We start from the raw sequence: 60,948 nt of genomic DNA, 5'->3' as shown, positions 1-60,948 counted from the left end.
TGAGGGCCTGCTGGGGCTAGGCTGGGGGCAGCCCAGTGGCACACCCAGATCTGGGGGCAGAGAAACTCTCCAGACCCCTCTAGCACCTCTCACCTGCTGGGTGGCCCAGGCCAATCTCTTTTGCTTTCTGGGCCTCATCAGGAAAAGGAATCAGGCCTTCTCTTTCTCTCATACCTCCTCCTCCTGCTCACAGTGAAGGTATTGGATGATACCATCACCCCATGAATGCCCTCCACTCTACTCCACTCCAACCCCCCACCAGGAAACTTCCCCAGATGGACAAGAGCTGCTAGGACGAGGGACTTCTCCCATGAGCTCCCGCCTCCGTCCCAGTGAACACCTGAGGAAGAGTAAGATCATTGGTTCATGTTCAAGCAGCTCCCTGCACAGTTTTCATGCGTTATCACATTCAGTCCTCCCGACAGCAGGGGAAGGTGTGAAAATAGACAGCATGACTTGCCTGAGTTTACCAGCTAGTCTAGAGGTAGAGCCAGGATTGGAAGCCCAGCTGTGGTTCTGTGCTCTTTCTGCTCCTGGCACTGCCAAATGCCCTGGGTGCTGGTACCCCCTGCTGCACCCCTTCTGAGTCCTGTCCTAGGGAGCCATGGCCTCTGCAAAAACGCCCACACTCCAGGCCTGGCCAGGCTCCATTTCCTATCAGGTCAAATTGGACCCTTCATCCTGGCATTTAAGACCCCTCGTGTCTTCCTTGCTGATCTTGCTGTCTCTCCCCCATGCTCTCTAACGTCCTCCCTATCCCCACCCCTTGCCTCCTTTCCTCTCCTCTCTGACACACACACATTATAGCACAGAAGTTAAGAGCTGTACTGGGCCTCTGCCATTTTTTTTTATATATATATTTTTTTACTTATTTTTAAAAGATACATAGATCACACAAAATGTTACATTAAAAAATATAAGAGGTTCCCATATACCCCACTCCCCACACCTCCCACCTCTCCCATATCAACAACTTCTTTCATTAGTGTGGTACATTAATTGCATTTGATGAATACATTTGGAGCACTTGCTACACAGCATGGGTTATATTCACATTGTAGTTTATACTCTCTCCCAGTCCACTCAGTGAGTTATAGCAGGATATATAATGTCCTGCATCTGTCCCTGCCATATCATTCAGGACAACTCCAAGTCCTGAAAACGCCCCCACATCATACTTCTTTTTCCCTCTCCCTACCTTCAGCAACTCCCATGGCCACTGTGTCCATATCAATGATATAATTTGTTAGAGTCACGATAATTCTATAATAGAATACCAGTAAATCCACTCTAGTCCATATGCCTCTGTCTTTGTCAATAAAATGGAAGCATGAGCAGTATTACCTCACAGGATGTAAAGTTTCCTGCATGAGGCATAACACGTAGCATGGACCTCACTGATGATAGCTGCAGACATTATCAATTTACTTTTCTCCTCCACTTCCCCAGGTCCTTTGTACCCTTCAAAGCTCAGCTCAAGTCCCACCCCTACCCCTGAGAAGGTCTCCACTATTGCCTCTGGAGACTTCTCCCATCTCTGACCTCTAGTAGTCCTTACAGCGAGAAGGAAGCCCAGGGGGCTTCTGGGGTATGGGGAAGGGGGAGAAAGAGGCCATAAAGGTGGGACACTGGCTCTCCACCCCGATTTGACCAGAGCACCTCTGCTCCAATGCTTTTTATACATTGGGGTGCCACCTTACTACTCCGTCTGTGAAAGGGATTGCACTGCCAATAAAATCTGAACACCACTGACTTAAACCACCCTCCTCCCATTCCGGGAAAGCAGTCTGAGCCCTTTGTTGACCTGAGGCCACATGGGAGCCAATGACAGGCCTGAACCTGGCCCCTGGGACCCAGGACCCAGCCCCTTCAGGACCACAATTCTTTCAGACCTGGGAGTCTCACTTCTGGCAGGACTGAGTTCTAGAGAACAAGGACTGACCCATCTGGGGTTCCCCTTTGCCCAAAGTCCCAAACCCAAGACCCAACACACAATATGTAGATAGATGCCAGCTGGGCGGGTGGAGGAAAGGCCACAGACCCGTTCTGGGGTCACCAACTCGCTCTGCATCCTTAGATGGGCCCCACCCCCTTCTTTGAGCCTCTCCTGCTTTCTCCCATGAAAGGATTGCTCTGTTCCCCAGGGACCAGGCTTTGGCACACAATGGGTGCTGGACGAACTGGAGGTCCCTCCCTCCCCACCCTTCCTCTCAATCAATACTTGCTCCATTGATGGATGATGGTGACAGCAATGAATTACAGGAGATCTTGGAGTCCTGCCCCCTTCTCATTACACAGATAGGGAAACAAATCCACAGCAGAGAAGGTACTTGCTCAGGTTGTAGAGTGAGTGCATCTGGCAGAGCAAGGAAGCTTTGGCAAAGTTACCAGGGAGGGAGAGATTTGGGGAGTGGGGAGGAAGCTGCTGAAGGTGGGGGGCGGGAACAGGTGGGAGAGGGCGGGGGAGGAGGATGGGAAGCCACAGCAGCCCCTCCCTCTCCAGTGGAGGAGCTGCCTGAGGGAGCCTGAGACAGCTGTTTGCTCAGAAAAGGGTCTTAGTCACTAAAGGCTGTCCTGGGGAAAGTTCGTCCTCCCAGTCATGTCCTGAGAATCCGGAAGGGCGCAGGAAGGCCGCCGGGTGACCCTCAGATTGGCCACCTGTCCTCTCTGAACTGGACTTTCTCTTCTGCCTCTCCCACTCCCCCATGTGTACACACACACACCATCTAAACTTTGCTTAAGGACTCTTGGAACTATCTCCCTGCCCCGGAATTCTGTGTCTCTCTGTTTTGAAAAGCAGTGGGACTGCCCCTCCATACACATACACCTGCAAGAGAAATGGGCCTCAGTGCCCTACAGAAGTCCTTCCTGAGATCCAACTTCCATCCCTCTAGCTGCAACCACATCCCCTTTCCTCCTCCTGCTGCCTTTGAGGAGGTAATTTGGAGCCAGAGTTGAGAAAGACAAGACACCCTCTCCCCGCAATGAGGGCCCCTTACTGGGAGAAGAAGGGACTTTACAACCCCCTACATGGGGCTCCTCAGGCAAGAGAAGCACAGGGTCCAAGAGTGATTGATGCCCAATTTGGGGATCAGCTTTCCCAGAAGAGACCCCAATTTCAGATGCTGTGCATGTTGACAGAGGCAGCCTGCTTTCCAGTCCTGTTTCTATCACAGAAGAGGAGCCTCAGAAAGACTCTCAAGAATCACCCCAGACCCCTAGCAACTGCTTTCCTTTAGCACCACTCACACAGCCCTCAGATGTTAGCCCTGCCCCCCAGAACGCTGACTGAAGACGCCCAGACAGGCAGGTCCAGAGTCAGGGAGGGCAGGGCCAGATATCTAGAGGGTGCCACCTTCAGCTGAGAGGGGCGGATGAGTTAACCCAGCCTGGAGAATGCCTTCCTTAACCAGGCCCTGGGGGCCAGCTGCCTCCCCAGGCTGCAGTCCAGGGCGGCAGCCTCCCTGCCCAGGGGCGCCGGGCCTTGGAACCAGGAGCAGCAGGACGGATTCAGGTCAGGTCCCAGAAGTCACCCCCAGCTGGGCAGAAGAGAAAGGATTGCCACCTGGGTAGGGGTACCTGTGTCTGCCAAGACCCATTTGGGGGCCCCCCAGGTCCCCGCAAACCCCCTCCCCCTCCTCCGGCCGCCCTGCCTCCCTCCTTTCCCGCGGGCTCTCAGCTGATCAATGCCGCCTTTGCTGACAGCTGAGAATCGAGCTCGCCTTCCCGCCCCCTCCCCCGCCTCTCCCGCTCGCCTGGGTCCCCCGAGATCCTCCCGGAGGAACCGGGAAGAGTTTGCTGCGGAAGCGCCTCACCCTGGGGCAGGGCCTGCGGAGAGAGCTGCTGGTGTGGTCGCTGCTTTCGGCGAGAGAGGCTGGAGGGAGGGTCGGGAAACCCAAATTACCACCCTGCGCAGGTCGGGAGGGCGAGGGGAAGGGGCCGCCCTCGAGCGCTGGAAAGGGGGCTGGAGGCCGGGCACTAAGAACTTCGCAGCTGGAGAGGGGGGCTCTCTGCCCTCTTCTGGGGCGGGGGTGGTGTCTGTGGCCTTTGGGGAGGGGGAACCCCGACCCCCCAACGCTGGCTCAGAACTCACCTCCCAACATCCCATCTGCCTTCAACCTGACCCCTGACCTGAGAGTGAGACAAGAGAGGGCTTCAAGTTGGCAAGGCAGGAGCCGGTGCCCTCCATCAGGGGAGACCCCTCTTTGGGCTGGATGGCCTAACGGGGAGCTCCTCCCGTATCAGGGCGAAGGGAAGCTTAGAGGTCGGACGTGAAAAGAACCACGGCCACCCCTGAGGCCACTGCTACACTCCCCCCAGACGCACCTCCGCAGGCGCTTGGGCACCAGGCCTTTCAGGTAGGCGCGGGTGTACGTGCAGCTGTTGACCTAGCCACACCGCACCAGGAGCACCTTGCACCCGCGCACACCGCGCAAAGGGCATGACCCCGGTTGGCACACCTCATCGCGTACACCACCACACAGCTGGCACGGACTCCGCACTCCCATCTTCACACCCATCCACAACAGACCGCAACCCACTCCCCACCACTTGGCAGACCCACAGCTACCCAACTCTGCACGCACAGCTAGACACCTCTCCACCCGTTCACACCGCACCTCCACCGGACACCAGGTCCCATCCACGACCGCGGCCACAACTCCACACTCCACGTCCCACTTTCCACAACCGCACAAGAGGCGTCGCACCCCAAACCTGGCCTCCCCGTGCAAAACCGCCCCCTCCCACGACCGCCTGCCCCACGCTGCCCCTCGCAGCCGCGCACACCGCTTGCACACGCTCAGCCTCCCGAGCCCGCGCGCTGTCCCCGCGGGGCCACGGCCACGCGGTGGGGTCCGGGCTCCGACTCTCGGGCCGCGCGCCCTGCTGGGCAGCCTTCTCCGCGCCCGTTCCCTCCCTCCGCCTCCCGCGCTCGCTCGCTCGCTCCCTCCCGATTTGGGAAGGCGGCGGCGGGGCGGGCGGGGGAAGGGAAGGGCGGGGCGGGGGAGGGTGACATGTGAGCGGCGCGCCGGCGGCAGGTGGAAAGGCGAGCGGCATGGAGCGCGTAATAAGAGAGTTGGAGTCGGAAAGAGCCGCCCCAGTCGCCGGGGAAGCGGGCGGTCAGCGCGGGCTCCGGCGGCCCCCAGGCTCCGAGCGCCCGCCCCCGGCCCCGGCGCAGCCCCGGTCCGGCCCCTAGCCCCCGCCGCCCGCGCCCGCCCCGGGCCGCGCCGCCGGCTCCGGGTCCGAGCCATGCGCCGCTGAGCGCCTCGAGCGCGCCCCCGCCCCGGACCGGACCGGGCTCCGGCCCCCCACCCCCGCCCGGCGCCGCCCATGGCCGAGGCCCCCCCGCGCCGTCTCGGCCTGGCCCCCCCGCCCGGGGACGCCCCCCGCGCCGAGCTGGTGGCGCTCACGGCGGTGCAGAGCGAGCAGGGCGAGGCGGGCGGGGGGCGGCTCCTCGCGCCGCCACGGCCTCCTGGGCAGCCCCCTGCCGCCGGGCGCGCCCCTCCCTGGGCCGGGCTCGGGCTCCGGCTCCGCCTGCGGCCAGCGCTCCTCGGCCGCGCACAAGCGCTACCGCCGCCTGCAGAACTGGGTCTACAACGTGCTGGAGCGGCCCCGCGGCTGGGCCTTCGTCTACCACGTCTTCATGTGAGTTTGCGCCCCGCGCCCCCTCTCCCGCACCCTCCCGCCGAGCCCCCGCCGAAGCCCGGGCTCTCTGGTGACGGCCACCCGGCCTCGGCCCCGCCTCCTGCCCTCCACCCCCATGGCCGACCCCCATCCCTCTTCCCTCAGACCTGAGCCCCATTTCTGGGTGCCCCCGAGCCTGACCCTCACCCCTGATGCCCCAGCCCTGGCCCTTTGTGGCCTCACTTCGGAGCCACCACACCTTACCCCTCATTTCCACCCTGCTCTCCAACCCCTCTTCCTCTGTCCCGAGTACTCGCCACATCCAGCCTCTGCCCCCATCCTCTCTGCAAAGTCCGGAGCCACTGAAGTGGGGCTCCCCTTTCCTCCCTCTGACTCCCCGTGTCCCAGACAGGGGGCCCCTTGCCCCCCACCCCCACTTTCTGGCTCCTCCTTCCAGCTCTGCTGCTGCCTCTTGGTGGGCTTCTGCCTCTAGCCCCTCTCCAGGGGTCCTCCACCCCAGCGCAGTGCTGGCCCTTGATGGCAAGTGTTTGGGGGTGTCCCTGGGCCCCCTGGGCCCTGATGCTGGCGAGGGATGAGCCCGACCTGATCGCTGCCTGCCTGGTCCTCCCCTCCACTCTCAGGCCCCCGGCCGGCAGCGGCCGCCCTGCCCTGCCCGCTCGGCCCAGCTCGCCTGCGGGGCCTGCTGGCCGGCCGCACGGGCCTGGCTCTGGGCACGGGGGAAAAAGAAAGAGGAGAGCAGGCTTGGAAACACTGATGCCGCAGGCCCCCTCCTCCCCCTCGCCAGGCTCCTACAACTTTCGCAAACACTGACCCCTCTTGGATGTAAAGAATGAATTTTGGCAGCTCAGAGCTCAGTCTCGGGGACGGCCTGGCCCAGCCAGGAACATGAGAGGCCCCGCGGATATCAGTTGAAGGGCTGGGCCTGGCCGCTGGGACTCGCGGAGGTGCCCGAGACGCCTGCTCCCTGTAAGACATGCTGCCGATAAGCCCTCCTCGCTGCCCCCAGAGAGGGCCTCTCTGGTCTTGGGGTCTCCTGGGTGGTCCACTTGACTATCTACCTGACTGGGCCACAGTCCTTCTGTCTGTCCCTCTGCTATGCTGTTTCCAGTTGCGTGTGAACTGGCCTGCCTGTTCATCTTTCCACCTAACTGTCCGTCAGTCCCTCTGTGTGTCTGCCAACCTGTCCAGGCATCTGTGTTCTTGTCTGTCCATCTGTCTGTCCACCTGTCTGCCTGTCTCACTCTTCTGCTCCTGCTTGTCCATCTCCACCTGTCTTTCGATCTGCCTACCTGCCTGCTCCTCTAGTGCCAGTCTGCCTGCCTCTGCCCCGTGTAAACTGGGCCCACAGAATTTCAGAGGTGAAGGGCAGGAAGATGCTGGCATCGGAGCCCCCTGGCCACAGAGAGGGCTAGAGGAAGAGAACTCTCTCAGCCACTAAGCTCCAGGGGGTGGTGGCCTTGACTTTGGGCTAGGCTAGGGGCAGAGTTGAGATTGCACAGGACATGAGATCAGGCTTTGGGTCAGGGTCAAAGTTAGGGGTAGCCTAATCCTCAAGGCCCCTTGGGAGAGCCTGGGATGCATATTTGTTGCTGCAGAGGAGACCGATTGGAGGGATGCAGGCGTGGTGCTGGGGTTCATGGGACGGTGGAATGGGGTGAGGGGCAGGGGGCTTCTACTTGAGTGGCTGCATTGCGGCACCCTTGCCCACACAGCCCCATCAAGCTCCCAAGGAGGGTGAGACCCTGTAGAGAACAGCCTTGTCCTCGTGGACTCCTCTTGGAAGGTGACTCTTCCAAGGCACAGCTGGGCCTGGGGAAGCCAACAGGGCTTTGGGGTGGGGGTCCTTAGCCCCCAGGCCTGGCCTCTCAGCTCCACAAGGGTCACTGCAGGTGAAGAACCCTTCGCGTGTCCTCTGGCCAGCCATGGTTTTCACCTTCTCTGTAACGGCCTCCTCTTCCTCTCCAGGAGCTAAATCTGCTGGCACCTTTGCCCCACATCCTGCCCTTTCTGGATGCCAGGAATGCCCTGGCCAGGGGCATGCTTCTCCTGACCACCTGTCCCCAGGAGCCCAGGGCTGAGGCCATCTTCCAGGGGCTCCGGGGAAGGAAATGCGATGGAAAAACCTCCAGAGATTTGGGAATCTTGGGAAACTGGCCACCTATGTCAGAGGCCAGAGGGGCCTGAGGGGTTACCTCTATCGTGCTGTGTGGCTTTGGACTGCCTGCTGGGCCTCTCTCAGCTTTAGATCTCTAGTCTCTCAGAGAGGGGAAAACCCAACCTCAGGGGCCTCCCGCTTGCATGACGTAAAGGGTGGGAAAGAGCTTGATGAGCTGCAAGGGCCCGTCTGCGCGTGAGGGGTGGTGGTTGTTACGGGGGCTGGGGCGGGGGCTCTCCAGTCCTTGAGGAGCTCCAGATGTGGGGTTTTGCAGTCACTCCCTGCAGGGTCTTGCATGTGCTCTTGCCAGGAAGTGCTTCCTGCCGTTGGACTTCCAGCTCTGTGGCGCATTTTGGTCACATCCTTTCTCCCCAGTCTCCCTCAGAGACAGCCCAAGGGAGTGGAGTCCCCTGTGCGCGGTTAGCCTGGGAGAGAGGGCTCAGGAAGGCGGGAGCTGGGGTGAGCTGGGTCCCTTTGTCCCCGGACACCTCCCTCACACTTGCCAGCCAGTCCCTCTGGGCCCCATGCAGAACCTGCACCTTTTCTGGTACCCAGGGGTCTGGGTGTCCAGAGAACAAGCTCCGATTCGGCCTCTCCTGCCAGCACTGGGTCTCCAGGAAGTGTGGACCCCTGACTTTCAGCTTCTCTTTATTGAGATCCAGATTGAGGGATCGCTGGGCCCCTCTCCAAGCTCCCCCTCCTCTCTTTAGGCCTTTGGTGCCATTACCAAGACCCTATCCCCACCCTGCCCCCTGCCCCTGCCTTAACCCCTCAACCCTTCACAGGCCCTGTTCTCCGATATTTAAGAACCACCACATCACTGTCCATCCTGCTTCAGAGCCCTTGGGGGAATTTCTGCCCTCACCCCCTTGATGCACGCTCTCTGAAGGCCACATCAGCCTCCCTTCTGAAGTCAGAGAGCCGGATGGGACGGGGTGCAGAGCGAGGCCCAGCTCCCTCTGTCCTCCTCAGGCCACAGTGAGAGACGCTGGCTGCTCCCAGCCCCCAGCTGCCCAGCAAGCTCTCTCTGTGTGAAGGTTTACGGCTCTGTAAACATCCTCCCGTCAGCCTCGTCCCTGGGGTCAGAAGCTGTGGGAATGGGGAGGAGAGGAGGCAGCAGCAGCTCCTAGGGCCTCTTAGACTCCTAGCCCCAGAGCCCCCCGAGCCCCCACCCCAGCCATCTGAGGAGCAACATCGCCTAGGTCGTACATGGCCTTGGAAAAACTACCCAGAACCCTCAGGGTCCCGGCTAGGGTGAGGACCCTAGCACGTCTGAGGTACCGTTTTGCTTATGAGAAAGCTCGGGCTCTGGGAACCAGTCCCCTGGTAAATTAGTGGCAGCTACAGGACCAGATCCCCAGACTCCGGGACTCCTCCCACTGCTCCCTGTGGCTGCCTGGTGGCTCTTGGAGTTTGACATGAAATTTTGGTCATGCAGGGCACCAGCTGTGTGCTGGGCCCACGCTAAGGGCTTTCTACGAAGCATTCCCACTGCATCCTTCAACAACCCTGAGGAGTGGGCACTCACCCTTCTCCTTTGATGGGGAAACTGAGGCTCAGGAGAGGTCCCTCAGCCCAGAGCTGAGTCTCACTCAGAGCAGTCTTTCTCCTGCACCCGGGCCTCCGCCAGCCCCGGCGACTTCAGCCCTCTCGAGAGCAGTGCTTCCGTGTCATTCCCCTCTCTGTCCCCAGCACCCATTGCATGGGCAGCAGGGGGTGGGCAGTGACAAGACTTTGTGGAATTGAATGGGAACTGCCCAGCCCCACCCAATGTGATCGCATTTTGGTTGTATACAGCTTTGCACAATCTTACACACACCCCAGCTGTCTGTCTGTCCCTCTCAAGCACACACACTGCAACACTGACACCCTTGCCCACGGATGTCACAAATGCACGTGCAGCACACATTCACCAGAAAGAAGTCAAGCTCACACTGCCCACACCTCTTCACTGACATTTACAGATACACCGACATAGACACACACCTGGACGGAGCAGGACCCTAGAGCGAACAGAGCTGGTCCCATTCCTGGGGTAGTTGGCCGTGCCCTGTCCTCAGCTGCAGGGCCGCCCTCGCAGCTCCGTGCCTGTGCATCTGCCTGGCAGGCAGCCTCAGAACCATGTGGGAACGGGCTGCTTGGCTCCTTAGAACGCTGCTGGGCTCTGCTCCCCCTGACGGGCCCTCTGAGGTCACTGTGCCCAACTCCGCGCTGCACTTAGGGCGTCAGTGACAGAGCTGTGCCAGGAAGCCTGGCCTCCTGCCTCCCACCTCGGGGTTTAGATAACCGTTTTCCCACCCTCATCGATAGGGAAGGCTGTTGTTCCAAAAACTGCGCCTTTAGGTTGAGAAAGTCTTCAAGTGAGACCCACATGTTTCATGCTGCTCTTTTTCAGCCCCTGTCCTTTTGTTCGGTCTTCATAAGGAGGGGGAGAGGGAGAGACCATCCTACTAGTCTTCTGTTCCCTAAGCTGCCTTCTTTTTTCCACTTCCCCCCAACACTCCTTTGCTCCCTCCTTCCCAAGTTCTCCTTTGGGGTCACTGGAGCAGGTTAGCTATCTCCTTGCCTGCCTACCCCACCCCAGCTCCAAAGTACATTCATACCCTCTGTTGAGGACACACTACTGGATATCTAGCTTCAGTCCCTATTGCTGCAGAACCCTAACTGCTCAGATTGTTGGAGCCAGGAGTGTTTCCAGAGGTGATTATTCTTGGGCTGATGGCAGCACTTTGAGTGGGTGATTAATTTAAGGTTCTCTGAGCCAGTCAAAGGAGCTGAGGCTGCCCGGGGAGCAGGGAGAAAGGAAGGCCCTGCAGCCCCGGCCAAGGCCCTGCCCCTGCCCCGGAGGAGGCCTCGCAGGGCACTTCCCCAGACTTAGAGCCGCCAGCCGGAGGTTTCCTCTCCCTCTTTCCTCTGTACCGCTTTGGGGCATCGGGCAGCTCCGAACCTCTTGGGGACTAGGGAATCCAGTGGGTGAGCAGGGGATTCTGAGTGTCTGGCCTGGGTGGGGGAGGGCAGCCCCTCCCAAGCCCCTCATGTGGGAGTCCTGCTGTTCGGAGTGGGGGACCAAGGAGGACCTTTCATTTCTCCAGAGGCTGTCCCATAAAGGGTTGGGGGCTTGGGCTCCGAGGCGCACGGATGTGCGTTCAGTTCTGTCCTTACTGATCATGTACCCTTGGGCAGGATGTTTAACCTCCCCAAGCCTCAGTTTTGTCTTCTGAAAAATGGGGATAATTACACCTGCCTTGAGGATTGTCAGGATTCAATGAGATAAAGCCCTTCACACAGCGCTGGGCACACATTTTAGCATCACGGTTATATTGTTATCATCATTTTTCTCCTCCTCTGGGGAGAGGCTTGATAGGTGTCCTTGGCTTGGCACAGCAAGTGCGTCTGGATGCGCCCGGGACAGTACAAGAGCACATGTGAGGGGCAGTGCAACTACTGCCGGTGTGAATGGCTTTCGATGGGGAGTCTGAAGCTGCAGCAAGTCTGTGCCCACCCAGTGCTGAGCATTTGACTCGCATTCTCTCATTTAACCTTCACACCATTAGGTCAGGTGGGCACGATGATAATCTTTATTTCCCAATTGGGGAAACTGAGGCTGGGCGAGAAGTTCACCTGCTTGCCCAAGGCCACGCAGCTAATGAAAGGTGATACCAGAATTCCAACCCCAGTCCCTTGGACACTTGCTGATTTGTTGTCTTCCTTCATTTGATGGATATAGTAAAAAACACCACAACTCTGTCCCAGCACAGGAACCAGCGGTGCTAGGCCATGACCGGGCCCTGCCCCGGAACATTCAGTGAGGAGGCACCGGAGTCTCTGCTGCCCCTCTAACAAGGGCTCAGAGAGCGGGCCTGAGTGAGCGTGCGCGTGTCTCTGTGTGTGTGTGTGTGGGGGGGGGCGTTTACGAGCAAGCATTGCTGGGCACGGCCCAGGTACAGGCCTTGTTGTCAGCCTGGCAGCCAGGGAGGTAGAAGAACTGCAGTGGTCAGGGAGACCCCTGGGAGAGGAGGGCAGCCCCCCACTCTCCTTTCTTAAGTCCAGGTGAGCAAATCATCCCTGAGGAGTTGGGGCAGGAAATCCCAAAGGAGATTTCGAGATCTCAGTTCTCACAGTTCCTGAGAAGTCCACCCCCCACCCGGCTGAGCCTCAGCAACCCCTCTGTAAAAGGGGCATAAACAGGAAAGTAGGCCCCCCTAGCCACCTGGTGCAGAGGAAAGGCTGGATCAATGGGAGGCGCCGCTGTCTCAGGACCTTGAGTTTACGGGGGAGGGAAGGGGGCTCTTCTTCCCGCACCTTCTCCCGGGTCCCTCAGAGGACGAGGCAGTCCTGGGAGGGGCACCCAGGAGCCCGCCTGCCCCCTGCGGGGCTTGTGCAGGGCGGGGGCCAAGGCGCTGGTCAAGGCGCTGGTCAGACCTCGAGGGCCCACAGAGAGCCCCCAGGACTCCAGGCTCTCTGGGCGACTCTGCCCCTAGGGCAACATCAGGTGTGCCCTGGGGGGTGGCACCTGGGGTGAGGAGTGGGAGGGGCAGCCCCAGGCGGTGACCTAATTGGGCTGGGAATCCGTGGGCAGTGCCTGAGGGAGGCAGGCACCGGGAGCAGGGAGCTCAGCTGTTACTTTCCTCTTGCCTTTTCTTGCTTCCCCACCACAGATTTGCAGAAGAGTGGGTGGAGCAGTCTCTGGCCCCTCATCCCTGCAGGGAAATCTGGGGGGGGGAGGGACACTCCTTCTCTTGAGACTCCTCCAACATCCAGGCCAGGCTGGTGAGATGGGGAAACACTGCTGTGCATGAGCGCAGAGTGGCTCCCATTGCAGCGGAAGGGATGGTGGCCAGACAGCAGGCAGGACTACCCCGTGACCACCAGCCCCCTTTCCCCACAGGAGGACAGAGGGTAGACAGCCTCTTCCCTTTCGACCCAGTGCTGGGGGAGCTGGCCGGGCAGGGTACAGTGGCCTTGGCTGTACCTCCCCCAGCCTCCCGTCCCCCTGCTCCTGCCTGGCAGCCTCAGGCCCTCCAGGTTACTGTCTTTGGGCTTATTTTTTGCTGGGCACAGCGTCCCCCAGGAAGGGAGGGTGTCGAGAGGGAAGTCGAGAGAGAAGGAACAGCTTTGTCAGCACAAACCCAGGTCTCTCTGCTCCTGCCCGCCTCGGCCCGGCTGCCGCACTCTCCTGAAGGCACCAGACCCTGGGCGCAGGGGAGGGCCGGGCCCCGACCCCCGCGGGCAGGAGCCCTTGGGAGCCGGAATAAACCTTTCTCTCCTCATCCTTCAACAAGACATCCCTAGCACAGAACGGCAGAGCCAGAAGGGCCTCACAGACCCGGGGCTTTGTTTCACAGCTGGGGAAACTGAGGCCAGGAGGAAGGGCAGGATTGCCTGAGAAAGCCTGTTCCACCTCCCCTCCTCAACAGGGGGCGCTGTGCTGGAGTGGCCAAGAGCAGGGGAAGGCTGCCTCCCAGCGCCGCCCGCGTCCTCTGAGGTGGGAAGCAGCTCCTGAATTCATTCATTCATCTTCTTTTCTGACCGCTGGGGATGGGGGACAGCCAGGTTGGAGCAACAGGCTCATAAGGTGGAATGAGGTGGGGGAGGATAGCGTGACCTATGTCCAGCAGAGGGAGGGAGGCACTGAAAGCTAACGTTTACCCTACTTTTTCTTTCTTTTAATAAATAGCCCTATTTAAGACATAGAGAAGGAAATTGCCCAAGGTCAACATAGCTAAGAAGTGGTAGAGAAAGGATTTGAACCCAGAACGTGGCCCCCGGCGAGCCCTTGCATTTAACCACTCTAAAATGCGGCCCTCTTGGCCTCCCTTCCTGAACACACTCTTCCCTGGCTTTCCGCACACCTGCTTCTCCCTCGGTTTATCAGCACATCACCTCCTCTTTCTGCCCCTTGGATGTTGGGGCTCCGGCCTGGGTCCTCTTCTCTCTGAACACTTTGGGGGCAGGGGTGTGTGTCTCAGACCTTCCTGCAACATCAGCAGTCACCCCCATGATGATGTCAGTGGTCACTCGTGACGACATCATTGACCACCCCCGTGATGACGTCAGTGGTCACTCGTGATGACATCACTGGCCACCTCCATAATGACGACAGTGGTCACCTCTTGATGACACCCGTGGTCAGCTCCATGACAATTTCAGTGATCACCTTATGAGGACAGCTTTCCCCTCTGCTGCTGCATACCTGAGCTTCCTGTCTGAGTTGGGTTGTAGGGAAGAGGACTTTGTTAACCAGACACTACACCTCCACATCCCCGGGGCACCTCAAATGCAGCATTTCCCTCCAAACTTACTCTCCTTCCTCAGTCCCCACGCGCCCACGGTTTACTGCAAGCACCCTTTGCTCCTTGCGCTATGCTTTTGCATGCACCCTTCCCTCCGCCTGAAGCTCTTCCCCTCTCCGGCCTTTGCCCCTCCTCTGGCTCACTCCTAGTCATCCTTCAAATCCTCGTCTGAGCACCACCTCTTCCTGAAAGCACTTGGGCACTTCGGTGCTCTCCGAGCTCTGCTCGCCCACCCCTGTGTGTTCTTTGCTGTCTGCATTGGGCTGTGAGATCTGGGAGGGGGTTGGTTGAGCATATGCTTGGTTGATAATCAGTGAATGCTTGTGGAGTGAGTGAATGAAGGTGGGGCTGAGCTGGGTTGTAAGGAAGAGAGGGGCTTTGTCAACCCGAGAGAAGGAGAGAGAGGACCCCGTGGCTCTCCGGGTGCAGGTTCTGAGCTGGAAGATCTCGTGGCTTATTGCTTGAGTGCACTCCAGATGGAGGGGACAGCTAGAGCAGAGGCTTGGAGGTGGGACCCTCTTCCCCCAGCCCCTGGTCTGCAGGGTCTGAGGGCTGGACCTTGATCGCCAGGTGAGCTTTACCTTATGTGTAGTGGGGCTGGGAGGCAGTGGCAGGTCAGGGTGAGGATGCCGGTGGGTACGAGGGCTGGCTGAGCTCTTCCCATGAGCAAGGGCTCTGCAAACACAAGACCACTGCGTTCTCTCAGTACCGCTGCATGGCAGGCACTATTATTATTCCCATCTTGCAAAGAGGAGAATGAGGTTCAGAGAGAGGCATTAACCTGTGCAAAGTTACACAGCCCGTCCATGGCAAGGTTAAGATTCGAACCCAGGTCGGTGTGACTCCTAAGCCCAAGCCCCATGTGGTCTCAGACATGTCAGCAGACCAGTCACAGTTTTCACTGCCTAAGGCAAAACTGAGGAGAAGAAGGACAATGTGGTGACTTTTTCATAAAGTCAAGTGTATTCCATTTAAAGGATTGCCTTTTGGTCTGAGATTATGTCCTTTCTTTTATGAGATGATAAGGCTGGGAATTTCTTTTTTTAATGTCCTTACTTGGCAAAATAAAAGGTTGGCAACCTTATGCAGTCCTCAGAGTGTTTTGGGGAATTTTACTGTGTGTGAAATTCCTGAATCTGGGTGCCACCCTGCCTCCTCCCTCCTGAGCTCTGGGGCCAGAAGGGGAAGGGATCTGGGCCGGGTGGAGGGATGTGGGGGCTGGGGGAGAACCTGGAGTTAGCGGCATGGAGCAGCTTTCAGTCTGGACTGCTTATCCCTTTGGGCCTTGGGCTCTGCCCTGCCTGGGGTGCAGTGAGGGCCAGCCCAGAGCTCTTTCCCAAGATTGGGCTGGGTGTGGCAGGGAGGGTCAGCCAGACTCAGGGCTCACCCCTCAGTTAAAGGAGCACTGGACCAGGAGTCAGCAGGCCAGGTTCGATTCCCACCTCTGCCACTTTGAGGCTATATGGCCTCAGGCTGATGACCCAACCTCTCTGTGGCTTCAGCTTTCTTCCATGTAGCAGGACAGTTCTTACCTCTACCTGCCCAGTTGTCTGCTGAATCAAGTGCTGTTGTGGAGAATACAGGGGTTGTAGGTTTTCATAGTCACATCTCTTCACACAAGTTCCCTCTTCCCTTGCCCTTGCCCTGCACTGGTTTGAACCATGAGGGAGGGAGATGGGGCTGGAAGGCCATGGGGCTGGGGCTGTAAGAGCAGGCTGGCCGGACTGGCGCTTCCTTTCCACAGGAGCCGCGGGCCTGGCCCTCAGAGACCTGCCCCAGGGCCAGAGGCATGGGGGTCACCAAGGGCTCCCGGGATGTCCTTGTGACAACAGTTCTAACAAGTAAGAAGTGGTGAGCACTCACCGCGAGCCAGGCTCTGTGCTCAGCCCAGTTTCCGAATACTAGTAAGATTCTTAGTATAATCTACGTGCTACGTGCTTTTCACATCCTACCTCATTTAATTCTTCTGGGAGTCCTGTAAGGTAGGAATTGTCATCATTCCCTTGTATAGATGAGGACGTGGAAGCTTAAAGATTAAGCACTTGCCCTTGTCACACAGTGATGGATAGCAAGGAGGACAGGGATTTTCTGGGCTCAGTCCAGACAACTGAGCACCCAGAAAGCCTCAGGTGAAAGGACCCTTGAGAGGGTGGGGAGCAGATTACAGGGCTGAGAGGGTGGGGAGCAGGTTGCAGGGCTGCAGCAGGGGCCTCATGGTGCCGGTGGGGGGGGGGAGGGGGACGTAATGCAGGTGGAGGGAGGGCCTGGAGGGAAGAGAGAGCCTTTTCTGAGAGTCAGCCTCCCCCTCCTTCTGTGGCTTCCAATAACAATAAAGATTATGACAGCAAATGCTTATTGAGTGCTTGCCAGGCGCTAGGTGCTGCTTGAACTGCCGTGCCTTACCTCGCTTTTCTCTCAATAACCCTATGAGGTAGGTACTATTGCTGTGCCCAGCTTTCAGATGAGGAGGCTGAGGCACACAGAGGTTGAGGGGCTTGTCTGGGTGCAGGTAGCCAGGCCAGGATTCAAACCCCAGAAGTCCTGCCATAGGGGCTGTTCCCCATCATCTGTGCCTGCCTGGAGGCTGATGTGAGGACCCTTTGAGCCATAAAGCTCCAGGTCCTGCCCCCCACCCCAGCTCTCCGCTGAGGCTCATGCCTTCATCTCTGCCGTGGGCAGCGATGGGCAATGACCGGGAGATGGGGTGCCCACACAGGGCAGACGGGAGTCCTGGGCTGGCTGCCCAGCCATGGTGCTGGCCACTCAAGAGCTCTGATCTCCTCCTGACCTCCGAGGTGCTGCTTCGGGGAGGTCCAAGCTCGCCAGTGTGAAGGCAGGGGGATGACAAGAATGTCCGGGAGAGGGGACAAACAGAAGTGACCCGAGGTGTCTCAGAGTGACTGACCCCGAGGACCCTGTTGTCCCCGAGGACACTGCCAAGGGGCTGGGGCTCCCAGTTCCACTCCCCTCCGTGGTGGGCTCCATCGCCTCTGAGCCCCTAAGCTCTCCCTCTCTGAGGCCTTTCCCTTCTCCAGACCCCCTGCATCTGTCCAGGAACCCTTCCAAGGGTTTGGCCCAACCTGGCCTGGAGCCCCAGGCTTTGCCTATAGGGAAAGTTCAGGCTTATGCAAACCCTGGGCTGGGGCCAAGGTGTGTGCGGCTGGGCTGGAATGGCCTGGGAGCAGGGACGGTGGTGCAGGCCCTGAGAGGGTCTGGAAAGGGGATCTGGGGATATGGGCTTGGGGTGTGTGGGGGTCTCTAGAATGGTGGCCTTAGAATGGCCCCAGGGGACACCCAGATAATGAAGGGGTGTCCTGGAGGAGGGGCTCAGAGCCCAAGTGGCCCCACTCCCTCACTTTCTCATAGCTCCACAGAGTATGAAAATCACAGGTCTCCCCGAGCCCTCCTCATTTGATGGGGAAACTGAGGCTTAGGCCAGTGGTGATCCCAGACTAGAACCCAGGCTCAGGCTAAGGGTCTTAGTTGTCCCCTAAAATAACAAATGACAACATGAAAACCTTCTACAGGGTTTCACCGAGGCTGGCCTGGACCCTGAGCCTTGGTCTCTGTGTCCAAAATGCTACCTCATATTGAGAAGGAAGGCCCCTTCTTTCCACTTATAGACTGCTTTAAGGTGTAGCTGACGCATTGTCAGGCTTAATTAATATTTGCTCAGTGAATTTCACTGAATTTCCCTGGAGGGAAGGTACTAGTATTACTATTTACTGTGACACTCAGAAAGTGACTTGCCCAAGGTCCTTCAGCTGGGAAGTAGATGAGATGGGGCTGGAGCTTAGGTGGCCAGGGACCTGTCTAGACCCTCTGATGGACAGAGGCCCAATTCTGAGTCTTTGCTTTCAGTGAAAATGAGCAGGTGTCCCAAGCAAGGCGCATCAGTCTGCTGGGCAGGGTGTGTGTGTGTGTGTGTGTGTGTGTGTGTATTCACGTGTGCACGCGTGGTAGGCTGGGCTGGCCTGAGGGTTGGAACGCAGCTCACGCTAACACCTGAGCCCCTCCGTGCTCGAGCTTGGGCCTGGCTGCAGCCTCTGCCCCATGAGGAAGGAGACCTTTCTACCTGCCGTCCTGCATCAAGGGGCTTTCTTGGCCTGGCCGGCTTGGAGAGGAGCTGGCCGTGGCGTGACCAAGAGGGCCCCTGTCAGCCCCTCCCGTGATAGGGTCTGGCCATCTAATGCCTTTCACATGACAGGCACGGGGTGGGCCCTAGCTGGGAAGAGGGCTTTGCGCTCCCCTAATCCAGGGGCTGTCTTGGCCAAGGCCGTGGGAGAGGTTTGTCCCTGCCCCCGTGCCCAGTGGCCCCAGGGCAGATCCTGGCAGGGGCCCAGCTCTTCTGCAGGGGCCTTCCCCTGCCCTGCCTATGCTCCCTGCCCTCCTGCTCTCTGAGCAGAGCTGGGACTCAGGGGCGAGGCCTGGGGCATTTGGAGCTGACAGGGTACAGTGGGGCTTTGCAGCCTTTGGCGCTGCAGGATGGGAGCGATGTCAGGGAGGTTTTATGCCCCACGTTGGGGCAGAGCAAGGGGGAGGCACTGATGGGGGTGCAGAGCTGGAGGGTTTGGGGCTAATCCCGGGCCACCCCTTCCTGGAGAAATTTGGCTACAAGTCAGGGAGGCAAATGTGTGGGCCGTGCCCCCCCTCACTGGGCAGTAAACACGGCCGTCGCCCGGGAGACGGGCCCAAACATCCCGGCCCCCCACAGTTATTTATACCAGGACTCCTTTTCCTTCTCTGGCCTGGCCTGGCCTCTCAATCCACTCCTGGGCCGGGCGACCCTGAGGGTCCAGCCCCCCCCCCGCCCCCGTCAAGGCAGGAGGCCCCAGCGGCAGGCTGGCTTGCACCTACCAGGGGCAGCACCACCTCCCAGCGGCCTGTCCCATTGAGGCAGTGGGTCTTGTTCACTGGAAATGTGCTCCCAGGCCTTGGGCAGCTCCTGGAGGCCAGCGCCCCCGGGAGGGAGGTAGGAGACTGGGGAGTGAGCCCTGGAGGGAGGGGTCTAGATGAGTGCTTGTCAAGCTGTTTTAAGCAGTAGATATGCGTCCTTAAACTTGACACAGAAGTGCAATATGTGAAACAGCTGGGAGCAGGGCTGCTCTGGATGGAGCTGGGGCTGAGGACCCGCCCTGTCCTCTCGGCCTGTGCGGCCCTGCGTGCCAACCTGGAGCCCGCACTCACCTCCCGTGTTCTAGATTACATTCCCTGCAAGCCCCAGGGCACCACCACGTGCCTGCTTCCAGAGCCTGCTTCCCGGGTGTCCCCCCACGGGCTGTCGGAGCCACCCCCCTCTGAGCACTCCCTGGCCCAAGGGGTCCTGCTTGCCGTGAGTGTCGATGGAGCTGGGAAGAGGAGGCTGGGGCATCCACAGGAGTGTGCCCAGGGAGGGAAGGGCACACCATGGGCTGGGGACTGGAGGGTAGCAGGGGCTGGCTGTCCCCTTCCTGCCATCTGCCAGATTCTAGCATGGGACTCGAAGGAGCCCAAGATTTTAAATTAGAGCCTGGCCTTTCCAATCCTTATGAAGGTGTATGTGTCAGGGAAGGGGGATAGAGTGCATTTTATTTAGCAACTTGCTACCTTAATGCAAGCTCTTCTATATTTAGACTTACAGTGGGCACTCCATTTGTACTCTTCCTCAGCTCTGCCAAGGTTAGGGGTGAGCTTCCCTCCACCCATCCCACGCTGGCAACAACCCCAAGACACCCTTGCCCAGAACTCTCAGGCTTCACAAAGCATGTGCAATCCCTGGACGCACTGACGCTCAGGGCCCTGGCTGGCCCCGGGCTTCCTGTTCACTCCTCACCTGTGGGCCTCTCCTTGGGGGCATCAGACCTGGCACTGCCCTTGAGGGCTGGATCCCAGTGGGCTTAGGAACAGCCTCAGCACAGAGGTTCTGTCATAGAACAGAGTGGCAAGGGGGCCTGGAGGTGCCCAAAGGGGGCCTGGAATCCCAATCGGGGGCAGGGTGCAAAGCAGGCCAGGGAGTCTTGGGGACTCTTGGGGACATGCAAGCAGGGGAGAGCACCGAGGTGGATCTGTGCAGAGCGTGGGGGAGTGGAGTGTGGCTGGGACCTGGGGTGTGTGTGCAGCCTCAAATGCCGTGGAGCCAGGGTTTAGATTGCAAACAGTAAGGAGCCCTTGGAGGACTGTCGGTGGGGGAGGGACACTCGGCTGCAAGGGGTATGGCCTGGGGGGGGGGGGTTGGTGACCGGGGTCATGGTGGTCAGTGACGAGGCCAGTGGGGGTGGGGTAGGGTGGGGCTGAGTCCCACGCTGGACAGGTGTGGGAAGTGGGGGCTAGGAAGAAAGAGGTGACCTTAACCCCACCTTCTGGAACCCTCTCTCCTAGCTTCTCCTCCTTCTCTCTGTTCCCGGCTCTCTCTCCATTGGCTTGGATCCCGAGGCTGGGGAGAGGGGCACCTCCCCAACCCCCCCCAAAGTAGAGACCACTTCACCTAGGTGGCTAAAGGCCAGGGTGGTAAAAGGCATTCTCCAGCAGAGGAAACTCATTCATTCGTTTACTGAGAATCTAGACTGTGCCAAGCCCTGCTCTAGATGTCAGGGAGACAGTGGTGAGTAACACAAAGTCCCTGCACTCATGGAACTTAGGTCACTGGAGGGGCTGGGGACATCTCTCCGTCTGGCTCCTCTGCCGTGCCCACCCTGATCCCTGGAAACGGGTCTCCTCCCATTCCCCACTCATTTGTGCCAGCTGCACCCGCCTCTCTGGACACTGAGCTCAGGGGAGAGGATTCAGTGTCTACCCCCCAAGCCAAGGAACCACTCCTGTCCTTGGGAAGACCAGTTCTCCTCACTCCCTCCTGACTTTGAGCCCCTTACAAGGACCTTCCTGGCCTCAGTTTCTCTATCTGTTAAAGGGGGCTTTGGGGAGGCACTGAGGAGGTGAGGAGAGGGAAGGCCCACTCTAAGCGCTGGTATCCCCCACTGGTGGACGGCTACCTTGGCTATTTAAACACCACATCGTAACAGCTGCACCCTAGTGCATGCACTGGCCGGCTTCGTGCCGCTGGGCAGTTTATTTCTCACAAGCAGCTCTGTATGTGAGTGTGCCCTCCCCTTTTCCGGCTGAGGAAACTGAGTCTCAGCAGGGTGACATGACTTACTTGAGGTCACATGAAACCCACCTGGCTCTGTGTGCTCCTAAGGACGGTGAGGGCTCTGCCTGGCACCTGCCCCTCCTGGCACTCGGCCTCGAGTTGGGTAACCCAGCCCCAGCGCCAAGCGCCCCCCCCCCAACTCCCTCCGGGGGCTGGCACCGCCCGGAGCCAGGGCACCGGGTCCTGCGACCCTGGCCAGGGCGGTACCAGGAGGGAGCGGATCAGGTTAAGGCCCGGCTCAGAGGCCCCAGCACCTCTGGGCGCGGGGGCGCTCGGTCCCGGCACCCAGGGTTGGTGGGTCGGCGAGGCCCGGGCAGTCGGGGTGTCGCGTTCCCCCTCTCCGCCCCCGGCCTCGGGGACGCGGCGGCACCTTCACACTTTCCGCTTGGCCCGCTGCTCGCCTTTCAGGCCGCCGCATTTTCAATTGTTAATTTGGAAACGGAAAAAGAAGCCGTCGGGGCGGGGAGGCCGCGGGGAGGTAATCGGAGCCGCAGCGCCGCCCCCACCCCGCGGCGCGGAGCCTGGCGTCCGCGCAGCCCCTCCCACGGCCGCCCCGCGCCCCGCCCCGGCCGTGCCTCTCCCGCTCCAGCCGGCCCCGGCTCACGCCACGAGGGCGGGGCCGCTCGCGGGGACCCCGGAGCGCGAGGCCGCCGCGCCTGGGCCTCGAGGGAGCGGGGCCCCTGCGCGGGAAGGGGCGGAGGTCAGTGCCGGGGGAGGAGTCGCCAGGGCCCCTCCCCCGCGGAGCCCCTCCCTCTCCCGAGGAGCCCCGCCTGGTGTCGGCCTCCACTGTGTCCCGAGGTGAACCCAAGCCTTTCTGCAACCCCCCAGCGTGAGGACCCTTCGGGCCAGCCCCCTGTCTCCAGACTTCTGACCAGGGATCAGCGGCGCCATTAGACAGACGAAGAAACTGAGTCCCAGAGAGGGGCAGTTCGCTTCCTCTGCATCATGCAGCCAGGCGGAAGCCGAGCTGAAGCCAAGCCGGGTTCTTTTGGCTCTACTCACTTGGGATCTGTCTGTCTCAGATGCAAGAGGAGGGGCATCAGGACTGGAGACACAATTCGCCCTCTTCCCCTGATCTCCAGCACCCTTTCTGTGCTCACTGAGGATCTGGAAGTTCTACTTTGGTCTACCCTGACTCCTCTTTCTTATCATTATTCAATTATGGGGGAGTTTGGGGGATAGGAGATAGCACTTTCCATGCGAATGAGAAACATGCAAATAAGATGTAAAAGACCGTCCTCAGGAGACCCCAGAACGTTGAAGTCCAAGAACTGGCAGCTTCAGGAGCTGCCCACAGCCTCGCTTTCCTTTTGAGCAGCTGGAATCAGCAATCTCGGATGGATCCGCAAAAAATGGGATCCTGGACAACCATCATCCAAACCCTCTTGTTGAGGAGTAAACTGAGGCTCAGCGACAGCTTCTCAGTTCTTCAGCTACTGGGGGCGGAGGGAGGGGGAGGCAGAGCCAGGCTGCAAAACTCATCTCAGGTACCTACTTCAGCCCATGCCCCTGTGCCTCCTCTTTGCTGCCCCCAATCCCTGACACCTCTCTCACCAAGCAGTCCCCTGCCTTTTAGAAGATTCTGGATCAGCCTGAACCCCAAGCTGGGTGTCCTCCCCTTTAAAGGAGGGGGTTGTCTGCAGATGGGCTCACAGCTTCCACCCACCCAACACCCTTCTGCCTTAGCTATGGTGGAACAGGCCCAGAGAAGCTGAGCCCCAGGCCCAAGGTCACACAGCAAGCCTGTCCTAGGTGTCAGGCTCCTTGGAGTCAGTCTTGCTGGGCCTGTTTTCAGACTGGCTGGCCCTGGATTTGGGGCTCCCATGGGGAGCAAGACTCTCAGAACAGCTGTAACCACCTGCCCCAGGTGTGGCCTGTGAGTTTGCATGCTGCTTTGCCTATTAGAAGCTGAGGTATGGCAACCCCCTACCCCATCCTGCTCCCTAAGCCTCCACTGGGTGGGGTTCTCAATGGCTGAGTCTGCAGAGCTCCCAGGCTGGGCGCAGTCTTGGGGCCTGAGCTCCCCAGGGGGCCCTGCCCCTCCACCAGCTCCTGTTCCACACCGTCAGCTCTTGTTGGTGTCCTCTCTGCTCTGAATACTGAGAGCCCAGTAGCGGGGACTAATCTCTTTTCCTTGTTTTGGAAGCTTCCCTCCCTCTCCCATCCCCTCTTTGCACAGGTTCTGCTGATTCAGAGGACAGAAGGCTCCTTAGAGGTGACCCTGACCCCTGCCAAGCTCAAGGAGCTGGGGGCCTGGACAATCCTTGAACCTAGAGTTACCCTGTCACAGACAGCAGGGGTGGCAGGTGCAGGCCCCAACCTGGCCCCAGAATGAAGGAAATTCGGGGTGGGCATGAGGGGCAGGCGCCTTCTACAGAAGGAGGAGAAATAAAAGAACATGGGAATCAGGAAATCTGGGTGCCAGGCCCAATACTACCCCTGAGCAACTGTATATCACAGGTAGACCACACCCCTCTCTGGGACTCAGTTTCCCCATCTGCAAATGAGAAGATCACTTGCTCTCTAAGGTATCTCCGAGTACCAAAATATAGCCACTATCTGATCACGTCATGCCACCTCCCCTGATACAAGTCACCATCATCTCCTGCTCGGATTATATCTTTAGCTTCTGAACTCAAGGTGGGACTTTACTCCCCAACCCCCCCAGGCTATTTTCCACTCAACAGCCAGTGTGATCTTCTTAAAAATAAGTCAGATCATGTTCCTCTCCACTCAAAACTCCCTATCACACTTGGAGTAAAAGCTAAAACCCTGGCGACGGCCAGTAGCTGATCTGCTCCCCACCTCCCCTGCCTCTCTGCCCTCACCTCCCACCCTCTCCCCCTCGCTCCCTCCCTCTGGCCACACTCCTTCCCTCTGCCTCAGGTCTTCTGCACTGGCTTTTCCCTCTGCCCAGAACTCTCTTCCCCCACATATCCACGTGGCTCTCTCCCTCGTTTCCTTCAGATCTCTGCTCAAATGTCACCTTCTCAAAGCTGCCTTCCCTCCAAAGACCCCTATCCCCCACACCAGTGATCCTTGTACCCTTTCCCCACTTAATTTTTCCCCATCTGACAGTTTGAACATTTACTTGTTTATTTGCTTGCTATGTGACTTGCCCCCCCCCCAACCTAGAATATAAGCTCTATTGAGGCAGGGATGCTTTTTGTCTTTGTGCCTGCCTCCTGGTCAGCACTTGGTGAAGACGTATTGAATGAATGAGTGACTGCTCTGTGGACCTGAGCTGTGTGGTTACCGGGAGTTCCTGCCTACCCTAGTAACGCCCTCTGCAGTGGGAGGGCCAGCTGGGCACGAGCACACTGGGGAGGTGGGTGGTACCGGTCACAAGTCCAGTGCTGAGGTCATCCCCTCTCTCAGGACACTTTTACCAAGCAGCCGTCTGTGCCAGGCCCAGGGATTTGGAGTGAAAAAGACAGGCCCTTTATCTTCAAACACCTTTGGCTGTGGGGGAGGCAGTCACTTAAACAGAGCTTTTCACCTGTTGGGGTGATTGCCATGTGGAGGTGAGCACTGGGATGGGAGCATGAAGTGGGCGCTCCCACTCAACCCAGCCAGGATTGGAGAAGGGGCAGACACAGCATGAACGAAGGTGGGGAGGGGAAAAAATACCTATGCTGCTGGGGGAGAGCACAACTATGATGAAGGACCCTCTGGTGCCAGGTTGGCACTTGGTAGTGAAGATCGAGGTGGCGAGGTAGGCACGGGCCTGGCCATTATGCTAAGAAACTTGGGCCTGAGTCTGCAAGCAGGTGGATTTCACACATTTTTAAAAAAATCAGCAGAGCCCTTTGTTCGAGTGAAATCTTATGGCAAACCCAGAATGTAAGTCTGAGCCGCTGGAGCCACGTGGAACTGCTCAGGTGGAGTCAGGGAAGGGGTTCCTGCTGGCCGTCTTGTTTCAGCTTCTAAAATGCTGCTTCCCATATTCCACCTCTTACTTCCCTCACACCTCCATGGACTGTTGCTTGGGAGGGCCCATGACCAGGATCCTGTTCGTTTAAGGAGGCAGTGGCCTGGCTATGCCGGGACAGGTGGATGGCCCCTGCTTCTTCCTCGCCCACATCCTCAGCCCGCTTACCAGGTGTGGCAGAGGGAAGTGGTCCAGGTGGGAGAGGATGAGGCTATGACTCGTCAAACACCGCTGCTGGAAGAGTCCCACCTTCCATACTCTGGGGGGACAAGACCATCCACGCTAGCTCAAAAAAAGTTGGAATGTAGAGGAGGGGGACACTTATTGTAAGGAAAGAGAGGAATTTTCTGGAAGTTTCCAGTCACAAGTACATCGGGTGTCATAGAATAGAGATGGGGATGAGACTCCCAGGCGGTGCAGTCTCATCACTTCTCTCTGCACCTCTGCCACCTTTCCCTGAGGAGCTGAGTTCCAGTCCTGAGAAAGGCTATCCAGTCAGCTCAGCCCATCTCTGGGTGGACCCTTCTGGGTCAGCATCCAGCCCTGGATGGATCATCGGCAGCCAGGAGAGGAGAGTGGAGCCATGGACCACATCAGAGCCCATTCCTGGGGCTAGCAGGGCCATCCCCGAGGCTGCCATGGACTGCTATGCCGCCTGCACCCCGCAAAGGGGCCTGGCTGAGAGGGTACAAGTGGTACCCGAAACAGCCTTGCTCAGCCTGTTGTACCCTGGCAGGGATGGCTCAGCCCAGAGCAAGGGACACCTGTTTCTAATTAGTTCATCTAGAGGGGTCAGCCTTTTGTAAGTTGTCAGGCTAAAGAGGAAGTCTTTTTCTAATTGGTGCTCGGAGGGGGCATGTTTTCACGGTTTGCACTGTATGTGCTAGCAGCTGCCGGCCCTCTGGGGACATCCTCCAAGAATCTGGAACCGAGCTGGTCGCCACCCACTGCTGGAGGGTCGCAAGGCTCAAGGGACTTTAGCAATGTGCGAGTTGTCCCAAGCCCTCAGGTTGCTGACAGGGAAACTGAGCTTCCCTCGGGCTCTTAGCTCAGCCCCGGGCCCATCCTTAGCCCCCAGCGCCAACGCAGGCCCTGACGCAGGCCTCTGGCCCAGAGAAGCGGTAGCGGACAGCAGCGCTGGTGTGGGCCCTGGGTCACGTGCTCTTGCTCCTTTGCCATATTTAGAATCGCTGGATCAGGGGAAACTTCTCCAGCCCCTGAGGATTCTTGGAAAGAGCCTCGCTCTGAGACCTGGCTTTTGGCTCCCCTCCCTTTACCCCCCAGCAAGAGAAAATAAGTGCCTGCCCTCCCCAGAGCAGGCTGGGGCCTTCCAGGCCACTTTGCACCCTCCCATCAGCCAGTGTCTCCCAAGCCCAGCTGAAGTCCCTTCTTCAGCAACAACTCTGGTCCGGGGTTTAGGAAGCCCCTGTGTGCTGGAGGGTGGAGGGGGCCGCGGCCTCAGCCCTCCAGGCATGCTGGCCAAATGGGAACCGACTTCACCCAGGAGGCCCCAGCTGAGGCCCCGTCTTTGGGTCCCTGGTCTGGGGAGCCAGGAAGGGGTCACACATTCCCCAGGCCAGATACAGAAAGCAGGGGACAAGCTGGTGGTCCAGTAGGGGCCAGGCACTGGCAGGGCTCAGGCCGGGGGAAGGGACATGGAGGGAGGCAATGGGGGGGGGGGGGGGGGAAGCTGCTGAGGAGATAGGGAGAGGCAGGGCCCGGAGCTGCATTTCCTTTGGCCTGGGGGCGGAGGAGGTCCCCTACTAGCTGCTCTTCCCTTGGGACCACCAAGCCTTCAAAGCAAACCACACAGAAACATTAACAGGCAAGCGGTGAGCCACAGCCCCTCTGCTGGGGAAGTGGTCCTGGCTTCACATCGGCCCCTCTCTGCGGCCTGGTTACTTCTCCTCCTCCTTGGACCCCCTTCCACCCCACCCTGCTCCCAAGAAGTCAGACCCCTGGGGGGAGCCCTCTTGCCTTTCTCCCCTCCAACCTCCCCTCCTGCCCATCTCTCTCTTCCTCCCAGCCTTGTCACCAAGGAAGGGGGACTGGACGGGACCCCTGCTCAAGCCGCACTGTCCCCTCGCTCCAGAATCAGCCTTCCTGGGAGCTTCCTTCTGCTGATCACTCCCCCTCTGTCATCTTCAACTTCTCCCTGTCCCCTGGCTCCTTCCACTCTGGCTACAACTACACTCAAGTCTCTTACTTAAAAACCAAACAAAACCCTCTGTGTACTCTTCTCCAGCATCCAATCTGTGCCCCTCCCCTTTGCCCTGGAACTTCTTTAAATATTCCGTCTGCACTCACTGCCCCCACTTCCTCGCCGCCCCTCCCGCTTGCTCTGGCCTGATCATCCTCGGAAGCTGCCCTTGCCAAGGTACCCAGTGACCAACTTGTCACCAAATCCAAAGGACATTTTTCAGACCTTATCTCACTTGACCTCTCAGCAGCATTTGACACTGCTGTCCACTCCCTCCTTGAAACACTTCCTTCATTGGCCTGGCACCTCTCTCTTCTGGTTTCCCTCCCTTCTCTGGCAGCAAATTCCTAGCCCGTGTGGAGAGCCTCTACTCCCTCGGCTCTGGGGCTCATTCCGGCTTCTCCTCAGAATGTGCCACGAGCTCTCTGGACTGTCTCTGCCACACCCACGGCCTCTGTCACTGCCTTTATTTTGATGTTCCCCAAATCGCATTTCTGGCCCACGGCCCGCGGCTCTCTCTTCGTGCCCAACTGGGTGCTTGCCTGATGCTGCCAGCCCTCTCCATCTCAACATGCCCAAAACAGAGCCCCTCACCCCGCACCTGCTCCTCCACTGGGGCCTCCCGTCTCAGCTCACTCAACACCTTGTGCGCCTGGTGTCCAAACCAGAAACAAAGCAGCCATTCTCCCTCACGGTCCTCATGTCCAGTTAATCACCAACTCCTACATCCTAAAGCTCTCTCCAGTCCGCTATCCGCTTCTCCCCATTCCCCACCCCCACAATCCCAGCCCAGCATCTTTCATCGGCCTTGTCGTGGGGCCTTCTAGTTGGTTTTCCTGAGAAGTCAGCACGCTCCACGTCGCCCTGAGTGATGGGCTGGGAACACAAATCAGACCCCGTCATTTTCTCTCTCACTGGCTCCTCATTACCATTAGGATGAAGCTCACGGTGCCTGAGGGTCCCTGTCAAGGCTCAGAGCCAGATGGGCAGCCTCTTTTTGGAGCATCTTTGCCCACCATGTCTGGCTACTATGTGGGGCCCCAGCTCTCCCTTTCCCAGGTCAGGAGGCAGAGCTGGGACTAGCTAGGATGGGTGGGTGCTGCCTGGTTGGCTGTTCCCTGGCCCGGAGGTGGGCGAACATGAAGCTTCTCACAACCTTTCCTCCACCCCCGCGCCCACCCTGCCCTGGGCTCAGTGACGTCCCAGGCCCTCAGGAGGGCCAGTGAGATTGGGGAGGAGGGCTGGGTGAGGGGTTCTCAAGTGATAGTGGACAGAAGAATCGCCTGGAGGGCTTGTTAGAGTACTGATTTCTGGGTGCCACCCCCAAGTGTCTGGCCTCTCTGCCAGCTCCTGTGAGCCATCTATACTTGTAGAGATGGAGAAACTGAGGCCCCAGAGAAGGCCGGAGGCAATCCTTAGACACTCCTTATTGGTTGAATGAATGAAGCCACACACGGACTCTGGCAGATCCAGCCAGACCTTGACTCTGGGGCTCCTTCTCCCTGTCTCTTCCATCTCGAAGCTCCAGGCACTCATCTCCCCTCTGCTGTTCCTGAGCTTGGGGTTCCAGCCCCAGCTCGGCCGCTGAGGCACCGTGTGATCTTGGGCAAGTCTGTCCTTCCTGGGGCCCCGTTTGCTTCTCCAGAAGTTAGAGGAGATAATTACGCAGGTGTCTGGAACACAGAATGTTCTCTCTCAGACCAGGTAGATCCATTCAAGTGTACTGAGCATCTGGGGTGAAGAAACTGCAGCCAGTGGATAAGGGCGGGGGAGGTAAAATGCAGGGGCTTTTTTAGTAGCATCGGACTATAGTCCATCATGTACAATAGGGTTCACTGCTTGTGTTCACAGTCCTGTTTTTTAAAATTTTTAAATTTAAGCAACCTAAAATTTCTCCCTTTAGTCCCATTCAAATATAAATTTCAGTGCTGTTAATTACATTCTCAGTGTTGTGCTACCATCACCACCATGTCATTACCAAAATGTATGATCAACCCAAATAGAAAATCTGTACAATTTAAGCGTTAACTCTTCATTCCCTATGCCCCGCCCTGTCCCCTGGTAACCTGTATTCTAGATTCTGACTCTATGAGTTTGCATATTCTAATTATTTCTTATCAAGGAGATCAGACAATCTTTTTGTGTCTGACTTATTTCACTCAACATGATGTCTTCAAGAGTCATCCATGTTGTCACATGTATCAGAACTTCATTCCTCTTCACAGCTGAATAATATTCCATCGCGTGTATATACTAAATGTATTTATTCATTCATTGGTTGATGGACACTTGGGTTGCTACCATCTTTGGGCAGTTGTGAGTAATGTCTCTATGAACATTGGTGTGCAAATATCTGTTCGAGTCCCTGCTTTCAAATTGCCCTTAAAGTTTTGTAATCTGCTTTTTTTCCCAGACTAATCTATTGTGAAGTAGACATTCTATAGATGTCTAAAAATTAACATGGAAAGAAAAGTGTTTAGAAGAGAAAATTCTTAGAATATCCAGTAGGAAGCCCCCAGCATGGTCCACTTCTACCGGAGGACCTGAGGTCTCTAAAGGTCTGCTGAGTAAGGGGATGGGACAGAAGGATTTCTGTCAAGGGGCCCGGGGAGAAGGTCCATGAAGATTTGGCTGCAGCTGTTCTCAGGAGTGAGAGCTGGATGAGATGGCCACAGGGAGGGCCTTTCCAGCCGCAAACCCCATGTCAGCTGCAAGTCCCTGTCCCTGGTGGATGTGGCCTCTGCCTTTTCTGTGGTTAATTATTGAATATGCCAAGCTGCTGCTCTTCTCCCTTCCTTTCCCTGACTTCGCTGACTTAGCTCTTGGCTGGAACTGGCCAAGGAGGACTCCTCACTCAGCTTACTGCCACCTGCCACCTCCTCAAAACAGGGGCATTTGCAGGAACGCAGCCCCGGCCCCTGCCCTCCAAGAAGGCCTGGAGCCTCTGTCCAAGGAAGTTTAAGTGGGCCTGGTTGGAGCCATGCCCTTTATATGCCATCAGCAGCCCATTTTGCAGATGAGAAGACTGGATCGGAGAAGTTAGGTGACTTTTCCAAGGCCACACAGAAGCAGGACTGGGATTGGAACCCAGGTCTCTTTGACCCTGAACCCATGCTCCTGCTACTGAAACATGAACACAGATAAAGCCATGTAGAAAATGACTTGAACCACACACAAGGAAGCAAGCACTCAGAGGGGGGAATTCTAAAAAGAGAAAAATGGGGGAATTCCAGAGGTCTCCCCAGAGGAGGCAGCATTTGGGTAAGGGCGAAGGGTGAGTCGCAGTGGGCTCAGAGGGCGGGGGAGGGTGTTTAGGCAGAACGCATAGTGCCAGAAAGGTGCAGAGGTAGGAGACCCTGGGAACATTCGGGGTGGGTCAGTTCACAAGGGATTTCTTTCCAGAGAAGCCCATTCCACAGGGGCTCTTCCATGTCACACGCATGTGCAGACACACCCCATCCCAGAGAGGAGTGCTTCTTGCAGTCTAGCCTCATTCCAGTTTGCTGCATCTGCAGCCTCTTGTGCTGCTCCCCAAGGCCACCAGCTTCTCTCCTCATGCCCTTGCCCCTCTTCCCAGCCACGGGAAGCTGGGAATCCTGGTTCTAATCTCAACTCTGTCCTGGACACACTGGGTGACTTTGGGTGAATCACTTTTCCTCTCTGGGCCTCAGTTTCCTCATGTGTGCAATTGGGCATGAGGGAATGGCTGGACCAGTTAGGTTCTAAAGTTCCTTCCATTTCTAAACATGTGGTTCTGACCACTTGGTAATTCCCCTGCCCTGAGGGATCTTCCAGGCCGCGGTGGTCCAGTGGTCCCGCTTCCATGCTGCTCGACCCCCCTCCCCCCACCCTCTCCCCCTCCAGAGCCTTCCCTCCCTGCCTGTGCTCCCCGATCCCCCTTCCCTCCATAGCTGTCGTTATTGAATTCCATAGGAACTGTTCCCATTCTGCAGATGAGGCCGGTCTGCTTACGGCCACCGAGGAGTTCATCGGGGCTGGGGGGGCTGGGCGGGGAGTGTGCACTCACCAGCCAGGGACCTTCCCTGGCTCTCGCTGACCTCTGGGGCACTTCTCTTAGGACAACCTTAGAACTGAGCCAGGGACAGAGGGCATCGTACGGGACCTTGAGCCAGTCTCTTCCCATTGGCAGCCCAGAGAGACCTGCCTCCCACCTGAGTGACTACCTCTCCGAGCTGCAGCCTACATCAAGGGGCGTTGAGAGCGTTCTAAGGCATCTGTGAACTTGGCAGCCTGGGACTTGGGGGCTTCCCAGTACAAAGCCACAATTCCAGGGGCCTCTGATTCTGATTCTGCTTTCCAAACAATTCTCCCACCTCAGGCTGCTTCCCTCCTTCCCTCACTCTGCATCCAGCCACCTGCCAGAGGATCCTCAGCTGTCCTGTCCCTCCAGCAGTATGACCCTCTCTTTCATGCTGCAATTGCAGATTTCTGCTGGTCTTCAGCTGCCTGGTGCTCTCCGTGCTGTCCACCATCCAGGAACACCAGGAACTTGCCAACGAGTGTCTCCTGATCTTGGTGAGTGCCCAGGTCTGAGAGAGGCTGTTGGAGGTAGCAGCTCTGGACCGAGGGCCAAAGGCAGAAAGAAACCTCTGTGCTGTGTGCCCTGAGCTGGTGGCTGCCCCTCCCTGGGCTTCACCGTCTACCTTATATAGCAGGTGTTGGGGCACTCGAGCTGAGGGCTTATGATGGGCCCAGAGGAGAAGCAGTGAGTGAGCCCCTTCCCTTCCCAGGACAAAAACGGCTAACTCCATCCCTGCTGTGGTGGTTTTCCTTTTTCCCCTTTAAACAAAAGCACTGTGGAGGGGGACAGCTGGTGGACAGCCACCCCTGATGTCTCCCGGTCAGGACTAGGGTCTGGGATGGCTGAGAGGGGGGCTGAGGTGATGAGGAGAAAAATCCAGGCAGCTCCTGGGGACAGTGAAGGGGGCGAGGCTTGGGCTTTTTGTGCCTTGCAGGATGTGGGCTCCTCCCCAGGCTCACCCAGGCGTGGGGGCCCCGGGAGAGGCGGTGGAGGGCCCTAGGTTAGGTGGGCACTGTGTGACCGGCCCTGGTCCGGAGCGTGGGGACCGGAGCTCAGGCCCCTGGCCCCACAGGAGTTCGTGATGATCGTGGTGTTCGGCCTGGAGTACATCGTCCGCGTCTGGTCGGCCGGATGCTGCTGCCGCTACCGAGGATGGCAGGGCCGCTTCCGCTTTGCCAGAAAACCCTTCTGTGTCATCGGTAATAAGGCCTGCCTTCACCCCCACCCCCACCCCCATCCTAAGTCCCAGAAGTGACGCCCCATCCCAGCTCTGGCTGCTGACACCGACTCCCCGGACCCTCGCAACCGCCCTTCCCCGGCCCCCTCCCCAGCAAGCCTCGACCCCGGGTCCGGACGCGGGTGGGTTGACTGCCTGGCGCTGGCGTGACCTCGCCACCCCTGCCCCGGCAGATTTCATCGTGTTCGTGGCCTCGGTGGCCGTCATCGCCGCGGGCACACAGGGCAACATCTTCGCCACGTCGGCGCTGCGCAGCATGCGTTTCCTGCAGATCCTGCGCATGGTGCGCATGGACCGCCGCGGCGGCACCTGGAAGCTGCTCGGCTCCGTGGTCTACGCGCACAGCAAGGTGAGCGGCGCCGGGGTGCGGTGCCCGCCCGAGGGCTGGCGGGGGACCGAGGAGAGGGCAGGGCCCGGGCGTGGCCGGAGGGGCGGGGCCTGCAAGGCGGAGCCGGGTCACAGGCCCCGGGCAGCGGGCGCAGCCTGAGCTGTAGGGTCATGGGTGTCTCACGTGCAAGCTTCTGAGCGCCGAGTCCACGCGCAGAGCTAAATGGGGACGGGGGCGGGGGTGTGTGTGTGTGCTCTGATGGTGGGACTGGGATCGCAGCCTGAAGGTGGGCTGGGGGCGGGGCTAGGTGGGAGTGGGGTTGGGGAAGCCGAGGCCTGAGGGTGGGACCTGGAGGGTGGAGGGCAGGGCCGTGGACGTGGCCTGGGGTTCTGTGGGGAGCGCAGCCGCAGCTGGAAAGTCCCAGAGGTGGGGTACTTTTATCCCCACCCAGAACACACCCTAAAGGTCGTTCCGGGAGCCTCCCACCCCCCCTGGGATGGGGTCATTTCCACCTCCCCCAGGTGGGCCGAGCGCTGCTCGCTCCCTCACCCCCTCGCCGCGGCGCCCCCTGTGGTCTCACCCGTTGCTGCTCCCGCAGGAGCTGATCACCGCCTGGTACATCGGGTTCCTGGTGCTCATCTTCGCCTCCTTCCTGGTCTATCTGGCCGAGAAGGACGCCAACTCCGACTTCTCCTCCTACGCCGACTCGCTCTGGTGGGGCACGGTGGGTGAGGGTCTGTGTGGGACTGCCCTTCTCCCTGGGACCCTCCCAGGCCACTCCCGGAAGCCCCCGACCCAGGGCTGGGCAGGCCATTCTGGCTGTGGGACTGGGACCCCCATGTGACCCCCCCTGAGCTAATCTCCCGACCTGCCCCAGCAGGCCGCCTCGCGCCTCTCCAAGCCCTCATGACCCGTTTGCTTCCTCCTGACCAGCACCCGTGATGAGTCCTTGTGACCATCCCCTGTGCCCCTACCCTTAGGATCAGGCTCCCACATGTCTGGGACCCCAAAAGCTTCTGCGGGGAGCCCCTTGACCAGCCCTGCAGGGAACCCGTTTGTGTCCCCAGATTACTCTGACGACCATCGGCTATGGTGACAAGACACCACACACGTGGCTGGGCAGGGTCCTGGCTGCCGGCTTCGCCTTACTGGGCATCTCCTTCTTCGCCCTGCCCGCTGTGAGTTTCCCCGCCTCTGTTCCCCGCAGCTGAGCCTCCAGGAGGGGCCTTGGGGCAGGGCCTGCGAAGCCCTGATCGCACATGGGCAGGGATAGGGGAATGCATGCTGCCTCTCTTTATCGTCATCATGTCCGTTCCCCGCCCCCCCCCACTTCTCCCTGCTCCTCTCATTCCCCCAACCGTGTGCCTCACCACGCCCTCCCACCACCATCAGGGCATCCTCGGCTCGGGCTTTGCCCTGAAGGTCCAGGAGCAGCACCGGCAGAAGCACTTCGAGAAGCGGAGGATGCCGGCGGCCAACCTCATTCAGGTACAAGGCCTGGGAGACTGCGCGGAGCTGGGAGGCCGGCTGAGAGGGTGGGAAACTTTTCCTGCACTCCCACGGCTGGGAGCGGGTGGGCCGGGACAGGAGGCCCCCGGCCAGGGGCAGAGGCCCAGCCCTGCCGTCCAGCAGCCGCGCAGTCATCACCAAGCCTGCTCCACTCCCAATTCCTTATTCCTTAATTCATTCCACAAGCACTCACACCAAAGGAATGCCGTCGTCATAAAGTGAGATAAATGCCTTGAGAGAAAAAAATGGCATTTTTTAGAACATGTAACCGGGAACCTGGCTTGATCTGACCTAGAAAGGGGACTCAGGGGTGACTTCTCTGGGAAGTGACGCTTGAGCTGAGAGCTGGAGGATAGGTAGGAGTTCCCTAGGTGAAGAGGTAAGGGGAGAGCAGGCAAGGCTGAAGAGCGCATGCCAAAGACCTGTGGTGGGAGGGAGCATGGTATATTTGATGAAGCAGAAGGAAGCCAGTGAGGCTGGAAGAGAAAACTCAAGGAGGCGTGTATAGGGAAGGGTAGGATGGGTGGGCAGGGCCAGACATGGAGGCCACAGGGAGTTTAACTTCTCCCTAAGAGCGTTGAGGAACCACTGATAGGCATGAAGCAGGGACTGGTGTGTGTGTGTGTAGGGGGGTGACACGATCAAATTTGACTTTTGAAAAGTAGCGAATGAGTTGAAGAGTGGCCCAGATGGATGGGGGAGAGCCGAGGGGAGGCTCTAGCAAGTCTGGGGGAGGCTGGGCTGCTGTACGGCTCGGCAGTAAGGACAGAGGACCTGGAAAGAGGTGGGCAGGTTCTGGGTCCTTAGGAGGGAAGATTAGTGATGTGAGGCGGTGGGGAGGGAGGCAGGGTGACTTCTGAGTTTCTGGGTGGTGAATGGTTCTGCTCACTGGAGGGGAACAACATTTGGGCATGAAGAACGTGAGTCTGGCTGGGGGCATGGAGCCTGACGGGACTTCGCGACCCTGAATGGCGATGCTGAGGAGGCAGCTGGATGTCTCTGCGCTGGAGGACAGGAAAGGGGTAGAAAAGGCGGGCAGTTGCTACAGGTAGAGGGTAGTGAAGTCCTGGGCAGAGATGAGCTTGCCCAGGGGGAGAGGAAAGAGGGAGAAGAGAGGGGGGCCCCGGACATATAGTGACTAGGCTGGCGGAGTGGACCAGTCGAGGAGCAGCCAGAGGGAAGTGAAGGGCCAGGAGCGTGAGGCCTCAGTTTCCCTCAGTGTGATGAGGTGGCCTGACTGGGTGTGGGCTGAGGCAAGGGCTCTGACTTTTTGTGACTCTCTGACTCTGCCTTGACTTCTCTCTAATCAGGGCTGTGAGCCAGAGAAACCCCTGCGGGGAGTGGTTCAGGGAACACTGGTGCAGTCCACCTCTGCCTGCACCCAAGCATGCCACCCTCCGACCCCCAAATCCAGGCCTGGCTCCACCCCTCCTTATCTCCCCGCTCCAGCACAGAACCCCCCTCCCTTGTCCCTGCTATCTCTAGCCACCAGCCCAGCCTTCCTTTTGGTCGTCCCTTGGGGCACAATGGCCGCTGTCCCCCGGGAGCTAGCCTTCCAAGGGGCATTGTAGGGGCCGGCGGCTGGCACTGTCCACGCCGAGGGACAGCTGGCATTGTGGTGCCCGTAATTAATGGGACAGCTTTAGCAGCTGTTCCCAGCCCAAGCCAGGGGCCTAGCCAAGAGGAGATAAAAATATTCCTGTCCTGGGAAGGCCCCTTCCCAGAGAGGTCAGTGGTGGGGAGCCCCTTAAAGACAAGAGTCACCCCAGCTGGGGGTCATGCAGAGCCCAGTCCTGCTTCCACGCTGCCCCACCTTCACTGCCTGTCCGACTCCCAGGCTCTCCCAGGGCTCTTGGCCTGACCTGAGGAGGCCCTGTCTGTCTGGGGAGGCTGAGGGGTTGGCAGGTGATGCGGTTTCCTCCCTCCTCAGCCCCCGTGCTCCGTTGGACGGTGACGGGCCTCTGGGAAAGATGGGGTGGAGTTATTGTCAGTAATTATAACGCAGTCATCCTACATTCTCCAAACACACACCAAACACTGACCATATGCTAGGCACTGGACTTGGCACCGAAGACACAGCAGAGACTAAGACAGCGCTTCCAGTCCAGGGGGAGAAAAAGACACTAATCAAATACTTAGCTGTGCTAAGGGTGCTAGCGGGAATGTTTCTCAGGGACCCTGGCATTAAGTGCCTGGTCACCGAGTCTGGCATTTAATATTTAATATACATTAGTTCATTGCGTCCTAACAACACCCTGCAAGGTGAGTAGCAGTAATTCCATTTTACAGACGAGGAAACTGGGGCTCGGAAGCTTTACTTAATTTGTTCCCATTAGTAAGGGGTGGAGCTGGGACTGGAAACCCACGTCTGCCTGACAGGAAAGGCCCAGCTCTTCATCTCCACACGCTAAGGCCTCCCACTCTGCTGCAGAACCCGACGGGCACCTTGGGGAAGTATTTCTCTCCAGGCTTCCATTTCTTTGGTGGCCCTGCTTATGGCCATGGAGTCGGAACTGGCCTCTGGCTCTGAGTAACCCTCAGCTGGCTGGTCGACTGGGGTCTTTCCGGGGCAGAAGGGCTGGGGGAGGGGCCCTGAGAGGCCTCCCTGATGCCCTGTCTCCCGCCCCCCACCATCCCACTAGGCAGCATGGCGCCTCTACTCCACCGACACGAGCCGGGCCTACCTGACAGCCACCTGGTACTACTACGACAGTATCCTCCCGTCCTTCAGGTAGGCCTCCTGGGGTGGGAGTGGGCAGGGGCTGATGGTGATGTCCCTTGAGGACAAGTGGCTGGGACCCAGCTCTTGGAGGGCAGGGAGGGGTGGCGGGAGCGTCTGGAGCCTGCAATACCAATCCTGCAGAATTCAGAGCCAGGCTGTCCTCTCTCTGGCTCTAGTGTGCCCGGGAGGGAGGTGGGTAGACACTGGACACAGGGCATGGGGCGAAGCCTGGTCCTCCTGGCTGAGTCCTGGGCCTTGGAGTGCTGGCAGTCCTCAAGCTAAGGCGATGCTGCCACCCAGTCCCAGAGGCGCACCTCCCCTCGGACGTGGATGGTGGGAGATGTTAACCCTTACCAGCCTGGAGTATTGCAGCTGGAGAGAGTGTGTGTGCCAGATTAGGTGCAAGGGCTCCCCCCAGCATGCCCCTACCTTCCCACTTTTCCTGTGCCAGGATGCAGCCCTGGGGCCTGGAAGTGGGTCTGCGCCACTGGCCCAGGCCGGGCTAAGACTGCACGAGGTGGCTCCCCTCAGGGGGATTATTAATAGCATCACTGAGGTGCATGTGGCCAGGTGCCTGGCCAGGGCCTTGGGCAGGAATAAAGACCATGGAGCATGGCTCAGTCCCACGGGCAGACGGGTAGTCAGCGCGGCTGGGCCAGGCTGCTGAGCTCAGCGCTTCTGCAGGCGCCGTTTACCTCATTAGTTCTCCAAGGGCAGCTGTTGCGTGATCCCACTCACTCCTGCACCTGGCTCCCCGCTCCCCCCAGCCCCAGGAGCTGCCAGGGGAGGAGCAGGAGAACGGGCTGGGAAGGGGGGCATCCAGCATCACACTGGTCCCTTCACCCCACCTCTCCATCTGGCAGGAGCAAGCTCCCACTTCAGAAACAGGGCTGGAGGGAGCCGACCTGGCTCTGTGGTTGAGCACACGGGGCCCTGGGTTCAGTCCCTGGCCCTGGCACCTCAAAAAAAAAAAAAGAGGGGAAAAAAAAAAAAGAAAGAAACAGGGCTGGTGGTTAGACTAGAAGATGCCTCTCCTTCCAGGAGGCGCCCTACGGACTCAAGGCCAGACCCTGGGGAGTGGAGTCAGGGCTGGTTCTTTAGAAACACGGGTGAGAGGGCCAGGAAGGTTTGGGGGTGGGGGTGGCCTGGGTCCTCTGGTAGGAGAGACAGCCTGGTCTGGAGATTCTGGGACCACGGGGCCTCCTGCTTCCCGGACCTCAGCCCCCTCAGCCACACAATGGGAAGGCAGGCGGGGCATCCCGTGAGGAGAGCTGCCCTCCCTGAGTCGTGGGAATATAAACTGGCAGGAGTTAGGAAGAAGCAAAGCAGCCCCAGGTACAGTTTCCAGGAACCTCGGGGCAGGGGTGAATGCCACCGGAGAAGAAACCTGGGCGAGAAAGTCCCTCAAGCCTCCCTCCTCAGCCTCAGATTCCCCCTAAAATCCAGATCTGGAGGGTAAGAGTTTCAGGGCTGGCCTCTGGGTAGGCACAGCTCCACATCAAGGCCCTTGACTTGATGGGCAGATTAAGCTAGATTTGGGCTCCTGCCTGTCGCCTTGGATGGTGTTCTTGCCTTGTGCCCAGTCTATACAACCATACCCAGCTGTCCTGAGGATTTTCCCGGAACTGAGTATAAAAAAGTACCATCTGGCCAGGGTGCTGTGGCCTGGGTGTTTGCAAGGCACCTCTTGAGAGTTAGGGCCTGGCAGGAGCTGAGCTCAGGAGCACAGTTCCCACTGGTTGAGGGGTCCTACCAGGCCCTGCCTGCTGCTGATGGCGCCCTCTCCTGCAGAGAGTTGGCCCTCTTGTTTGAGCACGTGCAACGGGCCCGCAATGGGGGCCTACGGCCCCTGGAGGTGCGGCGGGTGCCGGTACCCGACGGAGCGCCCTCCCGCTACCCGCCTGTTGCCACCTGCCACCGGCCGGGCAGCACCTCCTTCTGCCCTGGGGAAAGGTAGGGGCCCCCCGGGGCCGCCACCTCCTCTTGCTTCTCTTCCTGCTTTTCCATCCTGTGTCTCTCATCTCTCTCCAACTACTGCAGGGGTGTCTGGGCCTGTGCTGGGGATTCCCAGGTCTCATCATGAGGCCTGGGCGGTTGGCGTTGGATGGCCAGACAGGTACAGACCGAGGGCCTCTCTGGAGGGAACAGGCTGGCCCCACCTTTTTGTGACCTGGGGTTGCAAGGGTCTGAGTGGGAGAGATGTCCACACGCCCTTTCCCATCACCTCCTCCGTTCATACCATTGTCCTCTTTCTTTCTCTATTTCCACGTCCCCCTCACTCTTCCATCCCTGCACCCCATCCCTCCCGGGAAGCTGGAGAGAGGAGGAGGCCGCTGGCCACAGGTGCTTACGGCTCAGGTAATCGTGGGCACCGTTCTGGGGTGTGAGGGCAGGGATCCCCTCCCCCAGCATATTCCTCTAGAAGGGGCTTGCCACGCGGAACTCGCCTCTTGGGAACAAGGTGCCAGCTGGAAAGAGAGCTGTGACTAAGAAATGCTGTAGGACTTGCCTCAACTCAACCAATGACTAATGCTCCTGTCTTGTACAACCCTTGTTCACAGCTTTGCTAATCCCAGAGGGCCCTCCTGGGATTCTCCCACAATGCCTTTCCTCTTTACTAAGATACATTTTGCCCCTCCCAACAGACTCTTTCCTCTCGACCTGTCTTTCCTGAGCTTTTGCATCTTAAAAGAAGAACAGAGAAAGAACAATGCTTACCCCACATAAATGCTCATAAGTAGTGGAATTTCAAGCATATTTGGTTAAAGGAGGCCCATTCATTCATAGCGTGAGAAAGTGTCTGGTCTTGTAGAGATTTAGCTCCGAGGTCAGGGGTTCAGCCCCCCAATTCCTCCCTTCTCCCTTGCCTGTCTGTTTTGTCTCATCTTCACACATCGTCCCTGAACCAGCCAGACGGACATCTGAGCCTTGAGCCTCAAGTGTGAGTCTGAGCCCCAGGACTACAGCAAGGGGTGAGAGAAAAGTTGAGTGGTGCAGTGATCAGTAGGAGGAGGTGCGGTGAGAGCTTGCCTCTGCACCTGATGTTCTGTGTCCTTGAGAAAGTCATCCAGCCATTCTGAACTTTGGTGTCCTGGGCAGGAAATCATTGGTTTGGGCTGATCAGGGGCTTTGGGTTCTCTAAGTTTCTGGGCTGAAAAGACGGGGGTGAGGAAGAGGGAGTTTGGGTGCAGAGGATGCTGGGAACAGCTTCCCTTCCCTGTCTTCTGCCAGAGCACTGCTGAACCGGAAGCGGGGGTGTGTGTGGGGGGGGAAGAGCCCCTCTGGGTCTGGTGCTCAGGGGAGGGGAGCTTCCTGGATGAGAAGTCCACTCTGTGGCCCCACCTGGATTCCTGGTCACTGCCTGAAGGCCCCTCATTGTTATCCCCAAACTCCCATTTGCTGGCAGAGACTCGGAAGTTTTGGCATTCCTGCAGCCCTGCCCAGGCCTGAGCCAGGGTTCTCTGCAGCCTCCTATTTGCTCTGGACTCCCCTTGCCTGAGGGGAAGGCACCAGGGATGGAGATTACTCCAGAGCCCAGTATCTGTACCACTCCCCTCCCCTAAACTGCTCTGGGTTTCCTGAGTCCCAGGAGCAGATTACTACTGAGTCTTCCCTGTCCCTAACTCCCAGCCAGGTGTCCATCTTTCCTGGAGCGTCTGCGGCTCGTGGTGATAGTGGTGGAGGTGTCCCTTTCTCCCAGGGGCTGAGCAGTGGCTTCAGGAAGAGCCCTCCTAGGCCCAGGCCGAATGGCCATATCCTTAACTTGGCTAACTGGGCCCTACGGGGTGGGTGCCACAGCCAGGACCCCCTCTTCCCCATACACACCTGGTTGGCTACACCCTTGGAGGTGCTTAGGAATGGATGCAGGCTGAGCACATTCTTGGGGGGACAGTGTAGAAGTAGAGCTACATGGGGCAGGACTTCCTGGGGATGGCATCGCTGGGACCAGCGCCTCCTCTCTTTGGGGTTTTGAGATGAGTCAGTAAGGCAATGTTTTCCAAAGCATGGTCCACTGACCTCCTGCATCTGCATCACCTGGGGGCGTTTGTTCAAAATGCAGGTACTAGCCCTCTCCCTGAGCTCATGGAATCAGAGTCTCTGGAGAAGAGGCACAGAATTCTGCATATTTAACACTCCCTAGGAGATTCTTATGCAAAGTTCAAGAACCTCTGTGTTCTGGGGATGGGGACTGGAGGATGATTTGGGGGTGGGGGGTCCTTCTCTCCCACCAGCCACAGGAGGCCGGCCCCATCCCGGCAGCTGCCCACGCTCTGCCCACCCGCTTCCTTCCCACTAACCTCTGTTCGTGTCTTGTTCTCAACTTTCCAGCCAGATGTTTAGTAATAAACGGAGTTTCTTTCGGATCCACGCCAGCTGGAGACCGAGGTACCCCCTCACCTGCTCCTCCTGTCCTCGCTCCTCCTTGCCCCATCCAGTTCAGGGGCTGGAGAGGGGGACAGGATGGGCTAAGGACAAAGGTGCATGTGCCTGCCGCTTGCCGCCTGCCTTGGGGGCCCATGAGCCCCTTGCCTTCCTGGGGATGCCTCTGCCAGACCTCAGGGCATGGGCCTGATGCCCCATCTACCAGGAGTGACATTTGCAAGAACCTTGGGGATGAGTCTTGGTTCTGCTGCTCTCTTCCTGGCCAAGTTGCTTCTCTTCTCTGGGTGTCAGTTTCCCATCTGTGGAATGGGCAGATTGAAATAGAGGCACTCTGAGATCTTTCCCACTCTGCCAGACCTTGGTTTTAGTTTCCTGTCTGCCCACTGCCCACCCTCGAGGGACCTAGCAGATGACTGAAGGAGCTGGGAGTGGCACCTCCTTGGCTCCTCCAGAGCCCCAGCTCTCTTAGCTGCATCACTTTTACATCCCTGTGTTGGTACCTGCCCTGTGCCAGGCCTTGCTCTGTGCACCAGGGACACAGTGATGAATAAAACGTGGTCCACGGGGAGTTGCAAAGAGTAACTGCAATTTGGTGGGATGAGTACAACAGAAGGACCAAGTAGAGGGGCTGTGGGAGCCCAGGCAGGCACTTAGCCCAGAGGAGTCCCTAAAAGAAAGAGTGGGTGTTAGGAAGAGGATTATAGGCCAGAGCAGCACATACCAAGGCAAGGAGGTGAGAGAGAGCATGGCCGAGGGAAAGAAGCAAGCAGGCCAGTTTGGCCAGATCTGAGAGTGGGAGTTCAGGAGCTGCGGTTGGGGGTGTTGATGGAGCTGGGTCATGAAGAATGCAGAAGCCCAGCTATGAAGCATGAGCTTTGTCCAGTCGGCACTGCCGGGCTCCTGGGGTTGTGGGCCTCCCAAAGGTGGATTGGGGGACTGGTGAGTGGGCAGTGAGTGGCAGAGCTCCCGGCTGCCCATCTCTGCTTCAACTGAGGGTCCGTGTTTCTTAGAAACGTGGATTCTAGAGCAGAACCTGGGTTCAAATTCTGGCTCCATCACTTTTAGCCATGTGGCCACAGGCAATTCATATAACCCCTTCGTGCCTCAGTCTCCTCCGTTGTTACAATGTGGATGATAATAGAAATTTGCTTCCACAAAAACTGGGTCTGGCCCATAGGAAGTGGCATATAAATGTTGGCTTCATTTGATTTAGTGTGTTGGGCAGTTAAGATCTTACTTAATGGGAGTGGTTATAGCTCAGTGTTTGAGTACCTACTTCACATGTACAAGGTCCTAGGTTCAGTCCCTGGTCCCTCCTTAAAAAAAAAAAAGGAGACCTTACTTAAAAAATATTTGAGAAGACCAGGGCTGCAGGAAGTGAGAATGCACTGAAGGGTTAAGCCAAGGCGTGTCTGGGTCTGGGTCAGACCTGCCCCTTTAGACTGTTACTTTGGCTGTGGTGGGCATGATGCACAGGAAGGGCAGGGAGGCCAGTGATGAGGCTGTTTCCATGGTCCTGAAGAGAGGAGCTGTACATGGCAGCAGAAAGTGTGGGCTGCCTCTGTTTCCCCCAGGAGATCGGCCCTTGGCAGGCAGACGATGAGTTCCTAAGGAAATTCCTTGCGGAAATGAGTACAAGGGGTTGGGTCCAGCAGGGCCTTCCAGGGCTATCAGCCTGGGTCCAGAGCTCGCCCTCCCTCACAGGCCACCCCTGCCCAGCCTACCCATCCCTTCTCCCAGGCCCTGAAGACTCGTAGACCAGGGTTTCTCAAGCTCTGCACCATTGGCATTTTGGGCCAGGTGATTCTTTGTAATGGGGGCTGCTCTGTGTGCTGTAGGCAGCATCCTTGGCCTCTGCCCACTACATGCCAGGAGCACCTCCGGTTGCATAAACTGAAAATGTCTCCGGACATTGCCAAATGTCCCCTGATGGACCAAATCACCCCCAACTGAGCACGACTGCCCAAGACCCTATCTTGACTGCTCATCCCAGAGAAGCAGTCTGTGAAGCCCGGAAACCTGAGTTCCAGTCTTTGCTCCATCCCAGAGAGAGCAGCTCTGTCATTTCACCTCTGAGCCCCACTTTCTGCATCTGTGACATAGGGGTGATGATTTGGTACCCTCCCCATGTAGAGGCTGAGGGGATCAAAGGAGCTAAAGCGGTCAGCGCAAGACCTTGCACACTGAGGAGTCTGGGAAGGAAAGGAGCTCTTTCAGTGCCCACTGTGTGCCAGGTTTCTTTCCATTTTCATTGAGTTTTAGGCTCTAGAGAGGCTGACGTGAGCCATTTTCTGGGCCCTACCCAAGGAATTGGAATCCAGGCTCCCCATGGGAAAACAGTGCCTGCTTGCATTAAGAGGCGCTCAGGGCCTCTGGCTGGCTGGAAAGTTACAGAACCCCACAAACCAGGCCAGAAGCTCCCCTCTACCATCAGGGAATCAGAGCTGAAAAGGGACCTTATAAGGCCTCTGGTGCAAGCCCCAAGCCCCCTTCCTCATATGTCCTGCTGAATATAAGCTCAGCCTTGCTTGCATACTTCTCTGGACAGGGAGGTCACTCCCTTCCCCCAGAACACCACTGGAGTCTGATGTGCTGCGCTTGGAGATCCGGAGTTCCAAGCCCTTAGCAGCCCCTTTTCTTCCTCTCCCCCTTGGAGGAGTGGAGGACAGGGGGGTGGGGTTGCACGGATGGGTGGGCTGGGGGTGCTTGCCGGCATGAGGAGAGCCCACAGGAATGGCTCTGCAGAGGAAAGTTTGGGAGAGATGACCTCAAACTTTGGTTGGAATCTTTGGGGTGTGTCAGGGGGGATCCTGGACCAGTGAGTAGCATGTTGGATTGTGGAGTGCTCCTGGTCCTTCCCTTCTGATATCCTCAGGGCCCCAATCCTTGATCTGTAACCTTTCCCCTCTGGACGGAGGCCCCGCCCCTAAGGATGGCCCTACATCCCGGCTGCCTTCCCGAAGGTGCCCCTGGTTTCGAGATCACCTCGCCGTGGCATCTTGGCACTTCCGCTCTACCCCATGGCCTGGGCATGGGGGACCACTGCTCCCACCCGACCCTGAAACCAGAACTGTCCTCTGCTCAACCCTAGATCTGAAAGTCCCTGAGAGTAGGTGACAAGGTCCTCTCCCCCAACCCCTGCCCTACCCCAGGCCTCCTCTGAGCCTGGCTGTTGTGATCAGCCAGAGCCCCAGACACCTGGGGTGGGGGCTGCACCCTGCCTGCAGTGCCTTCCGTAGCAGGTCACAGGAGGGGATGCCTGTGAACACCCGCCGGGCGTGGGGTAGGGCATGCTTGCATAGGTCCCACTCAAAAGGCAGTAAGATGGTCCTAGAGCCTCTAGGACATAGAGTTACTCGACCAGGCCTTGGTTACCCAAAGCCTCTCCAGGAAACCTGAGGCTCCCCGCAGCTGTCTTCCACCAAGGTTTGGGGGATATGGTGAGGAGCTGGGATGTGGGAAGGGAAGTCTGAGCGCACGTGGAGGCATGCACACTTGTATTCACATGCACACAGACGTGTCCTGGCCGTTGAACCCGGAACTCAGTAGGCAGAGTTCAGAGTGGGGAGCGGGGCTCTAAGACCTCACAGGCAGGAGGTGAGGCCAGTGGGCAGAGCTCAGGCAGGAGAGACCACAGAGGAGCAGGTTAGCAAACCTAAGCCTTCACTGGGGGGCTGGCACCAGGCCATACGACCCGGGGCCCCTCAGCAGGGCGTCACACTGCACAGCTCCAGGGCCACCAGCTGCAATGAAGTCTGCGTGATGGTGACCTCAGGAATTTTGCAGTGTACTGCCTGCACGGTGGTACTGGGTCCTAAAGCCCTGACCTGATCAGTGTGGGATCGGATAGCGCCAGCTATGGTAGAGGAGGAAAATATAAATTGTTACATGGACACAAACATCAGAATATGTGCCCACACTCGCACCTTTACACCCACACTGTCGCATGTGCGCACACACATACCCTGGACTCCACCTAGCCCACCTGTGTGGACTGTGAGGAGCTGGAGCCTGCCTCAGTGTGCGCGGCCAGGCCAACTTCTCCATCCCTTAGTAGCCTGTCTGTGCCCAAAGGGATCGCCATTGCACCCTCCCACCTACCTGGGCCAGGCCCAGCTCCCCCGTCCTCCTGTCTGTCTCTCTGGCTCCCTTCTTGGGTTTCTCTCACTCCTTCCACCCTGACATCTGTCTCCTGTGCACCCCTTCTCTGTCTGGGCAATGAAGGGTGGGGGAGGGGATCTACCCAGACTGACCCTGGATTGGCTTCTTTAGGAGCCAGGGCCTCCCCACATCACACTCATGTTCCATCCCAGGAAGTCTCCAATTGGTGGGGAATCAGGGCCCATCAGTGTCCCCCAAGTCCTCAGTGAGTTCTCTGTCCCCGCTCAGCCCCACCCTGGGCTCTGGCTAACTTGACTCTGTCCCCCGCCTGACCCGCTCTGCCAGCAGTCGGATGGGCATCAAAGACCGCATCCGCATGGGCAGCTCCCAGCGGCGGACAGGCCCCTCCAAGCAGCACCTGGCGCCCCCGCCCATCCCCACCTCCCCGAGCAGCGAGCAGATGGGTGAGGCCACTAGCCCCACTAAGGTGCAGAAGAGCTGGAGCTTCAACGACCGCACCCGCTTCCGGGCCTCGCTGAGACTCAAGCCCCGCACTTCTGCTGAGGGTGAGTCCCCGGGGGTCTGGGGCCCAGCACCTGCCAGGGTTGGCAGAGACAGGGACAGAGACTGGGTTGGGGGTATGAAGGGAGGGCAGAGCAGACAGACTTAGTTCTAGTCTCAGCTCTGCAGCACATTGGCCATCTTTGGACATTAGTCTTCTGGGCTGTGAAATGGGTATCATAATTCTGTTGTTCTGTGCTCCAGACTGTTAAGAGAATCAAATGTGAGTGGAGGTTGGCATTTGGGAGTGGGTACGAGCACAGACTTTGGAGCCAGGCTGCTTGGGTCTGAATCCTGGCTTTGCCACTTATCTCTGGGCAAGTAACCTGTTCACCGAGGGTCTTGTTTTCCTTATCTGTCAGATGGGGGCAATACGAGTATCTAATTAGATTATTGTGAGGATTCATTGAGATGATCCATGGAAGGTGGACAAGAGCTTTTGGATATAATAAGTGCTCCACACAAGCTAGCTGCTTTACGAATGTGCTTTGGAAAGAGCAGGAATTCATACTTACCGAGCTCTGTGTACAGCTTTACACTGGATTATCTCATTTACTGCTCCTAAGACCCTGGGAAGTCGTTTCTGTTTTTATTCCTGTTTTACTGATGTGGGACTGAGATTTCTCAGCTGTTATGTGACAAAGCTGGGATCCTCAACCAGGTCTATCCAACTCCAAAGCCCACACTCTCTGCCCTGCCCTTCTGAACCTCTTCACCAGCCCAGTGTGTGTTTATGAGGCTGTGAACCGATGGGGCTGCTTTAACCAGTTAGAGAGGGGACTTTTTTAAAAAACTCTAGCTCTGTCTCTGACTCACATGGTGACTTATGCAAGATACTGCCCCTTTCTGTGCCACAGTGTCTTCTGGAAAACGAGAGGGTTCGACCAAGTCCTCTGAAGGCTCCTTCCAGCTTTAACATGCTTTGGGCCCTTGGGTGGGAAAAGGTTGGGGTGGGGGTGGACAAGAAGCTTCTGCCTTGCTGTGTCAGCCCCTGAGATACTCTTGGCTGACGACTCGGAGAGTCCTTTCCTGGAAGGTCACAAAACTTATTGTCACCTCCTGCCCCAAGGCCCCAGTGGGGTAAGGAGAGCATTACCTCTCAGACCAGGGCAGGCAACAGCATCAAAGAAGGGAGGGGAAGGTGGGGTGGGGGATGGCTTGTTTTAAGGGCCTTCCCCAGGGGCAGAGCTGGATATGGGAGCCAATCTTCCCTCTTCATTGAAGGAGGAAGTTTGCACAGGATTGTGTATAGAAGCATCCGGCCCCTTTTCTCTGGGGCTCACTGTCCTGCACGATGGGACCGATGGCACTTCCTCTAGGCCTGTGGGTCTGCGCCAAGGCAGATGTACCCTAAATCAGCACCACCTGGCCACCAGGCAGAGGTCTACCCCCATAGGCATGCAACAAATTGGGGTTTTTAGCAGGGTAGGGCAGTGAGGTCAGCAGCCCGGGAGGCAGGAGCCTGTCTGCCTTGCTGTGTGCCCCCGGGGAGATCCTGGACCCTTTCTGGGCCTCTGTTTCCCTATCTCTACCTCGAAGGGATTCGGCATGTGGTGGTGGCCCCTTCTGCTGTCACCAATCTGGCCCCCTGTCTTCCCAGAGGGCCCCTCGGAGGACGTGGCAGAGGAGAAGAGCTACCAGTGTGAGCTCACGGTGGATGATGTCATGCCTGCTGTGAAGACGGTCATCCGTTCCGTCAGGTGAGGCTGCTCCCCACCTGGGGCCTGCTCCCAGGCACACCAGCTGCTGCCTGCCTGGCATCCTTGATGGTGCCTGGCAGGTGGAACCCCTGGCGTGTGGGCGGGGTGGGGCGGTGGCACCTGGCTCCCAGCAGGGTTTGTTCCTCATCATGACCACAGGCTGGGTGGGGTGGTGGGCACAGCTGCCCATCCCTGCTCCCTCTCCTTGACTCAGTAGCCTCTCTGTGCCTCTCCCTTCCCCCTCTCCCCGTTTCTGTTCCCGGCTTTTTCTCTCTTCCTCTCTCCTAGCTGAGTAGCAGCATCTACCGTCTCCCCCCATGTCTCTGTCTTAAGTTCTCTCTCCCTCCATCTCTGGGTCTCAGTCCCTGTTCCTTTTGTCTCAGTGTCTCCAACTTTCTCTGTCCTAGGGTTTCTTGGCCTCAGGCTATCTGCTTCCCCCAGCACTTCCTTTGGAGTGGCGCTTTTCAAACCACAACTCACAACAGTTTCAAATCCATTTAGTGAAATCAGTGTAGTGGGCCCTGGTCAGCATTAAACGATAATAATAATAAGGCAATAGCATAGAAAGTATCAGGGTGCCTCTCTTGTAGTAAGGGTAAATAACATTTATGAAATTTATATTTCAGTTGTGCATGTGGACTGGCTTGTGATGTAAAACATATTTCTTACAGTGGGTCTTGGTCAAAAAAGTTTGGAAACCCTGCTCTATTGGCTGTCTCCCCACCCCACTAATTAAGGAGAAACCAGTCTCCTGAGCCCTGTAGCCATGCCCAGTCATGGGTCTGGCCCCCCAGCTCCTTGGGTGGAGTTCTGCCTTGTCTCAGCCTCCAGCTGCTGCTCCAGGTCCAGACACCCCATTAGCCCCCAGACCTTCCAGACTCACCTCTTCTCTTGCCGGACTCCTGCCCACCAGCTGCTTCCCTCCATGTTCCTTTTAAAACCAGAGTCAGCAGGGTCCCCATTCCACCCCTGGGAGTCTGAGGCCTCTCCCCACCCCCTTATACACATCCTTTCTCTCTTGTCCCTGTGACCAGAATCTGGATTCTGACCCAGGCGAGCCCTGCTTGGCCATCCCACAGGCCCCTCACCCCCAGCATACCCAGACCTGCCCCTCCTCCTCATCTCCATTTCAGGCAGTGGCACCACCATTCCAGCTGTTTCCCAAGCCATGTTCCGGGGAGCTATCCTGTCCTCAGAAGCCTGTTGGCCCATCTCCTGAATTTCTCCACCCCCACTCCCTCTCCCTCCCAGTTCAGGCCTGACCCCTGGAGCAGGTCTGGTGGCTACTGTGCCTGACCCTCCAAAGCACTCTCCACAGGGCTAGCAGGGCGGCCATGCTCAATTAAAGCTCAGAGCAGACCCCATGCCCATCCTCCCCACCACTTCTCCCCTCCCATTGTCTGCTCTTTGCCAGGGATTTGGGGCTTTTCAGAGGGCAGTCTTGGGGACAGCCTCCTTCCTGTTCTCACATTGTCCCCCCCCCCAAGTATATTAACCCCTTCCACCTCACCCCGTTCCAGCTGCCCTGAACAAATCTCACTTGCACCTCCATGCCCATCCATGTCCAGGAAACCTCCATTCATTCCCTCCTCTTGCCTTGGAACTAGAAAATATCTCAAGGTTTGTCCCCTGACCTCTCCAGCCAAGGCTCTCCCTTCTCTGGGTCCCCGGCCTACTTGCTCCATTCTTTGGCATGGTCCTTGCCACTCCATAATTGTCTTATATCCTGTCCATCTGCCACCCCGGATAGGGGTTTCCTGAGGCTAGGGATTAGATCTGACTTCCTTAGGGTACCCAGAGTCTAGCCATGTGCGGGCCATTATTCATGGGACATATGCAAATATTTCTTACCCTGCGCTCTCATCATCAATCCTCAGCATTCACAGATGCCTGCCCTGAGTCCCACCTGCGGAGAAAACCCGGACCTAGCCCCTGTCCTTCCAAGCTAATAGGTCTACGGATACAGGCACTTTAAAAAAGAAACAAATTTATGGAATGCTAGGGGGTGAGGGGTGGGGCAGCGAGGTGGGCAGGTAGGGAGGCTGGGAGACCCAGCAGAGGGCTGTTTGTGCTGGCCGGAGCCTGAGGTGCCCTGGTGCGGGACAAGGGGATAGGAAAGGGACGGAGAGAGGCAAGCAAAGAATGCCCTGCTGGGTTTCCGGCCCTCCATCTGGGACCTCCTTTCCCGGCAGGATCCTCAAGTTCCTGGTAGCCAAAAGGAAATTCAAGGAGACATTGCGGCCCTACGATGTAAAGGACGTCATCGAGCAGTACTCGGCAGGGCACCTAGACATGCTGGGTCGGATCAAGAGCCTGCAGGCTCGGTGGGTGCGCCTGCGCGAGGTCTGCGGGTGGAAACCCCTTTGCCGGCGCCCGAACGGAACCCCGAGCGCCCCGCCTAGGCCGCTTCGCGAGTTTGGGTTTCGGGTCAGGGCGAGGCTGTTGATTTGCGGTGCGCTGGGTTTAGGCCGCCAGCCCTGTCACCTATCTTAAGCCTGAAGAACCACCAAGTCGCAGGTTTTCCGTGGGAACCCTCTTGAACTGCTCACCTCGGGGGACGTCTCCAGAATGACTGTTTCCCGGTCCTAAAATAATTACTGACCTCCCATCTCCCAAGGGGATAGACAAATTGTCCTCAGTGCTGCCTGTCTCTTGCCTCCAGAATCTTCCTGCACCTCTTCTCTCCACCCAGCATTAAGGAAGAATCCTCACACCAAGACCTGAATGACCTACACCCTGCCCATCTCTCTTGGTCCATCTTTTCACTGCCTATTCATTCATTTATTCACTCAAGAAATAGACATTTGTCCTTCACAATGTGCCAGGTAGTGGAAATATGGTGGAAAGCAACAGAGTCTCTGCTCCCGTGGAGCTTTCATTCTAGTGGAAACAGAACAGATAATAAGTAAAACTAGAATACATCAGATGATGATAAATGCTAAGGAGGAGAAAAGGATTGCGTGTTTGGGATTGTGATTTTAAATAAGTGAGAAGGTGACACAGCACTGTGGCTATTTAGGTGAAGAGTTTCCAGACAGGGAACAGCAAGTGCAAAAGCCTTGAGATGGATGAGTGGCTGAAGTGGTGTTTTAGGGACAGCAAGGAGTCCAGTGTGTCTAGACTGGAGTGAGAGGGCTAGGAGATGAGGTCAGAGGGCTAACAGCAGTTAGACTGGAGAAAGCCCTGTCGGCCACTGCAAAGACTCTGGCATTCATCTGGGGTGAGATGCAAGCACTAGAGAGCTTTAAGCAAATGACGGGCAAGATCTGAGTTATATTTTAAAAGATCACCCTGGGTGCTGTGTTGAGGAAGGAAGCTAAGGTGGAAGCAGGGAGATCGGTGAGGAGGCTACTTCAGATGTCCAGACAAGAGATGATGGGGGCTCGGGCCAGCATGGAAGCAGTGGAGCTGGGGAGAATGGTCAGATGCTGCATATATTTTGAAGGTAGAGCTGCCAGGGTTTTCTGGTGGGATACAACAGAAAGAAGAGAGTCAAAGATGACACCAAGGTTTTTGGTTTGAGCAAGAGGAAGAATCGAGTTTATTGGCATGAGGGAGACAGTGAGTGGAGGTTTTGGATCAGGAGACAACGTTGGGACAGGTTGAGTTTGTGATACCTATTAGACATTAAGTGGAGTGTTGATCTAGAAGTTAGATATAGGAGTGTGGTGTGTAGAGGAAGGTCCAGGCTGAACAGGGATAGTGTATAGAGGTACTAAAAATCATGGAGGTGAAGACATCACCTAGAGGGTGATAGTGAAATAGAAGAAGTTCCAGCAGTGAGCCTTAGGTCTTGCAATGTTTAGAGGTGGTAGTGACAAAGGAGGAGCTGTCAAAGGAGACTGAGAAGTCAGTGAGGGAGGAGAACAGGGAGAAGGTGGTTTTTGGAATCCAAATGAAGGAAGTGTTTGCAGGAGAAAGGGGTGATCACATATGCGAAGTGCTACTAATAGGCCAAGTAAAATGAGGACTGAGAATCGATATCATTGGATTTAGCAACTTGGAGGTCATTTAGGACCTTGACAGCAGTAGTTTTGGTGAAATGGTGAGAGTGAAAACCTAACTGGAGCAGGCTTAAGAGAAAAGGGAGGAATTGGAGAGAGATGGTAGAGATGACTCAAGAATTTTGCTGTAAAGGAGAGCAGAAAAATAAGGAGACCAGCGCCCGCCTTGTTCACCTATAAATCACCTATAAATACCACTCGGCCTCCCCCAGTTCCCTTCCCCCAGTGCACCGTTTGCCTCTCCTCCCATCAGACATCAAACCCGAGGTTGTTTTACTTGTGCTTGTGTGTGGTGCCTTTGCTCTGCCCGTTGGCAGAACTCCCATCCCCCAGCCCAGCTCGGCCTCCAGAGGGCGGGCAATGCCGCCCTCCCTCTGACTGCCCCTCGCACTCCCGGGGCAGGCTCCGCCCCAGCAGGCAACCTAGAGCTCTTCTGGGAAGGAAGGCCCTGCGTGTGCCAGGATCCTCTCCTCCGACGGTTCCCTTTCTCCACAGGGTGGACCAGATTGTGGGTCGAGGGACTGGGGACCGGAAGGCCCGAGAGAAGGGCGACAAGGGGCCCTCCGACCCGGAGGCGGTGGATGAAATCAGCATGATGGGACGCGTGGTCAAGGTGGAGAAGCAGGTAAGGCTGCTATGGAGTTTGGCGGCGCGCGGGGGCTGGTGGAGGACCGGCCCGCCTGCAGGACCCCGGGAAGGCCCCGCCTCGAAAGTAAGCCCCGCCTCCCAGAAAGCCCGCCCACTGCCGCCGAACGACCCGGATAAAGCCGCCTACCGAGTGAGTCTGGGGCCGGCGAAGTACCGCCTATTGCCCCTCAGTTGTCGCACCTGTTCGGACTGCTGTAACCCGAAAGAACTAAGTTTCGCCCCCGAGGAAGCCCCAGGTTCCCAGCTTCGCCTAGTCCTCCGCCTAAACTCCGCTTCCCCGTTACGCCTCTTTCTCCGGCACCTTCGCCTCCCGGAGGCGCCCAGTCGCGGCCGAGCCCCGCCTCCAGCCGCGTCCCTGCTAAGCCCCGTCTCCTCGCCAGCCCCCGCCCAAGCCCCGCCTCCCCGCCGCGTCATGCCCAAGCCCCGCCCCCGGATAAGCCCCGCCTCCCGTCGAGCCCCGCCCAAGCCTCGTCTCCAGCCGCCCCCTAGTGAATCCCGCCTCCTGTCAAGCCCCGCCCAAGCCGCGCCCCACCCGCCCCTGGTAAGCCCCGCCTCCCGGCCACGCTCCGCCCCCAGGTGCAGTCCATCGAGCACAAGCTGGACCTGCTGCTGGGTTTCTATTCGCGCTGCCTGCGCTCGGGCACCTCGGCCAGCCTGGGCACCGTGCAAGTGCCGCTCTTCGACCCCGACATCACCTCCGACTACCACAGCCCTGTGGATCACGAGGACATCTCTGTCTCCGCACAGACGCTCAGCATCTCGCGCTCCGTCAGCACCAACATGGACTAGCGGGCCTCTCAGGGGCGGGATAGCACACGGCCAGCCCCTCGGCCTGGCTCTCGGACCCGTCCTCCGAGGCCTCCGGACTCCTCTCTTACTTGAACTTGCCTCCCTCGCGAGGAGAGAGGCCACATGCAGTATTGAGCTGCCTGGGTGGGCGAGATACCCGCTGTGGGTGCCAGCGACCTGCCCCACCTCAGGAGCGTGAGATGCCAGGCTGCACGGAGGGCAGCAGCCACGGCTGCCCCGCGGCCTCTGAACCCCCAGTGTCCTGCCTGCTCCATCGAGTCTCGACAGGGCCTGCCTGGCAGGGACACTGCCTCGTGAGTGGGAGCGGGGCGCTGGGGCCCCTGGGGTCCCTGGGCTCAGACTCAGCTTCCAGCTATGCAAGGTGAGGTCTCTGACCTGCCCTCCGGACAGAGCAGGGAAGCCCTCCCGCCAAGACCCCGCCCCCTTGGGGCTGGGCCCGAGGTGCCCCCACAGGTACCCACAAAGCACAGGACCCTGTCACATGGCAGGTGGGCACCATATATGCAAACTATGTTAAATATGCAACTTTGGGGACCCCCATGGGGTCCCTCTGCCCTCCCCCATTGGGAGATGGGCCCCCAGCAGTAGCTGGTCTCAGGCTGCTTGGCCGCTACCCCCATCCCCATTCTCTGGCTTATCACACCATCCCCGGCCGGCATGGGGTCTGTTCTCCCCTGCCCTCCCCCAAGGGCAGTGCCTGGGCCTTTCTTCCCACCTGCAAGTGTCACCTCCCAGGTGCTCCTCTTCCTGCACCATGTCAGTCCTCTCTTTGGCCCTCCAGATGCCTTTGACGGTCAGCACAAGTTTCTGTATTCTCCCCAGCCCTGACAGACAATGCTTCCACAGTCACACAAACATGTCCCTTTAGTCTCCCCTGGCACGCAGAAAGTCTCCTATTCACACTGCTGCACAGAGTCACCCACACTTGGAGACATGAGCACAGAGCCACACAGCCTTTCCTGGACCTCTGCAGCTGATACCAAGGGCCTGGCCTTGCAGGGTGGTGTCCGCTAAGGGGAAGCCCTCTCTCCCCTCACACTCCAGGTAGGAGAGGGAGCTCAGAAGTGGCCACAGGTCTCTCCAGGCCTCACTGAGAGCTTTACCGCTCTCCCTCCCCTGGTCCAGGAGCCCTAACTGCTGCCTCTGCCTGCCCCTGAGGGTCCTCCTTGGTATCCCCACAGCACAACTCAGGCTTAGGCCTCTGGGGCCTGGACCCCACTGGAGAGACCCCAGGCTCTTCCACAGGGTGGGTGCCAGGCTCGCTTCTACGCAGGCTCATCTCCTTCCTAGTCCCTCTAATTCCTAGAAAGAAAAACAATGCAAATAGCAGCTACCGTTTGTCAGGCACCAGCTGTGCACTTGCCACTCACCTGCACTGTCTCCCCTTCTTCCACACCCCACTTCTTCACTGTGCTTGGCAGTCCCCCGCATGGGCATAAGCCCCCATCCACTCCAGGGCCCCAGCACCTCTCTAGTATCCCTTCCCTTTTGTCCCTCTTCTGCAAAGCCAATGCAAGTGGCAGGGGGGTGACCCTCTGTGGGGTGCCAGGGAACAAGACCAAGCTGCCTGCATCTCATGCCTGGGGACCTGCTTGCACCAGCGCCAGGGCTGGGGTTGGAGCGTGCTCAGCCCCACGGTGCCCAGCCTCTACCCCAACATGCTCTCTGCATGTGACCATCCTGCCCTGGGTGGAGCCTCGCCGCACTGCACTGTCCCCAGAGCTCCGAGATGGAGCTGTGGAGAAGGGCAGGAGAGTGGGAATGTCTGGTGACTGAGGGAGCCCTGGGCAAGAGCCCTCATCCTTCCACAGTCGACGTTCCCCCCCATTAACCCGGTTCTCGGATATGCAAGTACCTCACTTTGTTAACTTATTAACTTATTGGTTTCATTAAAGTTTTCAGTAGGAAGTGGCTGCTCTTGGCTTTGTTCAGTGGCCGTGGGATTGGTGGGCAGCTGTTCTGGGAGTGGGGGCAAGGAGCTCTGGGTTAGGCAGGCCTCTTTGGTTTGCAACAAAAACCCAACCTAATATGCCTTAAGCAAAAAAAGGAAAGAGAGAGGGAGGGGGAGGAAGGAAAAAGAAGAAACTTATTGACCCAGGTAACTGAAATATCCAGGGGATAGATTCGGCTTCATGCACAGCTAGATCTAGGTGCTTGAGCAATGACAGGGAACTGTCTCCTGTCTCGGCCTTCCTCTCAGGCATGCTGACTCCTTACAATGACCCCCCGCACTTCCAAATTTACTTGCTTAGCGCCCAGGTGAAAAGTGAGTCCCACTTTCCTAATCGGTTGTATCAGCCAGAGTCCAGGCAGGAAAACAGAAACTATACTAGGTTTTTCAACAAAGAGAATACACTGTAGGGAATGGATTACACAGGTATAGGAAGGATAGAGAAGAAAAAGGGAAGACCGAGGTCGCCTAGAATAACCACTTCTAGGGCTGTGGGAATAAAGGGATGAGCCTGGGGTTAGAATCCACAAGCTTGGCCAGGGATCCTCGGAACTGTAAGGAGGGTGCTGGCTGCTGGTGCTAGGGTCTCTTAGGAGATACGATCAGGCTTGTTTGGGAGGCAGAAGAAGCTGGAGGTGGGGATCAACTGCTGCAGCAGGCTGTTGCTGCTAAGGATAGTAAGCAGAAGAAAAGGGAAATCTCCCTCCTCTTGCCTTCCAATCTCCCCAGCTCCGCACTGTTGTCAGAAGCCAGCTAACAAAGGAGTGATGTGGTTTGCCAAGTCCCAGCCCCAGCATCAGAGAAGAGTCTGAAAGGGTGGATTTGGGAACTGAACAACGACAGCTTAGTTACAGGTGCAGTCCACCCTTTGCATATTCTGTTACCTTACACATCCATCACACTAGTTGAACCTCCGTATAACAACAGTAGCTTCCATCTAGTAAGATGCAATTACATTTCATACGAATGAGGACACTCTCAGCCTCTCCCCCCAAAGGGGAAACTCACCAAGTCTTACAGTCCAACAGACCGTCCAGCAGACAGTCCATCTCTGAGTTGGTCATAGAATTCATACCCGGGCAGTGTTAATTATTCCTCTAATTCAGTCACAATCCCACCTACACTGCAACACTAAACTGTAAAGTTAATATCACTTACAACCTTTATATAAAACAATAAGAGGAAGGGGGGAGGAGGAAGAAAGATTAACTACTGAATATATTCAATACACACATCAGCAAGGAAGGAAAATATGCAGAGCTGCAATAGGCCTTGTTCTGGCAAGTGGTCACAGTGCCAGAATCGCCACGCACCACATCCTTTTCCCACTGCCCTTCTAAGTGCTCTTTGTCCTCAGCCAGAGCCTCAACTAGTTTGGGTCTTTATGTGGTGGAGTGACTCAGATCATCATTTCTGAAGGGTCCAAGTCCTTGGGGGTCCTGCCTGGTTCTGGGTACTGTAGAATTGCATTAACTTTACCACTGTGCCTGGGAGTACCAAAAAGGGCCCCAGAGAACCCTGTAGGTTCCAGACATAGTCCCGTCCTTACCCTTGTGGTGTAGCAGCAACCCACTGTCCCTTGGTAATGGGGATCAGTCGTGGCTGGCGAATTAACTCTCTCTTTGCCTGTTGGTTCAGTGGCACGAGTCCCCCAAATGGCCAAGTGGAAGCCTCAACTTCCAATTCAGTGAAAACTATGTTTCCTCTCCTCCCTTGGGAACAAAGATCTCTGAATCAGCAGAGCCCAAAGATGCAAGGACAGGAAGCAAAAGTTCTGTGAATGGTTATAGTAGGCTGAATAATGGCCATCCGAAGATGTCAGGTTCTCATCCCTGGGATCCGTAAATGTTGCCTTATAAGGAAAAATGTGATATGATTAAGTTAAGGATCCTGGAAAGGGGAGCTTTTCCCGGATTATCCAGTAGACCCTAAATCCAATCACAAGTATCCTTATGAGAGGGAGGCAGAGGGTGACCATGCATACAGAAGAGGAGAAGGCATCCACAAGCAAAGGGATGCTGGCAGCCACCAGTGCTGGAAGAGGCAAGGAAGAGGTTCTGCTCTAGAACCTCCAGTGGGAGCACAGCCATGGTGACCTCTTGATTTTGGCCAAATAAAACTGATGTTGAGGGAAGGCACCTGCCTACCATATAGGAGGTCCAAGGTTTCCAATCCCAGGGCCTCCTGGCTCGTGTGGTGAGCTGGCCCACGCACAGCGCTGCTGTGTGCAAGGAGTGCCAGCTCACGCAGGGATGCCCCCACGTAAGGGTGCTTCCTGCTCAAGGAGTGGCTCCTGTGTAAGGAGAGCCACCTGCGCGAAACCGTAGTCCGCCCAGGAGTGGTGTCACACACACAGAGAGCTGACGCAGCAAGATGACACAACAAAAGAGACACAGATCCCCAGTGCTGCCAGCTGAGACTACAAGTAGACACAGAAGAACACACAGTGAATTGATACAGAGAGCAGACAATGGGGGGTGGGGGAGAGAAAGATATAAATCTTTAAAAAAAACCAACAACATTGACGTTGAACTTCTGACCTCCAGAAATATGAGATAATAAATTTCTGTTGTTTTAAGCCACCAAGTTAGTTGTGGTTTTGTTACGGCAGCCACAGGAGACTAAGACAGTGGTTATTAGGTGTAAAAATAAGAGAAGCTACTCACTACCTCCCTCTGGATCCTGAAAGCCTATATTCTGTCCATGACGGTGAGGATAAACCACTGTCCCCTTCAGGATGAAAGGGTCTGTTGGAATCAACCTGGCACCAGGTGGCTAGATGAACACTTGAGGAATGGTGCCCTTTTGGGTATTCCCCATTTGTCTCTGCCGATGGCAGATTAGACATCTAGCAATGGCATTAGCCAGATCAGCCTTGGTGAGGTAAGTCCATGTTATTGAACCTATAAATAATCTCCATTCTTGCCACCATGGCCACTTTGTACATGAGCATATTGAGCAAGCCCTGGAGGGACTAGAGAAAGAGGCTGAGATATCCACAGAACGTGCCATTGTATCCACCTGATTATCGGGGGACTGCTCTGCAATGGACGCCCTTTAATAAGCTCTCATTTGGGACAGAAATATCTTCACACTCCGTGGTCTTTTCTGGAAATATCTCTTCCCATGTGTTCCTTATCGCCCTTCTTCCAATTCTGTGTTTTCTGAAACCCTGACCATCCACCTAAACCATTAGCCACTGCCCATAAATATGTATAGATTCATGCTCCTTGCTATCCCTCAATCCAGATAAAAGGGACAATCAAATGTGCTGAAGAATGAGTAGGGATTAGCCAGGCTTGAGGGCTGGGGGAGGGGATAGCGAATGCTCCAGCTTGTATAAAGGACAAGAGAGTTCAGTGCATGAAAGGAACAGAAAGAAACCCCTTTGGCCGGGCCCAGAGAACAAGGGAGAGAACAGTGTAAGAAGAGACTGTAGAATTAGACAGGGGTCAAGGTTTTCAGGATTTCATAAATCATTCCAAAGAGATAGGACTTAACTGTGGACAGTGGGAGCCAAAGAAAGATTTTAATCAGATGATAAATGGAGATTTGCATTTTAGAAAGTTTTCTCCCTAAGATGGAAGATGTATTTGAGGGAGCAAGCCTGGGAGCCGGGAGATCGGTCAGGTGGCTGCTGCAGTAATCCAAGCAGGAGACGTTGGTAACCTGGACAGTCCCATAGCATTCCATGAAAGGGAAAATGTTTATTGAGTACCTGCTGTATGCCAGACCCTGGCTCAGCACATGCACAGGATGCACAGACCCAGGAGACCAGGTTATGGCCCTGAGGTCATCCAGTCCCTGGGAGAGGCAGATGCACAATTAACCAATGCACAAACCACTGTTGAGCTTCTAAGTTTGACCGACTCAGCAAAGAGGGTTTACAGGTGGCTCTGGGAGTCCCCAAACTGCCATCAAATATGGTCTAGAGAGCAGGTACTATCTTAACTTGGTGTGTCGTTTATCTATTGCTATGTAACAAATCACCCCAAAAGTGAATAGCTTAAAGCAACAACCATTTAATTTACTCCTGTTCTGTGGGTCAGCAATTTGGGCTGGATTCAGCTGAGCAATTCTTCTGCTGGTCTCACTTGCAGTCACTGATGTGGATGCAACCATCTGGCGTCACGACTGGGGCCAGCTGGTCTAAGAAGGCCTCACTCACATGTCTAGCTGTCAGCACCCTGGTGGGTCCAGGAGGCCTCAGCAGGACGGTTGGTCTGTACTCCACGTGGCTTCTTATGTCATGGTCCATTAGGTGGGGCTTCTTCACCCGACAGTTTCAGGGCAGCATTCCAAGAGCACAAAAGCAGAAGCGGCAAGGACTCTGGAGGCTTAGGCTTGGAAGTTGCTCAACAGCAACCTAGGTCTACAATGTGGCACGGGGCTCAGCTCATCTGTGGGATGCTCTGAATATGTTGCAAGTTTCACATGCCAGCAGATCCAAGAAAACCTGCCTGGATAGGTCTCAATTCAGATAACTGATTTCATGGTCTTTTGACAGTTCCGGTTGTTAAAACAACTTTTTTGTGTTCCCTCTGAGAAACTGAGGGACACCTTTTCTCCTTCAACCCACCTGGTGTGTACATCAGGATTTTGACGGCTGTAACCTGGGAGTGAGGGTTTGACCCACCAACCTGCCTCCTTTTTCTCTGTAAATGCACCTGTGTTCCCCAGCTGGGCAGCTCAGAGCTGTCTAACTCTCATGAGACCCAGTGGTTTGGAACCTTCGCTATGACATAACTTGTTTAGAACCCTAACATATAAAATAAAATAAATGTAACCCAAAACTGGGGGCCTCCCAACGGTGAACTTGATTCTCGTCGTGCATCCACATCGAGGGTGTGCCCAGTGTTTTATTGCAGCCCGAACAATCAGATGTCTCCACAATGCATTCTGTATTTAACTATTGCTGTAGATTTGTCTGAAATTCTTCCTTCCTTCTTTACCCCTGCCGTGGCTGCCCTTGGATGGGGTACTATGGGTTTCCTGGAAACGGAATCTGAGACAGACAGTGGTATGCAGGTTTATTTGGGAGTGATCTCAGGTGATTCATCTGTAAGGAAGGCAGGAAGGCAGGACTGGGCAGAGGGAAAAGCTGATCTGCAATGTGATTTCAGTGGAGGCACCTGCGGATCCACTGGAGCCCTGGAGCTAGGGCAGCCTTTCAGAGTTGTCCTAAATTGAGGGACGGGGGCAAACCTTTATCTCCCTGAATCAGCAATCACTGGCCCTGGGTCACCCCTGGGAGGGAGCATGACTTTCTGTGAGGCTGTTCCCTATGGTCAAGGACAATTCCCAGTGAGTGACACAGCTGTGAGCCAGCAGTGGAGATTCCCAGCAGCTGTAGAGTACGTGGGCGCTGCAAGTGGAGCACTGCAGCATATACTCCATCACCTGCTGACTTTGGACATGGCCATGGGTTTAACTTTGACCACTGGAATACGGAGGGAAAGGACGGGGTGCCAGTTCCAAGCTAAGGCATGGAAAGTTCTACCAGACCTCTTGGTGCCTCCTCCCATGTGCTGTGAGAAGCCCCAGGTAGTTGTTGTTCCTTTATCCTGGGTCCAGAATGAAGACCCATGGAGCAGATCTGAA

At 57.2% G+C, this 60,948-nt stretch overlaps 1 protein-coding gene across 1 annotated transcript; it reads left to right on the top strand.

Annotated features, from left to right (window-relative positions):
- The first annotated feature begins 5,277 nt into the window (after positions 1-5,277).
- KCNQ4 (potassium voltage-gated channel subfamily Q member 4) lies at positions 5,278-55,304 on the top strand. Its single transcript, XM_004450652.4, is given in 15 exon segments — positions 5,278-5,442; positions 5,444-5,646; positions 31,797-31,887; positions 32,466-32,592; positions 32,804-32,979; positions 33,557-33,682; positions 34,026-34,136; positions 34,351-34,446; positions 37,110-37,198; positions 38,981-39,142; positions 46,019-46,239; positions 47,835-47,934; positions 50,127-50,258; positions 52,434-52,563; positions 53,163-55,304. Coding segments are annotated over 15 exon segments (2,088 nt in total). The 5' UTR covers positions 5,278-5,331; the 3' UTR covers positions 53,376-55,304.
- The last annotated feature ends 5,644 nt before the right edge of the window (positions 55,305-60,948 follow it).

Source organism: Dasypus novemcinctus, chromosome 9, assembly GCF_030445035.2.
Source record: "Dasypus novemcinctus isolate mDasNov1 chromosome 9, mDasNov1.1.hap2, whole genome shotgun sequence".
NCBI classification, from domain to species: domain Eukaryota; kingdom Metazoa; phylum Chordata; class Mammalia; order Cingulata; family Dasypodidae; genus Dasypus; species Dasypus novemcinctus.
Note: the sequence above shows the minus strand (reverse complement) of the source record. Positions and strands in the feature narration are given on the sequence as shown.